The 60,948-nt window shown below is 38.1% G+C and overlaps 3 protein-coding genes across 3 annotated transcripts; 2 read left to right on the top strand and 1 right to left on the bottom strand.

Annotated features, from left to right (window-relative positions):
• The first annotated feature begins 5,211 nt into the window (after positions 1-5,211).
• LOC110154662 (uncharacterized) lies at positions 5,212-28,126 on the top strand. The gene is made up of 10 exons (XM_055161492.1): positions 5,212-5,294; positions 5,414-5,437; positions 6,234-6,443; positions 7,053-7,130; positions 8,454-8,603; positions 20,196-20,240; positions 21,227-21,436; positions 24,575-24,652; positions 26,410-26,559; positions 26,899-28,126. The coding sequence occupies exons 2-10, from the start codon at positions 5,431-5,433 to the stop codon at positions 26,997-26,999; spliced, it is 1,029 nt and encodes a 342-aa protein (XP_055017467.1). The 5' UTR covers positions 5,212-5,294; positions 5,414-5,430; the 3' UTR covers positions 27,000-28,126.
• Positions 28,127-43,950: 15,824 nt separating this feature from the next.
• Positions 43,951-46,380, top strand: tubb2b (tubulin, beta 2b). The gene is made up of 4 exons (XM_020918668.2): positions 43,951-44,064; positions 44,751-44,859; positions 44,995-45,105; positions 45,182-46,380. Exons 1-4 carry the CDS (start codon positions 44,008-44,010, stop codon positions 46,240-46,242), a joined length of 1,338 nt encoding a protein of 445 aa, XP_020774327.2. The 5' UTR covers positions 43,951-44,007; the 3' UTR covers positions 46,243-46,380.
• A 132-nt stretch (positions 46,381-46,512) lies between these two features.
• On the bottom strand, positions 46,513-52,034 carry bcl2l16 (BCL2 like 16). Its single transcript, XM_055161533.1, has 5 exons — positions 51,976-52,034; positions 50,869-51,025; positions 49,308-49,423; positions 48,283-48,708; positions 46,513-46,740 (listed from the first exon to the last, which is right to left on the bottom strand). The coding sequence occupies exons 3-5, from the start codon at positions 49,362-49,364 to the stop codon at positions 46,588-46,590; spliced, it is 636 nt and encodes a 211-aa protein (XP_055017508.1). The 5' UTR covers positions 49,365-49,423; positions 50,869-51,025; positions 51,976-52,034; the 3' UTR covers positions 46,513-46,587.
• Between the last annotated feature and the right edge of the window lie 8,914 nt (positions 52,035-60,948).

Here is a 60,948-nt window from a genome sequence, read left to right as displayed (position 1 = left end):
GTATAATTGTAACCAAGCCAATCCGGAGTGAAAGTGGAGGTAATGCCCCTTCCCACCCACAGCGATGGTTTAGTGAGGTCCAAACTACAGGGTTAGCAGTTTTTACACAGACCCCATGGAGGCACAAGGGGGGCATCTGGCACACAGGGAAATTTCAGAACATGTTCACGTTTGAGGTCTGTGCCAGATCATGTTTAAGTCTTTTTCTCAATTCTTCTGTGCAGTAACAAAAGCCCTAAACAGCCAATCTTTGTACAATACAGAACTGTCCCTGTTGGGCTCCATTGCACAGTGAGCACAGTTAGTTTACACTGGTTCATGGTTATAGATTTGGGGGGGGGCACCTTTGTGGGCATTAGTGCATGAATTAGGGGTCCTGAATCAAACTCTGTATTAATTCTGTAGCAGGTAAGTTTAAAAGCATGAGGGTCTGGGGTCCCCTCAGGAATTTTCAAACAAAACTGAAGTCATTTATTGTAATCTGAGCTAAATTAGATCAGCTAATCAATTGCTTGCAGTAGTTCATTTCTGTCTATTCATTAAGATTGTAGGGTACCTCTCTCCAAGATTCAGTTATTGTAAGAACGCTGTCACAGTTGGGGATAACCTGCATTTTACACTTCTGCATGTCGCTTGTGCCCAAATCCTGTGTCAGTGGTTCTGTGTGGAGCCCCAGCCATCTGCTGCCCCCATGATGAAAAATAAAGACTAAAAACGTCTATTCTACATTCAGCCCCTTCTTAAATCTTAAGACTTGGGCTGTTTAACTGCTGCAGTATCGACAAGCTAGGAACCTATGGCTTTAAAGTTTCACAGCTACAATTACTCTGCACTTACACAGCAATGCAATGACAACTGAATCATGAACGCAAATGCCATTTTGACTGATTCATTCACGCAGTTTGAGTAATCTTGTCTTGTCCTGCTTGAATGCAGGCTTGAGGTCCCAGAAAATTCCTGTTTTCACACACCCCATGTCTCCGCCTGCTTATCTTACGTCCAACTATTCAAAAAAGTCAGATTTAAAGCATATATTGCACTGTTAAAACGTAGAATGTTTTAACAATAAAAAAAAATGCAATTTCACTATGATCGGGTGGGGAAAAATACTGCAGCTTTATAGTTCAAAACATAGTGACAGTTTGATAAGTTATAGCGAATTATAGAGCGATAAAATACAAATGACAGTGTCTTTTATGGTCCATAGTCAAAGCTATGATCAAGCAGTAGACAGAGCAGTTTCCTCCAGGCCACATGTCTGTCTACACCAGCCTGTATTACAAACATACATGTGGATAGTACTTTTTACTCTAATCACCCAAAACATGTGGAGACAGTTAAAGGTTTAGCAGTAAAATGCAAATCAATGAAAATATTCAAATTTGTGTAAGTCTATAAGTCTTGACAGTAATAATCTTAACAGTATCCTAATATGAGGAAGTAACTATGGGATCAGTGGCATGGCGATAATGTAATAATGTGCCATGTAGCAACAGCTAATAATGTAATAAAGGTGGCAGTTCATTTTTACAGTAAATCTTTGGCATTGCATTTACACTTCCAGACATAAGTGACCGTTTGGTAAGTCACTTCTAGGTGAGGAAGTTACACTATGGGATCTCTGTAGCAACCACACATACAGTAATAAGGGCAAATAATGAAATAATGATGGGCGTTCATTTTGACAGTAAATCTAATCTGTCCTACCCAGAGATCCTACCCATTCACATCAGCACTCTCCCAATAACAGTACTGTTTGTTTTTATTCTGTACTGACTATGAACTTATGAAGCAGGTGTTTCTTCCATCATCTGAATCTGAATCTCTGTATTTGACTTTGCACATAACCTCGAACATGACCTTGCACAGTCATCCAGTCCAGTCCATGACATTTCTATAGCCCATTTCATAAACAAAACAGTTTTCAAAGTGCTGCACAAAACACAAAACAGATCCAAAAGAAATAAAATAAATCTCTATTTAACTCCACTAGTCCCTGTTAAGACAATAAAACTAGTCAAATGAGAGCAAAAATACCAATAAATAATAAAAAGGTAAAAAACTAAAAAAACTAAAAAAACAAAAAAATGACTTAAAACACTCCACTGTGGAGACAGAGCATTACAGAGTTCGGGCCAGCCACAAAGAAGGCCCTGTCCCCCCTGGCTTTAAGTCTAGGCTCCACAAGCTGAAGCTTGCCCTCACATTTCAGAGCATGCACAGGATGCAAATTTGGATGCGATTTGACAATGTGGGGCCAGTCCATTCAAAATTTTAAAAACAAACAATAAAATCTTACAATCATTTTTTAAATGAACTGGAAGGCAGTGCAATGACACAAAAATTGGGGTAATTTTTTGCTTCCAGTTAAAAGTCGAGCAGCAGAATTTTGGATCAACTGTAAGTGGTAAAGTGCATTGTGGCTGATGCCAGAATAAAGTGCATTACAGTAGTTTAAACGAGAGGATATAAATTCATGTATGGCTTATTCAAGAGTAAAAAATACTTTGGATAAAAGTGAGATTTGACGACTGCTTTCACTTGTTTTTCAAATTTAAAATCACTACCAGTAGTGACAGTTAGATGGATTCTCATGATATTTGTGCATTCACAAAATCATAAGAATGCATCTTGACATGCAGCTGCTCTAGGATAATTGGGTGGGCAAACCAATCACGTCGCAGCATTGAAGTTTGTGCGGACAGACATCCTTCAGCCTATTTTATTGTCAATATGAACTATTTTGTTTGTGAAAAATGTGCAGAAGGTAAGGGCTTTGTGCATTTGTGGACAGGGAAAATGTGTTTTTCTCAACTGAATTTAACCTTGGTTTCCTCTGAGAAAAATAAAAGGCCTAATGACTTCATAATATGGTGATAATACACAGTTTGAATGGCTCTACAGTAACATGTTATCAGCACAAAACTAGTTGATATCCACATTTATCTTTTTCGAACAAACATATAACAAACAGGAAGTTTACCAGGAGGTTCTTCCGGCTCCTTCTGACCCTGGCTCCAACTGACTTACAGTTGGATCTTGTCGCTTGCCTCTCCTCTCTGTGTAACTGCTGCTGTGAGCCTTGTCATTTTGGTCTTAAATGTTCGTATTAACCCGCTCTACATGACCCTGAATTGTTTTATTGCTATTTTGTCCGTTCAAAAAATCCTATTCCTAACGTAGATCCTGTCTCCAGATTCGCTCCTGTAATGTTAACATTGTGAGCCTCATTTGAGCGGCGCTGAACGCTATGGGTGATGTCACACTCGCTTAGTCCACTGCTTTCATACAGTTTATGGTTGATTATCGATAAAATGCTTTTTTTTATTTTACCCTCAAGAGCTGCTCACACCTTTTATCTGAACTCAGGCAAGACACATTTTGCTCAAATACATGGAAAATATCTCTTTTATATTAGAAACTGGATTTAGATTTAGATCAGATGTAACTTTTTTTCATTTAGATAATCGGATTTCTCCAGAAATCAGATAATGATCAGATTTGTAGTGTGAACATTTCCAGAGATTATCTTGTTTGCAGATGTCTGTTGTAACCTACAGAGAGAGAAAGTAGTGTTTGGGACTTGTGGTTGGACATAAGGGGCCGTATGTGCCATAGTAAGGTTTTTATGGTGGACTAATGAGCGCACAGGGCTTTTGAAGTGTTAGCGTACACATCCGCTCTCCACTCGTTAAAAGCAGCCACTGGTGCATGATGGGAAAAAACCTGTGTTTTACATGAGAGAGCTATAGGAGAGAGAGAGAGGGAGTTCCAGTATCATCAGACATCTTTGGATAAGTTAGAAGTGTTGTTTTATATTAGGGTTATGAGGTGCTTATTGAGTGTTAATCCACTTAATGTATAAATACAGAGTTACCAGTGGCTGCTTGTAGTCATAAACCAGATAGGGGGCATGGCAGATAAAAGTACTACAAATACTACTACTAATTATTACTACTGCTACTAACAACAACAAATGCTACTACTACTTCTGCTTGTAGTTATAAACCAGATAGGAGGGATGAGACTGCTGGTACTTCTGGGACTTCTGGGACTACTGGGACTACTACAATTACTACTACTACTACTACTACTACTACTACTACTACTACTATTACTGGGACTATTACTGCTACTACTACTACTACTACTACTACTACTACTACTACTACTACTATGACTACTACTACTACTACTACTACTACTACTACTACTACTACTACTACTACTACTACTACTACTACTGGGACGACTACTACTACTACTACTACTACTACTACTACTATTACTGGGACTACTACTGCTACTGGGACGACTACTACTACTACTACTACTACTACTACTACTACTACTATTGGGACTACTACTACTGGAACTACTACTACTACTACTACTACTGGGGGGACTACTACTACTACTACTACTACTACTACTGGGATTACTACTACTAGGACTACTACTACTGGGACTACTATTACTGGGACTACTGCTACTACTGGGACTACTACTACTACTACTTGGACTACAACAACTACTACTACTACTACTACTGGGACTACCACTACTACTACTGGGATTACTACTACTAGGACTACTACTACTGGGACTACTATTACTGGGATTACTACTACTACTACTACTGGGACTACTACTACTGGGACTGCTACTACTACTACTACTAGGGCTACTACTACTACTACTACTACTACTACTGGGACTACTACTTCTACTACTACTGGGACTACTACTACTACTACTACTACTGGGACTACTACTTCTACTACTACTGGGACTACTACTACTACTACTACTGGGACTACTACTTCTACTACTACTGGGACTACTACTACTACTACTACTGGGACTACTACTAGTGGGACAACTACTACTACTGGGACTACTACTACTACTACACACATTTGACTTTGACATATGCATCCTAAAACCAAGTTGAAATATCTTTTAAAATGTGTTGGATGAAAGAAATAAAAGTAAGTTGTCACTTCTGACTTTTTATGAGCTGTAATTAATATTGTGGAAAGGTGTTTTTTTTAAATAACTTCTCATACCATATAATTACCTTCAGTTTAACAAAACAAAACAGCTAAACCAACTGCATTTCTGTCAGCTTTTTCACAGGCACTGCAGTGGCCCACCTCTCCTCCTCTTCCTCCTGCCCCTCCTCTTCCTCCTCCCCCTCCTCTTCCTCATCTTCAAATGAAACACTATTTAAGGAACAGAGAAGCAGCATCTTCACAGGACCGTAACAGGAACCTCTGAGCACTTAGCTGCAGGTAGGACTACTTCTACCGTACATGTATATTATAAGATTTGGAAATGTCTATAATGTTGCTATATAGTATTTATATATAGTGTTTTGAGACCATTCATTATTGATGTGATTTTCTTCCAGGCTTGGCTAAAAACACTATGGCAGGTGAGTGCAATTCAGTTTTCAAATTATTTGCTTGATTTGGGATTTGTGTGTGATTTTTTTTTTTTTCTGAGCATGGGTAAGGGACTAAACATCAGTGACAGTACAAGGCTTGTGCTTGAATATTCACATAATAAAACATAAAATAAAGCATTTAATTTAAATGTGTCATGGCAATGTTATTGTCCTAAAATATCCCATAATATGGTGTAGACTTATCTATCTTTCATCTTTTACACACAATTACAGGTGTGTTTACTGACCAAAAATACTTTATTTGGTGGAGTTACCTGCAATATGCCATTTTGTGAACATTCTAGACTAAATGTATGGACAAAAGGTTTTAGACCTTACACCTAAAAATCTGCTTTAAATGTTTGATTTTAGCATTTAAATCATTCAATCTATAAATATTACACCAATTTTATATTTTTCTCTTCAAAAATGTTGTCAAGAAAAAGTCTGGATAAATGCATGAAATGACGTCACTATATGTTCATTGACCAAAATTGAAACTGTAGTATGTGCCAAAGCAGGAAGCTCATTATTTGCAACCCATTTCCTAGTACACTTTTGTGGTATCTACTGTTTACTTTCAGAAAAAATATTCATGTATACTTACAATAACCATCAATAAGTAAACATTGAATAAAACAATTGAATACTTTCAGGAAATTTCAAGCATAAAAATACAGTTTTTATGCCTGTAGGTAAAATTCAGTGCATTGAGAAATGTTTTAATCCGTGACATTAGACAGTCACAAAATCACATGTAAGATTCTGTGTTTGTGGCCTGCAGACGAGAGCTTTAAGAAGGTTTTCCTGGACACTCATAATGCATACCGGGCCCAGCACAGCGCCCCCTCCATGACCTATAACGCAGAGCTGTGTGCCACGGCTCAGAAATGGGCCGACCACCTGCTGAAGGAGAACACTTTCGCTCACAGCACCACTAAAGATGGAGAGAACATCTACTGCTCCAACAGCAGTGTTCCAGTCACTCCAAAAGGTACAGCAAATGAAATGCACGCCTCACTGGTATATTGGTATAATGCAGTATGGTTTAACTGTATAATGCTATAAAGCTATATGGTGTAACAGTACAATGCTCTTCCCTCCTCATAAATACTTCTGTTTGCAGAGGTGGGTTGTACTCAGTTATGAGGCCAGCGCACACTAGAGGACTTAAGACCAATTTTTAGTCTCAGACTGTAAGATTCCAACATATTGAATATGTTAGATTAACTTTACAACAGCTAATCAGAGCAGCCAGTCTGCACCCAGCACTAGATTCCAGTGACGTCACAATAGTGCAAATGACATATTTCTCATCACCACTACAATCACTCTAACAGTCTTCCCTCCACCACATTACACTGTGGAGTGAACTAACCTCTCCTGTGAGACTTTACAGATTCAATCATTCATTTTTTTTTCTAAACAGTAACAACGGACAATTATTTATCAGTTAGCAGATTAGAAAGAGCTGCACTGTTAACATGTTCCTCACATAGTCACCTTGTATAAGTGTATATTAACTCAGTTCAGGTATTTCCTTATGATGTGGTTGCACATTTTATAGCTAAATTGGATGTTTGCTTTCCTTGATACATTTCAGGAAATGAGGCGGTGGATAAGTGGTATGGCGAGATCAAGGACTACAACTTTGCTAGGCCAGGATTCACTGGTGAAACAGGTAAGCTCCATCAGCCTACAGGAATTTAGGTGGGAGTCAAAAAAAATTGACATTTACTATAGAATGAGATTGTAGATTTAGATGAGGTTGTCATGATACAAAAAAATCCAAGCTCAATTCCAATAATAAGCAAAAGGCTTTATACTCAATATTTCAATATTTCAATACCACAATGATATACTAAATAAAAAAATGCCCCTTTTAGTCAAAAGACTGTCACAAAATAATAGTATTTTCTTTATATTAATAGTACTTTCTTTTCATTGCCATGTAATCTTATAATAGTTCTGTTAAAGCTAAAGATCTTTTAGTACCCAGTACTTCAAATAAGTTCAAATTAATGTCTAGTTTTGATATTTGTTTTAGTATTGATTAGTATCTGATTTTCAATAGCATTGACAACCTTAGATATAGATTCTATTGATCCAATCACAGCTCTAGGTGTGTAAGAATAACCAAAATATCATGCATCAGCAAAAGTCTCTCAGTAATATCGTTGCTCATCACAATATATCGAATCTCAAGTTTCTTTTCTTAAATTCATTGTTCTGGTGCAGCAATAGCTAAAAAAAAAACAGAGGGAACTACATTGACCATGATCCTTTGCGCCGTTCTGGTGTGAATGAATAAATAACAGTTCTAAGCACTTTTAAATCTTAGTTCTTTTAATTAAGTCTTGTCAAGGAATTTTAAGAGAAAAAAGTAGCATATTCACAATTTTGTTAGCCTCCTCAAAATATCTCAATAAATACCCGTACCGTGAGATGTATATTGTGAAAATATCGTACCATGAGATTTGGATATCGTTACATTCTTACTGTTTTCTTATACGTCACAAAAATAAGTTCAAAATTCAAGTAATTTTGAGTGATTTGGCATCAGTCGTGTAGCATAAACAGGCTTTGTTTTAGGTCAGACAAAGTACTACTGATTTAAGTACCATAAGTAAGTAAGTAAGTAAAAAGTCATTCTCTATACCAGTTTGAATACCGCAATGACAACACTCTTCTATAAACACAAAATAATAGATTTCTTCATGTTAGAGTGGTTTTGACCTGAACTATTGTATAAGATCACATGGTAAAAATGTTCACAAAGGGTTAAATTTTGTTCTGTTAGTGTTGTTTTCAAGTGATACATGCTTAAATGAGTATCCAGTACTAGTTACTGCTATGATTTTGTATACAAACCAAAAATCCATACTAGTCCTATAAACACTAGATCATATGTTAACAAGTTTACTAAATTTGTCCAATTTTGTAAAGCTGTGTTTTCCCATTTCATGCAATATATACTGTAGTTCCTTACCGTGTTATCTCCCAGGACACTTCACTCAGGTGGTGTGGAAGGACAGCACAGAGCTCGGGGTCGGCATGGCAACTGATGGGAAGACCGTGTTTGTGGTGGGACAGTACCGACCACCCGGAAACGTCAACACCACCGAGTACTTCACCAAAAACGTCCTAACCAAAGGTAAGTATACAAAAAGGGTTATGGAATTAAATATGATAAGCAGTGCAAGTGGCATTTTGGTGATAATACAGTTTTTACCAGAAAATGTTACGATAAGCACAAAAAGCACCAATGGAGTTTAAAAGGCCGATATTAAATGACCTTATTAAACTCATCACAAACATACCTGGAGCTGTGTTTTGTTACATTCACACATGTCTGAGTAGCATTATTAGTCTCTCTACATCTCCAGAGCTCAAAATGTTCTGCTCCACTTTGTGATGTCTGAAGCAGTAGTTTTCACGTTAACAGCTATGTAACGTATCAAACGGAAGGAAGACTGACACTTGAACTGGCAATTTTTAGATTTAATGGCAATAAATCTTCCAATCTGCCGTAAGAGCTAAAAGGAATATAAAATACAGGGTGTAAATGCGCATACACAAAACTCAACGCAAGTTTGATTATTATTTACATCCATCTTGACTACATCAATCAACAACGATAACAGCTAGACGTTTTTTCCGATCTCGTTGTCAAGCTAATCAAACGTTTTTACACTAACCGGAAATAAACCCTTCAAAATAAAAGCTCTAAATGTAAATGAAAAGTAAAAGTTAAAAAAGTTAATGGTTAACAACAGAAAATAGTGCAATATAAAAAAGTAATAATTAAAAATGTCACAAGAGGTTTTAACCAAGACAAATTTTACTATAGGTTATTTACAAGCTACCTTTTGCCTTTCGTTCAGTAGAAATTGGCAATTCCAGGTCTGAAATCATCTAAATGGTTCTAGAAAAGATGTAAAAAGTTTAAAACACAATGAAGACTTTTTGTATTACCGCATGACATCACAAGGTGGAGTGTTTTCCATGTTAGAGAAGAATTCAGCCTAAACATTCAGGGTTTGTGTGTTAAACATGTATGAATGAAACAAAACACAGCTCCAGGTCTGTTTGTGATGAGGAAACAACATTATAAGTTAGTCATTTTCCTTGCCTTGAAAATGGGTGGAAAGTGGTGAATATTCATTTAACCTGAATTTCCATTTACCTCAGTCTAATGTAATAATGCTCTAATCGTCATTGTACTGTGGGTTTTCCCTTTTGACAAGCATGTTTGCACGCATGACACAAAATGACTACTCATGAGGATCAAGTCACTTTCAAATATTATAAGAAAGATGAATATTTTTAAAGGTGCACTGCGCAACTTTTCCAGTGGAGGCTCAGTTACCTGCTGGTCTCCATGGAGATGTTATTGCGTTGCCTGGAATGTTCCATGGTATGACATTTAACACATCCATCTAGCATTTATTATGAGTGTTTCTATTGCTCAAAAATACAATAATTCTCTCTTTGTGAATAGCCTCTCCACAGATCTGACCTGTAATGTAGCCTATAGTTGTCTCTAAGGGTGTAACGATATCCAAGTCTCACGATACGATATCATCACGGTATGAACCTCACGGTATGATATTTATTGCGATATCATGGGAAAGCTCACAGTTATGGATGTAACAATATCCAAATCTCTCAGGCCAATATTTTCGCGATATACATCTCACGGTACGATATTTATTGTGATATTTTTGGAGGCAAACAAAACTGTTAATATGCAACTTTTTCCTCTTAAAATGCCTTGATATGACTTAATCCAAAGAACTAGGACTTAAAAGTGCTTAGAAGAGTTATTTCTTCTTGTAGTCTGCACTGAAATGGAGCAAAGGATCATGGTCTATGTAGTCCCCTCTGTCTTTTTTTAGCTATTGCTGCACCCTAACTCTTTAATTGAAGCAAAGAGACTTGTAATTCGATATATTGTGATGGTCCATGATATTATTGTGAGAAATCCGACGATGCAATATCACGATATTTCAGTTATTGTTACATCCCTAGTTGTCTTCCTTGAGATAGTTCGATTTAATCTCTACCGTGAAACATTCTAGTCACAGCAATAACATTTCCATCAAGACAAGCAAGCAAGTGATAAACCCTCTACTGGAAAAGTTGCACAATGCACCTTTAAACACTTTCATATTTTTAAAGAGGGGGTATTATGCAAAATCAGTTGTTTTTAGCTTTTTACCATAATATAACATTGTTCCTTTTTCAAAAATGTATAGAGGTTTTAGATGTCATTCATGCATGTTTGGGTATTTTAGCTTCCTACCCCTATTTGGACTCTCCTTATGGTTAGCTATAAGATTCTGCCCATAAGTTCTCCATAAATATACAAAAACATGACGCAAAACTGTGCACAGCAACTTGACAAACCGGAGGTGATGTGCAGTAGTTTCATAAACGGAATACGCGCTGATTGTGCTGTGATAGCGCTCTGAAGGGGAAGTGACAACGCATAGAGAGCAAAGGGAGGGGGGACTCAGAGCAACAGAAACAAAAGTGAAAGCATAGGAAAGTAAAGTAAAATACCCCCTCTTCAAGGTACTGTAAGCAGCATGCACTAGCACCTCTAAAAATGGCACTGCAACAAGAAAATACAGAAAAAGAAAGTCAAATGTCAATAAAACATCCTGCATGCAGTATCAATTTTTGACCAACTATCTGTGTTTGTGTATTTAACTTCATAACTCATTTTAACACCTCTCTTTTCCTGTTTTAGTTATTTTACACAGCTGGGTACATGTGACTACTCTACTATCATTGTGTACTGTTACTTTGCAGCATAAAGGCTGTGCATTTTACAGCAAAGACCACAGGCGGAGGAGGAGGAGGAGGAGGAGGCCAGAAGACGCCTTGCACTCTGCTCTAGACTGAAATTAGATTGAAATATTAATGTACCAGACTTTTATATTAAGCCTTGTGTCCAAATGAAATAAAAGTTTTTTTTAATCAACAAAAGCTATGATTTTTTTCCCTATTTCACATATTTTGCATATTAAAGAACACATACTATGCAAATTTTCCTTTTTGAGAGTGTTGTCTCACAAACAAAACATACAAAACAAAAACATACCTGAATTTGTATTTTATTTCATTCACGCTTGTTTTAAAGAGTACTACTCAAAAATGCTCCATTCCCATCATCACTGGACTAATTCTGTGGTCAAACTGCCGTTACAACAAACACACGGCTCCATTATCATAACTTTTTCGTTTTCTATGCTTCATTTTTTTTACCTTCAAAATTTTTTTTTTCATTACTTATAAACTCATCATGGTGAATAACAAAGATGCTCAGAATGCATAAGGTAAGTGAGGAATAACACTGGACCCCTGCAAACTGTTTAACATTCTACAACAAGTTCTTTTTTGTTTTTAAGACAGTAAAAAACTAGGCCTGTCTATACATAATTTTCAAATTTCCCTACATCAGTGTAATGGTTGCAGCTACAGTTGATCTGGCGCTGTCCTTGAGCATAGCTGTAAAGTAAATACATAATTTGACAAACTTTGAGTAACTGAAATAGCAAAGTCCAATACATTTGGATATGTCTGCATCATACTCAGAGGTAGAACATAAAGTAAAAGTAGTAAAGTACTGTACTTATGTATGCACTTTAGGTAAGACTGTGCAATTAATTGAATTTGTTTGTGTGTCAAACAACCTCCAAACTCATATAACAGCTTAACAAAGTTTATTTTGGGATATTTTTATATAAATACATATATTTATTTATTTTATTTTATTTTTTTATTATAGAGATTGTAAAACAGCTGAATATATAGTTATTTCGGATACATTTAGGTTTTTCTATGCCTTATTTCATGTTCAAAGTATATTTTATTCATTTTATGTTTTATACATCGCAAAACTGCTCTAAGGCACATATTTATAGCCTATATTTCTTTTCAGTTTGAGAGATTTCCGTAAATTATGAATAATAAAATGTATTTTAGAAAGAGAAATGCTGAATAAAGGCATCGTGTAACTCAGGCATGTCCTAACTATGCCCGGGGGCCAAATGCGGCCCTCAGACAAATTTTTCTTGGCCTTCAGGCTTCCAGGTGAATTGGTCCAAATGACCTTGCATCAATAAAAAAAATACTGCAAGTTTTTGGAGAATCTACCTTGATAAAGCTTATATTTCATATTTAGTGTGTGGTTTTAAGGATCTGGTGTAACTAAAAATAATCGTTTGAATAATCGTGATTTCAATATTGACCAAAATAATCGTGATAATTATTTTTTCATAATTGAGCAGCCCTAATTTTAGTATAATGTATGTTTTTTTACTTTTACTTCACTGCATTTGAGAGTAGGTATCTGTACTTTATACAGTACTCCACTACATTTTTGAACTGGATTGAAAAGTAAAAGTATTTTTATGATAGTCTGGGATTTGCTGAAAAGGCTGAGGGGTTTATTTTAAGATGTTCGTAGTTTGAGCAAACAAAAATATACAAATAAAAACGAGATAGGAGAAACGCTCTAATATATTCTAAATGTTGCTATACAGTTGTTACTGTTGAACAAAATTCAGCCCAAATCTACATCAAAATCATACTTTTCATACAGATTTTGATACTTTTTAGTAGATTTCATGTGATACCTTTACTTTTACTTGAGTATTTTTTGCTCCAGTATCTGTACTTTTAAACCAAAGATGTTCATTTTTGTCTTCATATGTACTTTAACTTCTTGGGTTCTTTTTTTTACTAAATATGATTTAGTTGCAAATGGAATAACAGTATAGTTTTGATGCTAATAGTAGTAAAAGTTTGTATAGCAGGCTAATTACATCAGGTATTTTACTTGGCATTTTTATAATACTTTGACCAGCTAGTCACTGAAAATCATCATTAGGGATTGGTCCGAACAATAGTCATATGACCTCCTCCTCTACAGTCAAGGCCAAAGTCTGTATGTGTGTGTGCGTGTGTGTGCGTGCGTGCGTGTATGGTATTTGGCACTGAGATGTGACATGGTTTCACTACAAGTAACTAGATCACTACTTCTGCTTCTGACTAAATACCGTTAGGCTAAAACTGGCTACTGAATAGGAACAGCAAGAAGCAGGACCATAAGAGAAATGCTACTATAACTGCAAGAGGTTGAGAGGAAATTGAGAGAAGAAATTCTGTTTTAGGATCATTTAATACAACTGATCTAAGTGTCTGTGAAGAGGGCTCTGCATAGACTTTATACACAGGAGAGAGCGGTCAGAATAAGAGGACGTGAAGCATGTTGTCACACTAGGTAAGGACTATTTTCAAAACTACACTAAAAGTAAAAGTTAAAAAAAGTTACCTGACTTTGAATCTATCTGCATGCATTTTTAAAAAGGTGCATTGTGTAACTTTTCTGGTGGAGTGTCCGTTAAATGCTTTTCTCCGTGGAGATGTGATTGCTTTGTCTGGAATGTTTCACAGTATGGTATTAAACCTTTCTATCTTCATGGAGACCAAACCAGGCCAAGTTACACGTCAGATCTGTAGAGAGGCAACCCCGCTCACAGTCAGAATGCCTGAGCTGTAAACCCACCTGTAATAATAATAAATCAATAAATGTAAAAGTAGAGCTGTTTAATGTCTGTGTTTACTGTGGAGCATTTCAGGCAGAGCAATGACATCACCACAGAAACAAGCAGATGATGGACCAACCAAAAGTTACATCTTTAATCATTAAAGGAAGGGTACTGAGAACTTCAATTTTGAAATTTCAGAAACATGACCTAACTCCTTTCCCACTCATGTTCAAGTCAAAGTTGCTTTTACTGGTAACAATTGTAGTGTTGATATATAATTGCCAAAACACTGGACATGTTTTGGTGCTCAAGATGATTGTCCAGTCAGAAAGTAGAATGAGCCCCACATGAGTCTCTCATTTGGGTTGCCAAGTTTCAGTGCTGAAATCCATTCGGCTTAAACTTAAAATGCCTCTCTCTGATTCGAATGGTCGTCACGAAACCTCAGCACCAGCATTCAATCATTACTCAGTGCTAGTGCAGCCTCTGTAGCTCACTGAATCCAAAACCTTATATATTTTTATACAGGGGTGTAGTGGGCGTGGTATGCAGGGGTACGCTGTTCACCCACTTCTGCCGAAAAAAATGACAAATATAAAATAGCTACAACTTAAATGTCAAACCAGAGCGACAGGTAATAGTGAAAACAACCTACATAGGCTCATGATATTTCCAATACTGTCCTGTAGTGACTTGTGACATGAAGGGACCAGGACTGAACCAGGACTGAACCAGGACTAAACCATAAGTGAACCAGGACTGAAACAGGAGGACTAAACCAGGACTGAACCAGAAGTGAACCAGGACTGAACCAGGACAAAAACAGGAGTAAACCAGGACTAAACCAGAAGTGAACCAGGACTGAATGTCGAGTGACTGCAGGAGAAAGGACCAGCGTAGAGCCCCAAGGGGCTAAGCGCAGCCGTTTCCCGATCGTGCTTTGCGGACACCCTGCTCCATGGGCTTGGGGTTCTCCCTCTTGCTTTTAAGTCCAAGTCCTGGTGTAGTCCTGGTGTAGTCCTGGTTTAGACCTGGTTTAGACCTGGTTTAGACCTAGTTCAGTTCTGGTTCAATCCTGGTTCAGTTCTGGTTCAGTTCTGGTCCAGTTCTGGTTTAGTCCTGGTTTAGTACTGGTTTAGTCCTGGTTCAGTTCTGGTTTAGACCTGGTTTACTGGTTTAGACCTGGTTTAGTCCTGGTTTAGACCTGATTTAGACCTGTTTTAGTCCTGATTCAGTCCTGGGCACATGTGGTGTATGTATGTTCTGTAGGTGATCATGAATGGCATTAATCTTAATAATATGATTCCACATAATTTTTTTGTGAAAAAAAAAACTTTAAATATTACTGATTTTTACCGGGCTGCTGCATTTATGTTTGTACTGAAAGTGTTTTTTGGTCGGTTTTGTTAACAAACAAACGGCATGTCAAGTTGAGTATATGGCATTCTGGGGTGGAGGTGGATGGGTGGGGTCAGGGTTCATAACATCGATGATGTCAGGAATCGCGTATGCCCATTTAAAAATCCCCACTACACCACTGTTTATATAAACCAGAACCTTATCTATTTTTGAGTAGCTGAATTTGATTAGTGACTGGTTTTGAACATAGCTAAAGGGGATTCAGATCCATGTACTCTATATTAAACATAAGTCTGTCCCAATCTTACGATCAACTCTGATTTGAATAGCAAAGATTTACACATGTCAGAAGTTTGACTAAAGTGACATTTTCATGACATGCTACAACGTAAATGTTTTAGTGGCTGATTGTTGAACTGGTTCAACAGCTATCATATGTGACAGATGAGTCGGTGTCGTCTTAAAAAACTGTTCTCAGGCTTTTTTTTCTCAGAATAGAACAGATCTGCTCCAGTTTTAAAAATGAGGAAGGCCCAAACCTTAAACTCAACCTCAACATAATCAGAACAAAATAAGAATGAAACAGAAAGGAAATTTAGGCAAAAAAGAAAACAGTTATAGATTGGGCCTTCAAACTGCATTACATTTGCAAAACAATTAGCATTTTGTTCCATTCAGAATGTATGGCATTTTTCATATTTGTACCAAATTTGGAAATAAAATTCTATGAACAACTAGAAGCAAAAACATCCATCTTGGATTGGAATTTTCAAAATGCTGAGTCAGCATTTTCTCTCACGTCGCATTTTCATCAACTCTGAAGGCACTTCACCCACAGGGCTGAAAATCTCTGTACATCATCTAGTGAACTGGGACATCAAAAGTTAGCCATTTATTATGATAACTCACGGTTTATAAGGCCGCAAATTTAAATCGATTTTTTTTTTTTTTTTTTTTTTTTTTTGCAATGTCAAAATTTGCTCCTGTTCGAGCAAGTCCAATTGGGCTCAAATTTGAATTTGTTGTAAAACTTTCGTTCCAAAACCTACTAACTGTGACACAAACAAAAATGTTGTGATAGCGCCCCCAACAGAACAAAACAGAACAAAATTTAATTTAACTTTTTCAAAAATGTATGACATTTTCCAGAGTTACCTTGGGTTATCTCAATCAAAAAAGTCAATGAAAACCATATGGTATTTTTAACTGTGTTGCCATGGAGATGCATAAAAGCTCTAATGTTATCCTAATCGGAGAGATCAGAAAAAATCTCATTCATGATAAAAATATTAGTATCGTGGGATATTGTGAAATTTGGCACAATGACTCTTCATGTCATTCTGATCAAAAAAGTCAGTGACAACCATATGGCATATTTCACTGGGTTGCCATAGAGAGGTGTGCCAATGTTAAATTAATGGCAAAATTTCCAAATTTTCTTACATTTCTAAGTGAAAAGACAACTTATTTGTTTGATTGAAGAATGTAAAATTTGGCACGCACGGTATTGCTATGGCGATGCCCCAAAGTGACCATTTTTATCTATGTTAGCACATCAACATCTCCAATATGTGCTGACTTGATGTGTTTAGTGACAAGCACAGCCCAAAGCCACAATAACACAGAAACTAGTGGCGCTTCAGCTGTCAGACGCCGTTCGATGCCGCTTGTGGCTTTAATTGTGAATGTGAAGTCAGTTCTTGTATTGATTTGAATATTCCTTGTTGTATGACCCCATAGAAAAGGAAGGTAAAAAAAACAAACAAACTTACATCATTAGCATTCCCTCTGGTGTTATTACCCTGCCATTGAGTGTACACTTTTGCAGGTTGTATTGTGAACAGGTGGCAGGTGGTTTACTCATCTGGCTTCATTATCTCGCGTGTACCTGTTTAGGTACCTGGCTAAGGCTTGTAGCCTTTGTTTGGCAGTTTCAAGTGCTTCATGTATGGGCATCTGGCTGTACCTCCTGGGTACTAGCTCTTTCATTGCACTTTTCTGGGCATCTGACAATTGGCTCACTTCTCTCCATGCTTCTGTGACTTTAGCCTCTAACCGTCTGTTCCATGGTGGGTATTGTTTCTCATGGCTTCTAGATTTATCTAGAACACACTGACACACACTGTGTGTTCAACAGGTCAGCAGACAGGTGATCACGTGTTTTGATAGTCATGCCCTATTTCATAACTGTTATTATCTTTTTTTGATTGTTCCTTGTTCCTTGGAATATGATTGTATCAAACCATAAAAACACATTCCTTATTTGTTAAAGGCTTTTACTGTCAACAGTAAAAAGCATATTAGGCCCAAGCCCCTACTAGCCAGGTTGGCGCCACCTAGTGCCTCCGCTCAATTTCATTTCTCTCCAGCGACTAGGTCAGGAATCAGATTACACTAGACGGTTTGCAAAAATGAGTCCGGGCGCCAGCCAATTAGTGAAGAGTCATACATTCTGAGTTTGCAATGATTTAAAGGATTTAAAGCTGGAATAAAGAGAATATTTGGTGAATTTTATCAAGGAGAAAGACGTTATTGACCTTCTTCCTACGGGATTTGGGAAAATCTTAATATACCAGTTAGCCCCGTTAGCGGCACATTACATACATCACGAACAAATAGCAGCGATTGGTTAAATGAAAAAAGTACCCGCGTACCGTCGAGCGAACGAATCCTAATGCTGTGAGGTCAGGCGATTTCCATGAAGTGAAACCAGCTGATGAATCAGGCTAAGCCCTACAGGGCATAAGGCCTATTGCTTTCACAACGATGAGTGCATGGGTCAAGCACGATGAGTGCATGGGCCAATTCTTACGAAGCTGATCGCTTCGCTCTCAACTTCCTGCTGTACCTGCATTGTTAATGTCTTCTTTAGTTTATATTTAACTTCAGTTGTGTATGCAGAGTAAATGATGCTCATTGTAATGAAATAAGGCTTTATAGAGAACTGGAAATTTCTGAAAATTTGTCTTGGAGCAAAGACATTTAAGTTTAAGGAAGTTTCGTGCTCTTCTGATCAGATATCTGTGACTATTTTCCACAGAAATGAACTGTTCAGCAAAAAAATGATGTCTGTTTTAAAACTATAGCATTCCAAATGAATAAGATGAGCCATAGCTGGACTCTGTTGGTGACTGTGTTATAGGTTATAGGTGCTATACGTTACAATGGTCATGTATAATATATTACGATAGATGTCTCCTCCTCCACATACCTGCTCTAAGGCCTGTATAAATACTGACGGCACAGGGCTGCACCACACCTCAAGCACATCTCTGCAGGTAAGGCACTGCTCAAGTCTTTACTCAGTACACAGGGGTGTTTTATAGCCTAAGATAAGAAGCTATTCATACTCATGTATGTACTCATGTACTCTATACTCATTTCAGTGCTTTGGCTTGTTTTGGCCATATGTAGGTGGGTGGGTCTCCAATTGACCAGAAAAATATTTAAATTTTATGCCAATTCAAAATCTCTACTGATGGTCTCAGTTATTTTTAAAAGTTGAATTAATCTGCTTATTCAAAATCAAAATAGTGTAAATATTTTGTGTTTCGTGTTAATAGCTGTAGTGATATAATTTGGATTCTAAAAGTTTCTAAAATTCTAAAATGGCTCCTATGCAGGGCTCCATAGTACTCAGTTACATTTACTTGAGTAACTTTTTAAAGAAATTCTATGTGTCAGAGTACTTTTCTAGAAGCATACTTTTACTCTTATAAAAACAGACAGCAGGATCCAGCAGTTACTATTTAAGTTGCTAATTACTTGGGTATTAGTTTTCTCAAATACTTTTTTACTCTTAGTTGAGTAATTTCTTGAACCTCTAGTTTATACATGAATATTTTTGTATATTTTCTTTTATTTTTCTGAAGTTACATTACACTTACTTGAGTGCAATTTTTACTACTCTACCCACCTCTGCTCCTAAGTCAGACCAAGCGAAAAACACACAAGGTTAATAGAAACAACTGAACGCTCACAAGAAGCCATTTACTCATTTACAATGTGTGATGGCTATTATAGGTCACTTTGGAGTTGTAAACAATGCAAAGTACTATGACATATTATATATTATATTGTTTATATAAAGACATAGCTGTATTAGTTTTGTCTGTGTATACCTAAATATAAATTAATAATATACAGTAAATACAGTAAAACAGACCTGGACTTGTGTTTTGTTTCAATGACAACTGTTTGAGTATTCTTTGCGTTATTAGTCTGTCTGCATCTGTACAGCTCAAAATGCTTTGTTCCACCTTGTGATGTCATGTAGTGGTAGTTTTCAAGTTAACAGCTACCTTTAACCTTTGGTTCAGTAGAGAAATCATCCAAATAATGATTCTAGTCAAGGTGAGTTTACTTCTTGTATTACCACATGACATCACAAGGTAGGTTTTCAGTTTGAGAGAATAATTCAGCCTAAATATGCAGGGTTTGTGTGTTATACATATGGGAATGAAGCAAAACACAAGTCTAGGTATGTTTCTGGTGCGAGAACAGTATAACGTAGATTAGAAAACAGAGTAATATGGATTCTTTAAGTGTACTCTTTGACAGCACTATACTTTGTTGCTTAACACAGTGACATGCAGTTAACAAAGAAATAAGTTCAAATCCAGGTCAAGCTACTCTCTCTTTACCATGTCAACACCACAGTTATTGTAAACAAGTGGCACAAAGCCTCAACTCAAAAAGCACTTAAGTCATATAAAGACACATTACGTAACATTTGCATTACCTTGATAAACAGCTTTAGGCCAGTATACATATATTATTGTCATGTATTTTAATGCTATGTCTTTCATATTTGTTGCAGATGTGATTATTGGGAGTTGGTGATAGACTGGCTGAAGGACTTACAATGGCAGGTACAGTAAGTGCATGCACTCAGCACATCAATATTTCAGCTGGAAACTCTCAGACCATAAATGTGTCGGAACTGAAAGACTTTTTGGTGATTTACTGATCCAAGTGTGTATATTTTTTATTTTGCAATTAATAAGGCTGTGGAAATAATAATTCGTAGTGGCTTTTTGTATGTTATAGGACCCATATTACACCATATTCTTAACTGTAATAGTGCTGTTTCCTCATCACAAACATAGCTGGAGTTTTGCAACACTTTGGGGACAGGAGTGCTACTTAGATATACAAAAATTGTGCAGAATTGTCCTTTTGGTGCTCTTCAGTGTAGGGACCAGTCTCAAATAAAAAGTAGAAAAAACTGAGGCACTCAATAAGTACAAAATAGTTAAAAGCCTTCAATACCACATGATAAAGTTAAAATCCCGCCAACGTGTTTCGGCCCTTCGGCCTTCATCAGGGCAAACTCGAGATAGATATCACAGTGCAGATTGAAAGTAACAAATGTAGGTCACAAATTTCTCCCATGGGAGACAATAAAGGATTATCTTAACTTATCTTACCTTATCACATGTTCACAGTGGGCTGGTCCACAGTTCCCTGGAGCATGATGGGACAGGTAGGCTGAACAGATTTTAGTTACAAGCTATTTAAGTATTGTTTTGTTTCATTCACGTATGTTTAACACAGAAAGCCCTGCATATTTAGGCTGAAAGCACTCTGTTCCACCTCATATCATGTGGTAATACAATGAAGTGGTCCACTGTGTTTTTAAACTCCATACACCTTCACTAGAATCATTTCATTGCCAAAGTAGAATGGAGTGTTTTCTGTTTGAGAGAAGAACTCAGTTTAAATATGCAGGGTTTGTGTGTTAAATGTGTGTGAATGAAACAAAACAAAACTCCAGGTATGCATTTGATGAGGAAACATTATAACATAGATCAGAAAACAGTACAATACTTGATTTAATACTTGATTATTATTCCAGATGCCAGTTTTAAGCGCGAGTTCCTGGATGCCCATAACACATACCGGTCACATCACAGCGCCCCTCCCCTCAAACTGAACTCGGAGCTGTGTGGAGAGGCTCAGAGGTGGGCCAACTATCTCCTTCAGAAGAACATCATGAAGCACAGTGACACCAGTGACGGAGAGAACATCTACTGTTACAGCAGCTCAGCACACATCAAGCTCACAGGTCAGAGGGGCCTGCAAAACAAAGGGAATTTAAAAATCACTGTGTAACTTTTTCGGTTGGAGGTCTGTCACCTACTTGTTTCTATGGATATGTCATTGCTCTGCCTGGAACGTTCCACAGTGTGACATCTTAAAGAGGTTCCTGGTTAAGTCCTGGTTTAGTTCTGGTTTAGAAATGGCTCACTCCTGGTTTAGTCCTGGTTTATTGTGGGTTTAGTCTTGATTTAGTCCTGGCTTAGTCCTAGTTTAGACCTGGTTCAGTCCAGGTTTAGTCTTGGTTTAGTCCTGGTTTAGACCTGGTTCAGTCCTGGTTTAGACCTGGTTCAGTCCTGGTTTAGGCCTGGTTCAGTCATGGTTAATCCTGGTTCAATCTTGATTTATCCTGGTTCAGTCCTGGTATAGTCCTTGTTTAGTCTTGTTTAGTCCCTGTTAAATCCCTGTTAAGTCCTGGTTTAGTTTTGGTTTAGTTCTGGTTTAGTCTTAGTTTAGTCCTGGTTCAGTTGTCCTGTTTTAGTCCTGATTCAGTCCTGGTAAAGTCCTTGTTAAGTCCTGTTTAGTCTTGGTTTAGTCCTGTTTTAGTCCTGGTTCTGTGCTGATTTAATCCTGGTTCAGCCCATCTCATGTTAGAAATATTGTAATTATACAACATGCACTGTACCAAGGCAAAAAAAAAAAAAAACCTGAAGCACAGTTCCCACAATTCAAGTGCCTTAATTTTCTTTCTGTCTGTACTCATCAAGAGGCTATTAACTTATGACTGACAGTGGTTGTTATTACTTATTATACACTGCAGGCTGAATGCTAGAAGGGATTCTCTGATGCATAAAGTCTGTATAAACCAGAGTGACAACAAACCGATCTGCCAAAACATATGTTCTTTATTTGTTCTGTATCTACATCTAAAATAACACTGAAAAGCGTTTATCACGTTACTCAGCCTGACATGTCATCTACACATCCAGTACAGACACTGAGTCATAGGTCTTTCTTTGACAGTTTGACAAGTTCTTCAAAGAAATCCATAAATCAAAATACGACTATATTTGCATTTTGCATTGCATTGCATTTTTTTAAGAGGGAATTGGATTTCAGCATTGAAACTGGCAACTCATATTCTTCTTATGAGGCTCATTCTACTTTCTGATTGAATAATTGTCAACATAAATAAATGGGACGTGTCCAATATTTTTTTGTGTAATGAAGAATAAATCAGCATAAGCTATACAATATATAATGTGAACCTTGTTTACCTTGTATTTTGGGACGCAGATTGGTCAAGTTTATGAAATATTCATTCAGAATTTTACATTCCCTGCTGGGGACAGTAGTGAACACAGCTCGATGATAAACTAGAACAAACTACAAAACAAATACATACTTCCCTCACCAAACTTTTCTTGATTTTCATGAATCCATGTTCTTTTCCAACAGATGCGATCTAAAAACCGCCGTAGGCGCCTCCATGTTTGTTTATTTGTTGTTCTATTTCGCCGTTTTGGTCAATTCTCAAATTGACCTTTTAGCGCGCCCTCTGGTGGCTGCTTAAGAGAACACTGTCTTGATATTCGAAGTTTGGAAGTGTTAGATATGCAGATGAAACAAATGCATCTATTTACGTAGAAAAGTGGAGCATAAATTAGCTTTTAAAGTTATATTTAAAATATAAGATTAAAAGTCCATGCAATTTGGCTGTTAGCACTGCCAACACCACGATACAACTCAACTTTGAGGCCAGCAGCTACTGTCTCTCTATGTAAATGTTCTCATTCCATTCAGCGTCACCGATTCTGCTGACAAAACGATGTCAAGTATTTGAAAAAGCTCATGTAATGCTTGGTTGTTAACATAGGGTGACCATATTTCCGTTTGTGAAAACCCGGACACCTTTAGAGGGGGGGGTTCTCGTATTTTTTTTTTTTTTTTTTTTTTTTTGTGCAATTTTGCATTTTTTTACAGCGTATGAACGCGTATTGTGTATTACAGGCGGGTAGTAATTACATACGGGTGGGTCAGGAGTAAAACAGGTCTAAACCAGGACTACTTCTGGACTTAAGAGAGAAAACGCCGAGCAGTTTGTCCACAAAGCGCGATCAGGCAATTCCCGCGTTTATCTCCGTGAGGTACGGAGCTGAGCCGGTCTTTTCTCCTGCCGTCACCCCCGAGCCCGCCCCGATAGTGAGTCCTGTTTCAGTTCTGGTTTAGTCCTGGTTACCTCCGCCAAGGAGGTTATGTTTTTGCCGGCGTTTGTCTGTCTGTTTGTTTGTCTGTTTGTTTGTTTGTTTGTCTGTTAGCAACATAACTCAAAAAGTTATGGACCGATTTTGATGAAATTTTCAGGATTTGTTGGAAATGTGAAAAGGAAGAACTGATTTCATTTTGGGGGTGATCCGGAAGAAATCCTGGATTCTGGATCACTTTGAAATTTTAGTTAACATTGTGGTAAATGGGGCCAAAAATTGTGTTTCTCAATATCTCGGTTAATTATTGACCAAACCCCATGAAATTTGACTCAGGGATGGACAATGGGATCCTCTTTCATATTCCAAAGGCTGATCCGGATCTGATCCACAAGACTGATTTTATCGCAATTTATATAAAAAATGGGGGTAGTCCTTGGCGGAGGTCTGCGCTCTCTGAGCGCTTTTCTAGTTTAGTCCTGTTTTAGTCCTAGTTCAGTGGTGGATTAGTCCTCCTCTTCAGTCCTGGAATCAGTCCTGGTTTAGTCTTGGTTCAGTCTGTGGCGTAGGCAGCGCAAAAATTTGATATAATCTCGGGTTAACGGGCAGGTGCGGTCCTGTCCTGCGCGGGTGCGTTGTTGTACTGGGGGTCTCCAAAAATGGAGCACATGTCCTCCCACTTGTCCCGACCGGGATGGAAAACGGAGAATTTCTTGTACAAGTCATTGTTAAATGGGCTTTTGTGCTTCGGTCTGTTGCAGACTGACCGACTGTTTGTGTCTCGCTCCTTCTGAGTCACAGACGCTACGAGAGACGCTCAGTTTAATGAGCGGTAATGAAAACCCGGACATTTGCATCACTTTATAAAAATTAAAAAAACCCGGACGCTTGGTCACCCTAGTTAACATGACCCTTTCTGTGCCTTAAATGTGTCTTGTATACGTGTCTTGTGTCTTCTACAGGCAGAGAGGCTGTGGATTCCTGGTACAGTGAGATCAAGTTTTACAGCTGGAACAGTCCAGGATACAGCAGCAAAATTGGTGAGTCCAACATTCTTTAAGAGGTTTTGTGTTACTAGTTCATACAGTAGTAAGTTAGTGCAATACAGAGATATGTTCTTTTGTCTACGGCAATGGTTCTCAAACTGTGGTGGCACCATATACTGTAGGCCTGTATATAAATGGATCTGGCTAACCCGCTGGTTCCAAAATAAGAAGTGAGCATGGTTGAGCTTCCGGCTCCATCAACTCCAGTTTACCCTGAAAAATTGTCACCTCTTATTCTTTAACTACTGCAGTGAACCTCATCGTTTTGGTCTTAAAATGTTATTTTGTCCGTAAATAAATGATTATTCCTAATATGGAACTCGGCTCCAAATTCGCCCCTAAAATCACCTCGTGAGCTTCATCTGAGTGGAGCTGAGCACCATGGATGATGTCACACATTCGTAGTTCACTCTTTATTCTTCATTCAGCATCTGGGTGGTACACAAGCCTTTTGTGGGTAGTGCTGACTTAAAGGTGCATTACGTAATTTTTCTGGAGAGCTCAGTCCTGATGTAGTTTTACTTTTCAGGGTGGCTAATGTTCAACATATCTCTCCAGAATTGATTTCATTACAAACTTTTTTATTGCTCACGTCTCCCCAGATATATAGCCTAAATACAGTTGAGTTGAGCTAATTGAGTTGAGCTGTCTTGTTTATCTTTTTTACACACTGTTTTGCCTGCAGGCAAGACACTTCACTCGTGTCTGAATGGTGTAACTTAGGCTAAAATGTACTATGTCAGGTTCATAAAGACAGGAACTATGTGGTAACCCCTTACGCCTGAATTTCTATACATGTATATAAAAAAAGTTTTGCGTGTGTTTTTGCCTTTAAGTAGATGGTAAATTAAGATGAGATTATTCATTTGGCTATAGCAAAAAAATAAAAAATAGAAATTTGTGTATGCTGCAAATTTGCACCAACTAGAAACATGTGTGCCAAAGGTAAAAATATACTCAAATGGGAGTAAAGTATTCTGCCGGAAGGGCACTCTGAAAAGTAAAATTTCTTCAGAAAAAATACTTGAGTTAATGTTGACTTGAGTTAAACTGAGTAAATGTAACTCAGTGATGATACCTACCCCTGCTAGGGTCTAATAGAAATGATCAGAACTGTCAACAGCTGATATACGACACGTCACCACCAACACCGGTGACAGTTCTGATCATTTCTATTAGACCCTAGCAGGGGTAGGTATCATCACTGAGTTACATTTACAGTTCTGAAGATGGCTTGCAGCAGCAGCCGAAACATGTCAACAAGGTAAATACACTTTACTGCATTGTCTTTAAAAAGAACCTAAGAAGTTAAAGTATATAAGAAGACAAAATGAACATCATTGGCTTAATAAGGAGAAATGATCAGGTTCAATATTTGCGTTTATTTTTTCTTATTATTATATTTCTTGTGAGAAGAATACTGTGTAATCGAATAGGAAGAGCTGTCTATTGCCCCTGTTCTGGGAGTATGGCATCACATCTCGACTCTGAAAACAGTTGGAGACAAATAAATATGTATCTGTGCTGTATCTGTGTAAACTTAGACTTAGACTTTGATAAACTTTATTGAGCCACAAGGGAAATTACTTGGACACAGTAGTTCTAAATAAATGGCAAAAATAACAAGAGACTGGTGTCAAATAAGGCATAATAAGGTACATATAAATGTATATACAGATAAAATAAAAATAGAAGTAATACGTTGTTGTATTGTTGTGTATTGTTGAGTCCTCCCCTCTCTTCTGTCCCAGGACACTTCAGTCAGGTGGTGTGGAAAGACAGTGAGGAGGTGGGAGTGGGTGTGGCCTCCAGTGGGAAAAAGGTGTTTGTGGTGGGACAGTACCGACCGGCCGGGAACATGAACAGCCCCATGTACTTCCAGCAAAACGTACTCCCAAAAGGTAATTTCAACATTTCCCCATTTCGTGTAGACTAATAAAGTAATAATAACAACGTGAGACCACTGCGGGCTGTCTGTATGTGATTATTATCCATGAACCAGGAAGTAAGGCTGGTGCACTGTTTACAGTGAAAGCAAAATTTCCTGTGGCCTCTGAAAGTTTGAGAGCTTAAAAAATCACTGCGTGAATAATTAGGATGATAGGAATGAGTGCAATAGAAGTAATTTAAAACGTTTCCTTTTTTCCTCTTTCAATTTATGTTTTTTGAAATTATAGGCTACTTTGAGTAACACAAAATATCCCAATAAGAACACAGCCATTTTGCACTTGTCTCTTCAGTTGCAGGTAGCAGTAACATCATTCCCAAAAGTCCTGGCTCAAATCCAGGATCAGGATTTGAACCTGGAGAGACCAAAATGATCTGCTGCACCCTGATGTAGAAGACCGGAATAGCACTTTCATTGAAGAAGACTTTTTACACAGTATAATAAATATATAGAAACATAAATATAATGATCATGTTGCCAATGTAAATGTATTTTTATTAAAGCTTGCTTTTGTTGAATATGTTCTGCCTTCATGTAGAGTCAAATAATGTGAGGATAAGACAAAACACAAAAAACACAAAAGAGTTTTTTTGTTTTGTCCAGTCTGTTGAAACATTTACGCTTTATCTGGCTTCTTTGGGAAAGTGATTTTATAATAAACTATTGAATTTGAAGTGCCTATCTGTAAGTATATATGTGAGAAGGATATTTTAAATCAGCTTTATGATTTATATTAAATTAATCAATGTGTAATACATTTTATAACTTGTCAAAATCAAATCTTCAGAAACTACTGTGAGGCTAGGTAAACTAAGTATTGTTGGGCTTTTGGTGGTTTGGCAAAACACTTCACCAAGCTTACCTACTATAAATGTGGTGTGTGTGAGTGGTGATGGTGAGAGGAGCTGATGGGACAGATTGGTAGCCTCACTCAAAGTAAATTAACATTAAAGTAAATCATATATATAAGATTATAAACTTAGCTGGTTTTGATCTGCAGACAACCCTTGCAGGTTGTTACAGAAAGTAAATATACACATAATACATACTAGACCACACTGTATATCAAAGTTAGATCATAAACTTTCTGTTTTCAAAGTTAATTTACACTGAATATTGTGTGCTGTGGGCTGGTCTTACCTTGTACTCCTTCAGTTGGGGCCTGGTTGTCACAGTGAAGGGTCCAGATCTGATGAGATACACTGTCTTTTGGGAGAAAATACACAAATGTTTATTTACGTATTAACAACACCTTGAAAAGATATGTACAACTTTGGACACCATGTTTAGTACAGCCCAATGACGGATTATAAATGCAAATGAGCATCAATATGCAAATTGATCTACATTTTTATATTTTTTTTCATCATCTAATTGAAAAAATGATTTACAGGTTACAGTTACAGTCTCCAGTTTACAATGCATATATATAGCCATATCTGTTCACTGATGGCCAACAATTCTGTATGCTGTTCTGTAAAATGGTTTATATTCTGGACTATTAAAGATGATTTCATTTCTTTCATTTCTTCACTTTTTACCCTTTTTGAGGTAAAGACAGCAGACGGCATTCACCAGACATGAAGTGTTCTATAGGAGCCAGTAGCAGCCCTGAACATGTCTGTGCAGGCACATAGTATAACATTAGTTTGTAATAGCTTATAAATGTCTATTAAAAACAGGACTGTTAAAAAGTAAGACCTTTTCCTGCAAATGTTGACGTATTCTCTCCATTATTGAGTTTTACCTGTGCTTTTTGTGAACTTTCTGTAAAACACTTGTCACTGTAGTTACACAGGCAAAGGTCTGTATATTTTAGTATCCTGATGTTTTTGGTGTTCTCTAACTGAAAGCAATGGATTGTGCAAAAAAAAAAAAAAAAAAAAAAAAAAAAGGAATAAAGAGCTGCACAAATAAGTGTGAATGAAACAAAACATTGCTCAAGAAAGTTTTTAATAACCTAGGACCTTTAATTTTTGTAGCATTTGAATGATATCTTTCATTTTTGATTTGTAACTGCTCTTACAATGTCATTATTTGTGACATGACTTCTCTTTTATAGTTTGCATGTTTTTTTTGTTTTTTTTTAGTAGACCTATCCCCTGTTATGTTCACCTGGATCTGCAGACCCTCCCTGACCAGTCCTCCTGTTAAAATGCACTGAGACCTTTGACCTCTGACCTCTGATGGAGACACAAAGGAGAGTGAGAAGCAGCTAAATGCATAATACATAAATGTGGAGTGCGTTTGTGAATAATCACCACTAGAGGGAGCCTGTGCTACACTGTGAACGCTGCCTGGGATGATATGGGCTAAGCTTATACAAGTTTTCCATGGGACAGAATGTACTTGAATCTGACACACAGCAAAAAGAGAGAAGTGAACTCTGCTCAACACTCACGAGGTACAGATATTTTCAGTTATAGCCCAAATAGCCTCTAGATAACATATTAAAACTGATCATAATTTTTAACGAATCCATATAACACAAATTCACATTCATCATTTTAATAAACACAACAATAGGCTACTAATAATGAACATAACCTTGGATATGTTGAAGGGACCATCATTTCAAGAAGTATATAATAATAACTCATGATAAAGCTGATTTATGACATATAAAGCATGTATATTTGGTAATACTAATCAAATTTATAAATTAATTAAGTATAATAGTTACAGTAGTTACAGTGTTGATTAGTGAATAGTGCTTCCTAGTGCTTCATCTGTTGTATTTCACACTTATGGCCAATCTAATTATTATATAACATTGCAAAAAAAAAAGTGGGTCATGTTGTACTGAATGGATAGTTCTTACTTGCATTGCTCTAAGGGTTGATAACTAGGATTTCACCAGGCCTTTATAGCTGTTTACCCTGTGGTGAAACTGACTGGATATAAGCCAATCAATGACATAATGTAGATCAAATAAAATAAAAAATAAAACTGAAGTGCAAGCTCCAACATTAACAAAACATATCAAAGCAGGCAGTGCACTATTTGGCCTTTTAAATGTTTAAAAGCAATTCTTTTTTGGATGCATGGTACTTTTTAACTTAAAATCCTACCCTCACTGCTCTAGAACTCAGTCTAAACAATAACAGACTGCATTTCCCATAATTCTTCATGCTTCCTGTCCTCACCCTTTTCATGTTTCTCCTATAGCTGTACAATGAAGCTTCTTGTTTTTTTTTTTTTTCTGTAAAGCAAAACTTATTGTATAAAACATTAACTCAACTGCAATTATTTTATCTTTTTGTTTTTTAATTCACTTTTTTACTACATAGCTTATATTTTTACAGCTGTAACTGCAATTTCTACTAAACAACCATTCACTTTATCTTGCATTTTACCAAACTATATGAAGCAGTGAATAGATGAGTGATAGAGTGAGTGAATGAATGAACGGTTAGACTCCGCCCCTTGCTTGCGTTGGCAGTGTCATGGCCGCCTTTGGTAACATGAGACCCGGTGTGATGCAGGATGGGGCCGTGCAACTTCCCCCTCTGTCTAGGCCAGAGGAAGAAGGAGAGGAGAGGAGGAGGGGGAGAAGGAGAAGAGAGAGAGAAAGAGAGAGGGAGGGATAGGGGCAGAGGGGCATACTTCACTGCTGACTAGTGGCTCTAGCAAATGGGACTTTTCCTGAGTCACCTCCCCACAGTGGGCTCTTAAAGACACACACACGCACACACGCAAGGGTTACGGCTGCTAATGTTAACTTATTCACAAGTATTTGGTCATCCTTTGTGTGTACCTCATGCAACATTTTCATACAACTCCAATTTAAAGGTCTTATACTACCCCAAAATTGCCTCTTGTGAGCTTTAAGTCATGTTATAATGCTGTTACTAGTCTTGTAGTTAAGGCCGCACTAATTGAGACCAAGACCAGCCTGAGACCACAAGGTCCAGAGACCGAGACCAGACCAAGACCTCTGAGAGTTGGAACCGAGACAAGACCAAGACTTTTAAAGGCCAAGACCGAGACAAGACCAAGACCACAGCCTAGCAAGACCAAATCAAGACCATCTTTGTCATTTCTTATATTTATTTGTATTTTACAGTTATTTTGGCACACTTATATCAATGTTTTTATAAATCTATCTACATTTTATCTGATGAAAGTTTATTTAAGTTTAAAATAAGATCTGCGCCTCTTTTTTGGACCCGCACTCACAGAACCCCTTCTTTATTCCCACTTCCACTGGCACTTTACAGAAAACAACTTCAAGGTGAATCAAGTGTTTTTTTAAAGTTCTTCACATTTACAGTAACATTATTTTACTGGTTTTGCGGTGATATTTAGCAGTTCGGCTCATTTACCAGTCATAAGGAAATATGATTGCACTCGTCAAGTGTCAGATCTCAAGATCGAGTCCAAATGCACTCGAGTCTGAGGCAAGACCAAGACCATAAAAAAGTGGTCTTGAGGACCATGACACTAGGTTGTTACCCCCTCAAAACCTGGAGCTGTGTTGTTTCATTCACACATGTTTGAGTAACTCTTTATTGTTAGTCTGTCTGCATTTCCAAATCTCAAAATGCTCTGTTCCAACTCCTGATGTCATGTAGTGGTAGTTTTCAGGTTAACAGCTCCTTTTACCTTTTGTTCAGTAGAGACTAGCAATTAAAGAGGTGAAATCATCCAAATGATTCTAGTGAAGATGTATGGAGTATAAAAACACAGTGGAGCACTTTCTGTATTTCCACATGACATTACAAGGTGGAACAGAAAATAACGTGATATGGGCCCTTTAACTTCTCCCTCATTTCTTTACAAATAATTAGATAATAATAAAATAATAAAAGGGAGATTACAGTTTCAAAGGTTGCAGGAGGTTTTACTTTCACAACTGTGTTTATATGGTGTTATCTATACTGTAGATTGTATCAGTGCAAGTGAGGTCATATTAATGCAGTTCAATATCTTGAAACCTGATAGGACTGAGTCTTGAAAAACTACACAGATCACAGTATTTGTATTTGGCGGATGTAAACGGGCTGGCCTGGAGCTGAATAACGTCCTATATTATGAAAATTTGAGCTTTGAGCACCTGTTACCTTTTGTTTTGTTTGAGTAACCCTTGTCCAAAGCTCAAAATGCTCTGTTCCACATTGTGATGTCATGCAGCAGTTTCATGTTAACTTTACCTTGGCAATTCCAGGGCTGAAATGATCCAAATTATTCAGTAAGAGTAAGAGCAGAGGCTAAAACACAGCTCCTTAATCTTCTAATGGATAAATACTTCTACAACTACCATTCCTGTCTAGTAAAATATTCATTGTATCAGAAAACATCCAATTCAAACCCATTCAAAAAGTACTATATATACACTGAGTTTAACATGTCAGAGTCATGTATGAGAGTATGTGTTTAGGTATGGTTGTTCTCGTTTTTCCAGCTTTGCTCATGTACATTTTTAAAAACATGTGACACAACTTTACACACACAAGTCACGAAGTAAAATGAAATCCATGAGAGAGGATTATAAAAAAAGGCAAGAATTTATTGAATATGTGGGATTAAAAAAGTCACAGTATATGATAACTGCTTTAAAAGGCTGCAGAGTTGATTCAAAGTAATAATACAAAAGACAATGTAAGGCTTATAAGAGTATAAAGGGGAATTTCTGCTTTTTTGTGGTCACTTTTGTTGTCTCATCACTTTTGAGTAATACTTGACTTAGCAATATCTCATCCAAATATTGTCAGAAAAGGATAAACCCATTGAATATTCAGTTTTGGATAAATGAGCATTCGAGTTTACAGACAAACGGAATGCAACAATGAGGCCCTTCTTTTCAGAGTCAGGTTTGTGAACACGCAAGCCTTCCCAGAGTAAAGATGACAACCAAAATAGTAAAAAAACAACAAAAAAAACAGTCCATTAAAGCTATATACTGTGGCTTTAAGAAAATGCTGTATGAAAGGTATCAGAAACATTTAAAGGTCCTATATTACGCAAAATTGTCCCTTCTGAGCTTTGTTGTTACCTCATCAAAAACATACACTACTGGTCAAAAGTTTTAGAACACAAATTTTTCCAGTTATTTATTGCAGTTCAAATTGTGCAAGTCCAACGAAGAGCTTGAAATGGTACAAAGGTAAGAACTGAATAGCCAGATGTTAAAGAGACAGTTCGGAATTTTGGACATGGGAACTCATTTCCTAGTGAGCCAGAAGGTTGGAAATATGTGGAGACATTTTTTAAATATTCCATCCAGTCCTTGTATTTGCAGAGGTCGCTGGTGCTAGGCTAGTGCATGTCAATGGCCATACTTATCCTGCCACTAAAAACAGTTTTACCCACTCCACAAAGCACCTGAAACATCCATCCATCCATCCATTTTCATCCGCTTATCCGGGGCCGTGTCGCGGGGGCAGCAGCCCAAGCAGGGACTCCCAGACTTCCTTCACCCCAGACACGTCCTCCAGCTCCTCCGGGGGAACCCCGAGGCGTTCCCAGGCCAGCCCAGAGACATAGTCCCTCCAGCGTGTCCTGGGTCTTCCCCGGGGCCTCCTCCCGGTGGGACATGCCCGGAACACCTCCCGAGGGAGGCGCCCAGGAGGCATCAGGAACAGATGCCCGAGCCACCTCAACTGGCTCCTCTCGATGTGGAGGAGCAGCAGCTCTACTCCGAGCTCCTCCCGTGTGACTGAGCTCCTCACCCTATCTCTAAGGGAGCGCCCAGCCACCTGAAACAAATCTATTATATTACACCAGACTGTCCATGTAAATGTCTGTGTTGATAGAATAATGTCTGAAATAAAACTAACCTTGCATCGCATGAATCGTTGCATGTTGAGGGACTATTTTCTCATATATCAGTCCGCCGCTGCCAAGATTTTTATCAGGACGTACAACTCACTGCTGCTGCTCAGACATAAATCCTTCAAATGCAAGGTTGGTTTTACTTCTAAAATTATTCTATCAACACAGACATTCACATCGACAGTCTGACATAATAATAGATTTACTTCAGGTGTTTTGTGGAGTGGGTACTAGTCTAGCACCAGTGACCTCTGCAAATACAAGGACTGGATGGAATATTTAAAAAAGTGCCTCCACACATCTACAGCACTCTGGCTCACTAGGAAATGAGTCCCTATGTCCAAAATTTCAGACTGTCCTTTTTAAAAAAAAAAAAAAAAAAAAAAAAAAAAAAGATAACAGATACAAAACACAAGTCCAAGCTCTGCCAAAACTACCTAAGGAAAAAAAAAAAAAAAAACAAGATGGTAATCTTGAAAACCTGGAGTGTCCAGAACAGTCTCCAGACTTAAACCCCATTGAGCTGGTTTGGGATGAACTGGACAGAAAAGTGAAGCAACCTACAAGTGTCACACATTTATGGAACTTCTGCAACAGACTCGGGAAGAAGTTTCTGAAGAATATTTGATTTCTATTGTAAAAAGAACAAGCCACAAGTGTGTTCAGCTGTTCTGTCTGCCAAAGGTGGCTACACTTTAATGAATCAAAAGTTTAGATTACGTTTTGGTCAATGGTAAACAGTAAAAAAATGGAGAAAGTGTGGTGTTCTAAATCTTTTGACCGGTAGTGTATCTTGAGTTGTGTTTGAGTGACCCTTTATTATTAGCCTGTCTACATCTGTAAAAGCCAAAATGCTCTATTCCACCTTGTAATGTCATGAAGCAGTAGTTTTCAGCAGCTACTTTTTAACTAGTTCAGTATAAATTTGGCAATTTCAGGATAGATTCTAGTGAAGGAAGGTGTATAGAGTTTAAAAACACAGTGACACAATGGGACAGAGTGTTTTCTGTTTGAGAGAAGACCTCAGCCTAAATATGCAGGATTTATGTGTTAAAAATGTGTGACTGAAACAAAACTCAACTTCAGGTATGTTTGTGATGAGGAAAAATTATAACACAGATCAAAAAATTGCGCAATAATACAGGCTTTTTAAATTCTTCATACAACCATATTCTCTTCCATACTGTACTTTGAAGGAAAAAAAAAAAAAAAACATCCTTCCTTTTAGCAGAAAATCAGAAATCAATAATAATCTGGTTTTAGCTGTGTGGTAAACTGATACTGATCTGTTTCAAAGAGGAAGTTACAATGTCAGAACACCCGTGGTTTCACACACACAGTTTTCACTTTGGTCTTTTCTCTTCTTATTTCACATTTGTTCTATTTTTGTATTTAGTTCAATTTAATTTAAGATTTTGGAGCTTTCTACCATGTTATAACATTATCCTTTCATCAAAACATACCTTCCATCCATGAGTAATCTTGTGATCTCTCTCAGGCACTATTCGAACTCTTCTTATGGTTGGGAGTACAAGTCCACTCCCCTGTACGGATATTTTTCATAAATATATAAGAAAAGGCTACAAAATAATACACTACAACTTTACAAACCTGATGCGATGTACAGTAGCTTAATTAGTGGGATGCACACAGACAAAATGACTCACTTTTTCTGCGAATATAGAATTTTCAAAACAATAAAACGTAACATAGTGATCTAAATATGTCATTTGTTATCAGTTATACATTCTAAATTGGGCAAAATTGACTCCTGAGAGATTTTAGCCATGTTATGAAGTTGTTACCTCCTCAAAAACAAATCTGGAGTTGTGTTTTGTTTCATTTATTATTCTGTCTACATCTCCAAAATTTAAATGAAGAATACTTTGAAAGTGTACTGAGTTACAAAATACCTGCATTTAAATGTATTCTGATACATGGTCCACTATAATTTAAATGCTGCTCTAGGTAACAGTATTACATGTATTCAGAATGCAGTACTCTGGCAAAACATAGGATTAAAAACAGCTTTATATTTGTTTCACTGTTCAAAGCATTTCATATCATTAATTAGAAATGGAAAAATTGTACGTGCCTCACCACAAGAGCAGAGTTGTCCATGTTTCTCACTGATTAAGTGTAGTTTGAACCCAAAATTACGTAACATAGTGATCTAAATATGTTATTTGTTAACAATTGCACGTCCTGTATTGGGCAAAATTGACTTTAGCCATGTTATAAAGTTGTTACCTCCTCAAAAACAGACCTGGAGTTGTGTTTTGTTTCATTTATTAGTCTGTCTACATCTCCAAAACTCAAAATGCTCTGTTCCACCTTCTGATGTTTTGTAGCGGTAGTTTTCATGTTAACAGAGACCTTTTTGTTCAGTAGAGATTGACAATTCCAGGGCTGAAATTACCCAAAAGATTCTAATGAAAGTGTCTACAGAGCAAAAATGCAGTGGAGCACTTCCTGTATTACCACATGACATCACAAAGTGGATCACAGTGTTTTCAGTTAGGATTTGTGTGGTAAACATGTGTGAATGAAATAAAACACAACTCCAGGTGTGTTTTGATGAGGAAACAACATACAGTGGTGGGACCAAGTCATTGTTTTGTCTTCTTTGACCTCAAGTCTGAGTCAAGTCTCAAGTCAAAGACAGACAAGTCCAAGCTGAGTCTCAAGTCACTGGCCCATAAGTCCAAGTCAAGTCCAAATCATCTCCTTTGAGCTTCAAGTCATTTCAAGTCTATAAACCAAAAAAGTACCAAATATAGCTTTAGATTTTTGCAATTTCTATGACTTTTAAACTAAACTGTACTTAAATAGACATGGTATATTTATATATGAGTATTTATGTAAGAGTTGTAGAAATGCACATTTTTCCTTTTTAAATGTCTTGACAAGATCTTCATGTGAATCAGTCAGAACAGAAAGAATTCAGATTTGAAAGTGCTGCTTAATAAGTTATTTTGTCGTGTAGTCTGCAGTAAAATGGAACGGATAATGTTCTTTGTAGTTCCCTCTGTTTTACTGTGTTATACTGTATTACTGTAGTACATTTGAGTATCACAGTACTTTAGTTACATAAAAAGAACAAACAGAAGTGTGAGGGACATGTTCCAGTTTGTTCCCGTAAAATTAAGCACCACATTTATTAAGTATTTTCTAAAATCATCTATTATTTAGGAGAAGCATCAAGTCTTCTCAAGTCACAGGCCTCAAGTCCTGAGTCAAGTCCCAAGTCATTGACCTTCAAGTCCAAGTCGAGTCCCAAGTCTTAGTCCATTTTATCAAGTCAGGTCTCAAGTCCTAAAACTAGTGACTCAGGTCTGACTCGAGTCCAAGTCACGACTTGCAAATCCCCAGCTCTGTCAACATAATAACATACTGTAGCTCAGAAAATACTGTAATATGGGCCCTTTAATAACCCCAATACCATCCCTTTAATAAAACATCAAAACTACAGAATATAAACATACCTAAGCCGTTTTCTGCAAAAGCTTATATTGGCTCAGACGGCTCTTTGTGTAGTCTGCAAACCCAAGGTCTTATTCGTATTATCTTCTTATTGGCATTAACCCAGCACACAAAACCCAGCATGAAGCGAACCGTCCCTTTAAACCTGATATTTTTCTTGGTTGAACATCAGATCTTTTTGTCCTCCATCAGTTTCACCCCGTTAACACACATATTCTATCTATTCTCCGAGCTTCTTTCCCACCTGAACTATTGTATTTGCTACTATGGCCCTGGGTGTTGCTAGCCTCAAACAAACACGGTGGCCTGACACACTTTGATGCGATACAGAGATGTTACTGCGCTCAAAGGCCTCTGTGGTTTAGATTGTAAACTGGATAGTAGTTCACCTTAGTTTTGTTCATTTGTATCTCCCTTGGGTCTATTCAGAAGTTGGCAGTTCATCAAAGAGTTATCCTGTGTGACCAAGATCTTGTACTTTTGTTGGAAATATTTGCAGTTTCAGATCTCATGCAGCACAGGGTAGGGCAGTTACAGAATACTGAATACCTGCATTAAAATGTATTCCGATGCGTGGTCCACTATAATTTAAATGCAGCTCTAGGTAAAAGTATTTCATGTATTCAGAATGCAGTACTATGGCAAAACATTGGATCAAAAACACCTTTATATTTGTTTCACTGTTTTTAAACCATTTCATATCATTAATTAGAAATGGAAAACTCGCACATGTCTCACCACAAGAGCATTTTTCTCACTGATAATGTACAGTTTGAAGCTGAAATTACATGCTCAAATATCATAATAATCAAAGTAACTGTATTAACATCAATGAAACTGTACCAGAATACAGTTGCTCAAAATTTGCATTCAGACTATGTATTCTCGGTACATGAATTAGTTAGTATAGTTACTTCTAACACTGCCTGCAACTTAACATGCATCCACTGTGCACGAGCTTGCCTCTCCACAGGTCAGACCTCTAACTTGGCCTGGACCTTCTTGTCTTCACGAAGATGTTGTCACTAAGGCTACATTTATATGATGACGGTCTAAACAGAAAATGAAAAAGTGGCGTTGCGTCTTCACTTTTTATTCTATGTTTAGGCGAGCGTTTTCAGGAGGAAATCTGCGTGCACACGGTGACGCAAAAGTGTGTGGAATTCAGGTATGCATGCTAGGCAGCTAGGTGGTGATGTATGAGATGTAAACGTGTACACGACGTGAGCAGATCTGACCAGAGTTTTGAGTCTTGGGCAGTGTAGACGGAAACGCTACGGCAGAGCGTATTCAACTTTTCCACTCTGGAGGGTAGTTTCAGATTTTTGTGTTTTCAAGTCCCAAAAACGCCGTCACCGTCTAAACGAAAGGCACTTCTGATAAAGTATTTAGTCTTTTTTACCCGTAAGCATTCTCATGTCCTTAGCTTCGGACGCTCTACAGCATGGTTTTAAACTTTAGAGTTGTGTTTTAAACTTTAGAGTTGTGTTTTAAACTTTAGAGGTGTGTTGTCATGCAGGTGTGAGAAAACTAACTCATGGTGCTGCTTTAGTTGCAAAAGGTGATCTAAAACGCTTTTATGTCAGATGCCCTCCCTATAAAACAAGCCACATCTCTTGAATGATAAAGTTCTGTCTGCTCTCTGGATAGTTGTGTGATATAGGTTTAAAGATTGAACATTATACTGCTAAGGTGGCTTGGTGGATGACGTGTCTTGCCTAAGGACACAATGGCAGTGGTGAATAGTTTTGATCCTGCTACACCCACCAGTTTTTGGTTGAACACTACAGCGATTACGCCACATGCAGCAGTCAAATCAAATTATACCGTCAAAAAGTAATCTTCCATAAGTCTTAAACTCGTAAACATCTCCCCAACAAAGTCCGAGCATACGACCTAGAAGTCTGTGCACCACTGGTTGGGAAACGCTGCTGTTTGCTGTATGTTTGAGTGGGTAACATAATACCACAGTGAATGAGTGCAGTCATGGAGCCAGCTGTTCCTCTGGGCACCTGTCTGCCCCGAAAGCCCCGTCTGTGTGTGGCTCTATACTGTACTGCGCTGGTATTCACAATGTGGAGCAGTGCATCCGTCCTATGGGTGTGTCCGAATATCTCCGAGCAGGATTCTCGACAATGTTTTCTTTGGGTATGTGTGGGAAATTATTGACGTGCCATCCAGACGCTCATAGAAACAGAACTTAGAAGGATAAATTGAGAGGGTTGTGCCAGGGAGGGCATCTGATGTAAAATAAATTCCACATCAAAATCTCAAGGAAAAATCTCTGAATATCTCCAAGAAGGATTCTTGACAATGTTTTCTTTGGGTATTTGTGAGAAATTATTGACATTCCATCCAGACGATCATAGAAACAGAACATAAAACACAGTATTTAAGTTAAAATGTAAAATTGAGAGGGTTGCATCAGGGAGGGCATCTGAAGTAAAATAAATTCCACATCAAAATCTCAGGAAAAAAATCTCTGAATATCTCCAAGTAGGATTCTCGACAATGTTTTGCTGAACCAACCCAAGTTGCGATAGCAGACTGCATACACTATCATCCTTTGAACTTCCTTTGCCAAATACAAACTTCACATTTTACTTCACATACAAACATTCACATTCGCAAGTTCACCTTGCAGAAACGACAATGATCGTTGACAGACATGTTCACTCTCTGCTTTGTTTGCTGTTGTGCCGGCAATTACCTGGATACCACTGAGTGTTCCGGCGCATTACATACATCACGACCAAATAGCAACGATTGGTTAAATTAAAAAAGTACCCGCTTCCCATCGAGCAAATGAATCCTAATGCTGCGAGGTCAGATGGTTTCCACAAAGCGAAACCGGCTGATGAATCAGGCTAGTCAGGGAGGGCATCTGATATAAAATAAATGCTGCATCAAAATCTCAAAATAGCAAGCATGATCAATGCATAGAAATAATAATGTGCCATCATATTTTATATTTGAATATGAATGGTTAGAATTGGAATGTATGGATTTTAGAGTTAGAATTTGTACTTATTTACCCTATCTAAAAATGTACATTTGTAGTGATGTGATTGACACCATTGAGTTAACATGGTGACCTTTTCTGTATACTCGGAATAGGCTTTGTTGGTTATACATAGCTAATGTGCTCGCCTCCACGTTCCAAATAGGAAGGGCGTGCTTCCGGCTCCATTGACTCCGGCTCCAATTGACATTGTATTAAAAAAAAACGTCCCTATCTCTGTCTGTTTGGTCTCAAAATGTCCGTATTAATCCTCTCTACATGATCTCTACGTGGGTTTTTATTTTGCTATTTGGTCTGCAAAACAATTCCTAGAACTCGGCTCCAAATATCTGCAGGCGTCAATGAGCTTCTTTTGACTGGAGACGAATGCTATGGGCGATGTCACACTCCCTTAGTTCACTTCTTTTATTTTTATTTATTTCCACCCTACAAGGCTCATTTGCAAATAATTTAAATATATTTTGTTCCATTTGCTTTTATTGACAGTAATCTTAGTCATAAACAAATGTGGAAATGGGGTGTGTCTATCTCCAGTATGTGCATTTTAAAATCACATTGAAGAGTGGATCTTTAAACCCTAAGAGCATTTGAATCAATATGGGCGTGTCGCTCTGAGCTGCATCTGTCTCCGCATTGATCCAACAGACCACAGGAGGCCCAGTGCTGCAGAGCTCACACATGCTGAGTCATGGTTTAACATGGACTAAAGGCTTCTATACTGGGATATTCAGATTTAAACGAGCATCAAACAGCACTGTTAGTACTGCGTAGGACGTAGGCTTTTTAGGGGGTTGCAAGTAGTATATATAGTACCATATATTCTAACATTTCGGTAAATGTAAACAGATGCTGGAAAATATTGGGCACGCCTTAAAATCTGCAATGCTGCAACCAAACCAATAAATCTACAATGACATCAGATTATAAGAACTATTAATCTAAACCAGGATTTAACGCAGTGAAAATTAGGACTAAATCAGGACTAAATCTAAATTTTACTGGAACTAAATATTAGTAAAAATAAACTGAGAATAAACCAACAAAACACAGAACCGGACCAAACTAGAATTACTAAAGACTAAACCAGGACAATACTGGGACTAAACTAATATAATAGCAAAACTAAAAGCAGGATAATGCAAGGACTAAACTGGATTAAGCATAAACCAGGACTAAATTTATATAAACAGGCTGCACTAAACCAGGATTTAACACTGGAACTTTACTTGGACTATAAAATATTAGTAGATAAGCCACAACTAAACCATAAAGACTGAAAAAGACTTAACTAGGACTAAACCAGGATAGATTAAACCAGAGTAAACAAGCCTAAACCAAGACTAAATAAATCAACACTAAATAAATCCTGGTATTAAACAAGTTTGGGCAAAACAAGTGAAAAATACAGTAGGTCTAAACTAAACCAGGACTAAACCAGAATTTAACTGGTACTGTTAAATATTAGTAAACGTGGACCAGGACTAAGGGCGTGTCCGCATTGTGTCCTGGTTTGAGTCCGGATTTTAGTTCAGATGAAAGACCTGATTTGGTCTTTTTCTAGTCCTGGTTAATCCTGGCCTAGTATGGGATTAGTTCCGAAATCAGTCCCAGTTTAGATGTGGTTTATGTGTAGGCCTTGTATGAACACACCCTAAATCATGACCAACAAAATACTCTACAAAACCACCCTAGAATGACTCAACACTACAGTAAATCAGGACAATACTGCACCAAGATACTACAGTATAAATGTACACCAGTACTCAACAATGTATAAACCAGGGTCTAATCTAAAACAAAAGATTCAGTATAGCCAATACGACTCTGGCTATAGCTGACCTGCTTGTGTCACTGCACCACTTAAACCAGCAGCATCCACCCCCATGAGAGTGAATAATTGATGGATTTGACATAAGGCAGCAGAAAGACAAAGTGACCAGGATACAGCCTTCCCAGCAGACGCCTCAGGGTAAAGCTAACTAAGGTGGTACGGCTAATACTGCATTATCCCTGCACCTAATGTACTCCAGTTTTATTACAACGCCAATGGAAGAGACTGAGGGCGGAAGAGAGGGTGATATGCCGCAATAGACAAAGCTGCATGGTGTAGGATGTCTATTGTACTTCCTTTTAGACTCCATCGGATTACATAATATGGAGAAGCGCAAAATCTTATAGTCTTATATCAAATTTCCAGAAAGGATTTCATCTTATAAACTGCTTTCTGTAGTAGCATTTGCGGAATAGCTAAGCAAAATGTAAAAAAGCAACCGTAGTTATTGTACATTATTTTGTTCAGTTAAAAATATTTGCATACAAAAGGATGAAAGATGGTTTTATAGCCAAAACTAGAAGCTAAAAATGTGAACACACCTTTTTAACATTTGAAATCTACAAAGGACTAAGGTAGAAAAAAAAAAAAAAAAAAACATGTTGTATTTATATCTTAGAATTAGGGATCACTATAATGGCACTTTATAGCCTATCATTTCCTTGCCTATATATGTAAACTTAGTGTGCTTATCAGTAGTCAATGTTTTACTTTGCCAGATTGTAAAATAGAAAGATAAAAATGAAATTAAATACCAGCTTCAGCCTATAATATTTCTAGTAACTATAAATTCATATAACTTAGTTTGTTCAATCAGGATAAGGGTCTCCTCTGGGATGGACTCTAGTTTAGGATCTGCTGAAAATGACACATCCGCTTTGTGACAGGCCTGCTTCTCAACAGGGCCCTTTGTGTGTCATATCATATTACCCAGTGCATGGAGGGTAGGAGGAGTGACCCACATTTTAACAATATCATAGTGCACCAGTATTCAAAACTCCAGGGCCAAGTTGAGTGGAAATTCAGATTCAGAATAATAAAGTAACATTAGCAGCATTGGCGTACAACTTTGCTGTTTTGTTTACTATGTGAATGGCTGGCTACTGTGCGTGGATACAGGCATTTTCACTGTGCCTCAGTCAGCTCTAATCTGTAAAAAATGTTTGGCATGCGTATACCAGTGAAAAGACGGGATAAAGCCCGGTACACAAACATGCAAATCCACAACCTCCAGTGGGTCTGAGTTTAATCGTTATGGAGACAACCACTTTGCATTCGAAATAATAACCATAAGAATACAATGAAATTCAAAGCTGACTAAAAAGCCAAAAATGTGTTAAATATTTTTATATAACATAAAGCTATAAATCCTTGTATTATTATAAAACAGTAATCTATGCATGCAGGGCAGATGTCAGATGCCAAACATACAAGTGTTACACAATCTCCAGTGGGTAAATCTAATCTAAGTGCTTCACTTTTAATTTCTAGTAGTATTAATTACATTAAATATTAGATGTAATACAGTGTCAATACAGCAGCCTACAATGTGTGAAACCGTTACATGACTCTTAAAAACCCATTATTTTTTATCAGATAATAACTAAACGCAGAGGACAATAGAGTATCTTAAGCTCTCTTAAGCCTAGGACTAATAATGTAAAATAGTGAGGGAAGGGAATTTGGAACTAATCTGTCTGTAGTGATGTACTTTGCTGTAAACTTGGCACTAAAGCACATGACCGAATAAGTGGAGACTGCAGCCATTTCCCTGCATTGGTATGTATGAATGTACCGCTGCCAATGCTCCAACATCTGCTAAAGCGGACACTGCCGAGCCACGTGGAGCCGAGCAAATCCCCAATGTAAAAGAAATGTTGGTTTAAAAGCGATTAAGACATAATGTTTCCAAGTTTTTACAAAGCAAAGAAGCTCACATAGATCATAACGATACGCAATTGCGAAAACAGGCGAGGTAAAGTGACTCAGATTTCCTCTTCCCCGCCATCATGAAAAACTAGGCCAACGTCCGCAGATTACGGCAGTCACACGTTTCAGATGAGAGTGATTGGCGTTTGATTTGAACCAATGACAGGCAAAACATTTTACATTTGATTGGTCACTTTATGCGTCTGTCAAAAGTGGTTCCGAATATTGACCAATGGAAATGCGAGAAGAGTTGCTATGGGCGGGCCGAGCTGTCATATAAAATAGAACGCTCAGCCCCTCTGCACGCAGTTCATTGAAAACCAAAATCTCTCGTCCACGGTTCTATCCTACCTCCAGACAAAATGAGGGAAATTGTTCACCTTCAGGCTGGCCAGTGCGGTAATCAGATCGGCGCTAAGGTTGGTAATCCCCCATTTGTGATTTGTAGTCTTAGTTTTTTACTTTTATTCCGAAGTTTGTACATTTTAGCCCAAGAAGCCGGTGCTTTGTGTCTAGCCTCAAAGAAACCACACCCTGAATCTCATTCAGCCTTCTCAGGGCTAAATACGCAGTAAATTAATTAAAATCGAGAACTTCTATAGTATTTATGTATGTATTTGAGTGATAAGAATTTAATAGTATTACATTTTAAATGAGAAATTGAATTTAATGCTTTGATTAAATTTTGCTTTGATAGCGTAACCGTTAGGAGTAACGGTATCACCGGCTGTCTATTGAATATTATAGCCGTTAAAACGTTTAATACGGTTTGTCGAATGCCAAGCGATTCTGTGCTAAACAGTGACTGCCTCTCGTAGAGGCTTTTCGGTCTTTAGTCCCGCTCTGAGCCCACAGGCCTGGTGTGAGGCCGTGGTCAGAGCGCGGCCGCCGGCTGCTCTGCTGCAGTCTGCGCAGTGGGCGGTTTTGGCGGTTTGTGACGTAACGACGGCTTTCAAATTTCTCAGCGCAGAGTCTCAGCCAATCACAGCTCAGGCCACCCCCCTTTCCGGAGCACGAGCGCGGGAAAGCGTTTGAAAATCACATGTCACATAATCCCCTGAAAGAAAAACATGTTTTTAGAATACTGTATGCTTTATTTGTGCAGTTCTGGGAGGTGATCAGTGACGAGCATGGCATTGACCCAACTGGAACATACCATGGAGACAGCGACCTGCAGTTAGACAGGATCAATGTCTACTACAATGAAGCCTCTGGTAAATTAATGCATTTTAATTTCTTTAATATTAAATTTTACACCAAATTCTGCATAACTGGTTATGTGTTAGTGTCTTTTTATGGTAATGTGGGAATATTTAATGTATACTTAATCACACTGCATGTTTCTACAGGTGGCAAATATGTGCCCCGTGCTGTGCTTGTGGATCTGGAGCCAGGGACCATGGACTCTGTGAGGTCTGGACCCTTCGGCCAGGTCTTCAGGCCTGATAACTTTGTCTTTGGTAAGCATGCACTTCTGTAAATCGAATTATACTGTGTGCCCAAGTGCAGCCTCTAATTAAATTTGTTAAATTCCAGGTCAGAGTGGAGCTGGAAACAACTGGGCTAAGGGCCATTACACAGAGGGAGCAGAGCTGGTGGACTCAGTTTTGGATGTAGTGAGGAAGGAGGCAGAAAGCTGTGATTGTCTGCAAGGCTTCCAGCTCACACACTCTTTGGGAGGAGGCACAGGCTCTGGTATGGGCACACTGCTTATCAGTAAAATCCGTGAAGAGTATCCTGACCGTATCATGAACACCTTCAGCGTGGTGCCTTCTCCCAAAGTGTCAGACACTGTCGTAGAGCCCTACAACGCCACACTATCAGTGCACCAGCTGGTAGAGAACACAGATGAGACATACTGCATCGACAACGAGGCTCTGTACGACATCTGCTTCCGCACCCTTAAACTCACCACACCTTCCTACGGCGACCTCAACCACCTGGTGTCCGCCACCATGAGCGGCGTCACCACCTGCCTCAGGTTCCCCGGACAGCTCAACGCTGACCTGCGTAAACTGGCAGTCAACATGGTTCCCTTCCCCCGTCTGCACTTCTTCATGCCTGGCTTCGCCCCCCTCACCAGCAGAGGCAGCCAGCAGTACAGGTCCCTCACTGTCCCTGAGCTCACACAGCAGATGTTCGACGCCAAAAACATGATGGCCGCCTGCGACCCTCGCCACGGCCGTTACCTCACAGTGGCCGCCATCTTCAGAGGCCGCATGTCCATGAAGGAGGTGGACGAGCAGATGCTTAATGTGCAGAACAAGAACAGCAGCTACTTTGTCGAATGGATCCCCAACAACGTGAAGACCGCTGTGTGCGACATTCCTCCCCGTGGCCTCAAGATGGCTGCCACCTTCATCGGCAACAGCACAGCCATCCAAGAGCTGTTCAAGCGCATCTCCGAGCAGTTCACAGCCATGTTCAGGCGTAAGGCTTTCCTGCACTGGTACACAGGCGAAGGCATGGATGAGATGGAGTTCACCGAGGCAGAGAGCAACATGAACGACCTGGTTTCAGAATACCAGCAGTATCAGGATGCCACTGCTGAGGAGGAGGGAGAGTTCGAGGATGAAGGAGATGAGGAGATTGCATAAATTCTCACTGTTAAATCTTTTCCACACTGAAGTTGGCCAAATTTCTGTCTAAAATTTTCAGTAAAATGTGACGTTCCAAGCTTTCCAGTTTTCAATGTTGTCTGTTCATGCTGTTAATAAAAGTTCTTCTGCATATTGTTTTTGGAATCCCGTCTTTATATTCACTTTGTTTACATTAAAGTGTAGCTGACAGATTGTACAGTCTCAATCATTCAAAAGCAGCCATTTAGCCAAATTGTAAACATTACTGATTTTTACAGAAGTATCCACATGAACTTGCTCACACTGAAACCTCAAAGAAATAAAACAAACTTAAGCATGAAACTGCTAAATTAAAGTGCTATACTACATATGTCCGCTAGGTGTCGGTCTTGCCAGTCGTTTCCATAAGAAATATGTGAGGATGCTAACGGCTAATGCTAACAGGGTCCAGCAGCACACCGCCTTCAACCTGCTCTCCAGACCCGGCTTCTTCCCAAATCGACTCACGAAACCATCCTGCGAAGACAAAGATGAAAGAATACGTTTATCCTTGTGCCTTATCATAGATTTTAGGCACTACAAGTAAGTTAAAGTTCAACCAAAATCATAACACGTGCATTTATTTTCATCCCAAGCACGGCATCAATCACGCAAAATCAAGATTGAGTTGTCTGATCTGTTTATTTTAAATGGCGATGTCAATCTCCTGGACAAATCCAATAATTATTTGTCCATTAGCTAGTGTGACAAGTAAATCTTATCCAAAACTATTAAATGTGATGTAATTTATTAGGCTACCCCAATTTTCTTTGTCTTAATTAAATCGGATTAGCCTACCAAACCTTTTCTCTAATCCACTACTGAGTACTACAAAAAATAAATAAATAAAAAATCAGACTCACATTGAGCTCCCAAGTGACAAAAATAAAAGTAAGTAGTAATAAAGTAATCAAAACAGCTATTGAAGTTAGAAAACATAAATATATTAGACCCTACTACTGAAGTGGGCCTACTGTTCTTGATTTGTACTTGCTCGAGACTTTTTTTTTTGTAAAATTTGACATAAATCTTGACACAAAAGTATGGCGATCTTAACAAGATACACGAAACACCTGTAAAGTCTTACTTTAAACATTATTCAAGTATAACAAGTACAACAAGTACAGTAGCCAGTAACTTCAAGGTTACTAGTAAATGTAGGCCAATTGAGGTTCACTCGGCTTTTTAGTTGTCTATTTTTGTTCTTGCAACTTCTCTCCTTTTTATAACCTAATTTTATCAACATTCCAGGCCAGTGGTTCTCAACCTGCGGCGCATGTTCCACTGGTAGTATGTGAGCTCCCTCTGGTGGTATGTGGTATTCTCCTTGTTAAGAACTTCAGTAGCAAAACTGTCCTATTTAAGCTCATGTTAACTCTAATTTAGACTTAGAATAGTCCTGTTTTCCCCTTGTTTTGATCTGGTAGGAGGTTAGTTATTTCCTGGTACTGCTTTTGTTTTGCCTATGTATTAGTGTCTAGAGACCAAAAAAATCTCATTGAATCAAAAATACATTTTAGCTCCTGCCATTTGTATGAAATATTATTGGCCTGTAGAATGCTGTGATGATAAGGATGGGACAAAATTGTGAGTCAAAATTGCTATAAGGTTGTGCACACATGCTGAAAATGATCTTGTGAGATTTTTTTCCCCATGCTTTTACGTTTTGATTGGATATAAAATTGAGTAAAGAACTGACGAGTTACATTTTTAAAGAAATTGTAGTGACAAAAAGCACTACTCCAATAAAAGCAGGAATATTAAATAACTTAAACTGAAAATAGTGAGGCTAAAATTGGATATAAAAACTGAATTGCATTTATTTATTATAAAGAATGTCAAAATCTTTTCTTGTCTCGTTCTTATAGATCCAGCCTCATGTCTCATCTCGTTTTGTGGAAATTCTATCTTATTCCACCCCCACATGATGACCTCTGAAACCAAGTCGTATGTGAAAACTTTGAGAAGCATCACCACATCATTCAAGTAGATTTTGCTGTGTCCCTGTCTTCTTCTCACCCATCCTCCTTTGTCTCGTATCTCCGGGCAGATGACCCTCTCCACGTAGGCCCCCACGCTGGCCTTCAGCTGTGGAAGGACACGCTCCATCCCACTCTCATGGCAGTGCTGCGCCATCTGCCCTGCCAAAACATACACGGACAGCACCGCGCTCCAAGCCAGATCCCTCCGCCTCCCCCCCGGTGTAGGGGGGAAAAAATGCTGGTCCAGGATACTCATCAGCGTGGGGATGGCTGTCTCCTCTTTGACGTCTTTGAAAACCCGGGGCCAGCGTCGGAAGAAAATGGGGAATCTTATGAGAAGTTCGTCCCCCGCATGACGTAAAGCTGCTGTGCATTTTGTGGGGGCAGGTCCCATGGTGCTGTCTGCCCCCCCGGAGGTAACATAGTCTATGTAGTCATGGGCCATCAGGTGGGCTTCTCTCACCTGCCAGGGAGGTCACATTGAAAGTTAACTTCAACGTTAATGTATTTCACAAAACATGACATCTTTTTGCATCTATTCTATCTATTTATATTTATATCTATATCTATTAACAGAGGTGGGTGGAGGAACCAAAAATTTTACTCAAGTGAAACTTCCAAAAATACTATTACTCTTTTACTCAAGTAGAAGTAGAAGTCCAAAGACGAGACCACAAAAACTCAAGTAAAAGTGCTGTTAAACTATAAAATATATGTAATATAAATTTAAGTAAAAGTAAAGTGTTTGACTCTAACCCCAGAAGTACAATTTTAAATTTTATTGCAAGTTATTCAGTTTGCTTACTCTAGTATATGTAATTGTAGTCACATAAAGCAAATGGTAAACCTTTTTTAATAAATTAATAATAAAGACATTAATTAATTAAATAAATGTTTTAATCTTAGTTGTTTAAATATGACCTTAACCCCCCATGAATGATGTTTTACTTTAAAAAGTCAAATTAATATGATTATTATTATTGCACATTAACTGTTGAAATGATTCTACTGTGAAATATACATGTATATATCATAGTAATAATGAACCATTCTCATTCTCACCAGAGGATCGGGGCTGGACAGACCCTCTGTGGGGTCGGGAGCATCAGACTGACACATGGCTCTGTGCCCCTCACTGTCTCCAGCTCTGTGCCTGTACGCTCATTTTAATGAGTTATCTAGGAAAAGACAGAAGAAAGATCATCGTTAGACTTGTACCAGGAGAACTGTGGAAGTTATTATACTTATGGATTTGCTTGACATTATTCTTTTGACTTTTAAAATCCTTTCAACAGGTCAAGTCAATGAAAGCAAATAATAATTGCACAAAAAGGCAACAACAGAGCTAAAATAGTTGCTGTTAATTTTGTTGCTAATTGTGAGCATGGCGTTAGTAGATGTGAGTGATGAGAGTGTGCAGAGATGAGAGGATCAGATGGAGGCAGGTCATGACCCCTGAAACAAAACACCCACAAAGAAACATACGTACATTATTTTGGTAGCAGTCATATATTTTCATTAGTTTGAGTTAGTTTGGATGTGACTTCATAAAGAAGTAATGCAAGATGGCATATATGTTAATTATATCATTGCATTACTTTATAACATTTGCATTTGACTGGTCTACCCTTGGACTTGGCATTGGTGCCCTACTGTCCTGCCTGGGGAATCCTGAGAAGAGGGTCCATCTTTACTATACAACTGAAGCACCCAGCTACTATTTGTTTTTCAGATTCTGAATCAATACAGCTTTGCACAATGTGGATCTTTATATCCTTAATGCTTAGACTTAGACAAACTTTATTGATCTACAAGCGAAATTCCTTAGACACAGTAGCTCACACATCACAATATAATAACAAAGAGAAAAAATATAGATGTAAATAATACATTTATTATGGTGTCAAATAAGGCATAATTATATAATTTTATATGTACAACCTTCTCAATTGACTTTATTTTAGTATCTTATTATATATTTTTCATTAGAATTATGTTATAGCACAGTATAGAATAAAAAACTCCTGTGGAAGAGTGCAACACCGATTAATAAAATTATGTCCTTTTAAGTAGAGAAGATTAGGTTATTCCAAGAAAGGTATCATAAAATTTTTTTTAGAAAGTGGCAGCCATTTATTTTTTAAAACTGTCTAAGCCAACACTAACACCCATCCCACCCTTTCTTTTTACTATTTTAAAAAATATTATTATTATTAGTAGTAGTAGTAATAGTCGTAGTAGTAGGAACAGTAGTATATTTAATATTATTATATTGTGTGATGCTATTCGTATTTTTCCGTATTTACTCAAGGTGTGGGTGTTTTCTTTTTTTTCTTGCATAAAAATGAAAAAAGTGTGTATACATTTGCTGACTAAATGTCAGTTCTATATCTGTTTACACATCACTAAAAAATATACGAAATCAGAAGAGTGCAACACCACAGGCTACTTTTTTACATTTCTTTTTTTTTTTATGGTTTCGGTTACAGCCTTAAAGAACCAGCGCTACCAGCACCAGTCTCCCAATCACTGCTTGAGAACCACAATTTTGCAGTGCACGAAACACGAGCTGATGAAATGACCGCCCAGGCCAATAATAGCAAGGTTAGTGAATCAAACTCACCGTTAATTTCCTGCAGGTGAAGTGGTCAGTTTTGTCCGAATGTGCGAGTGTCAGCTTGGGTCAGCGCGTCCCCACACCAAAACACTAAAAATAGGCCTCCTGCTCACAATCGTAGGCAGTCTGTGTGCAAGCTGACAGATCAACACAAGCGCGTGGGCTAAAAAAAGAGGCGGACACAGGAGCAGTTAGTGTTACAGTCATAGGGCAGTGGTCAGAGGTAGGAAGGTGGTAATGGAACCAAATACTAGACTTAACGGTGCATGCATTGCATAACTTTTCTGGTGGAGTGACTGTCAAATGCTTTTCTTCATGGAGTCTTTGGAATGTTTTATAGTGTGGTATTAAACCTTTCTCTCATCATGGAGACCAAACCAGACAAAGTTACAGGTCAGCTCTATGGAGAGATGACCCCGCTCACAGTCAGAATGCCTGTCTAGGATTTTTTGAGTCTCAAAACCACCTGTACCTGAATAACTGTAAGGTAAAACTTTTTAATGTCATACTGTGGAACATTCCAGGTAGAGCAGTTACATATCCAGAGAAATAAACAGGTGATTGACCCCCAACCAAAAACTTACACAGTGCATCATTAAGTAAAAGTTGTTTTCCGAAAAGACAGCTTTCATTACATTCAGATAGGAGACATTCATGCAGCAATGTGATATGCTTCTTATTCCGGTATTTAGAAACAGTTCAAATACCAATGCTCCTTACAGTGAAGAGACAAAAAGTAGTTGTTACTGTTTAAAGGTCCTCTTGCGAGTTTTTAGAATGTTGTTCCCTCATCACAAACATACCTGCAATTACGTTTTGTTTCATTCACACTTATTTGAGTAATCTTTTATTTTTAGTCTGTCTACATCCCTATAGCTCAAAATGCTCTGTTCCACCTTGTGAAAGTATTGTTCATAGAATACAGTATTGATACTTTGCAGCTGATATCAACATTTCCAGGAAGTGTGATGCTAAAGCACTACTCTGTCTGTAGCACTGTTACTCAAGTTAGACTTTAATCTGAGTTTTATTTGATACACAGGCAACAACAGGCAATTTCATTTGTGCTCCTAAACAAGCCTCTTACAAAATTACAATTTTTCAGTTACTTACAATGACCATTTTAGTTGAAAATCAAACTCTTAAACGGGACCGTGAACTCTCAATGATCACGGACTCCTGAAAATACAATATGTTTTTAAAATCTGTTTTATATATTTTTTTCAGAGTTTTCAAGCAGTCTTAAATCTTTTTTGGCAGGATTTGCAAATGTGTACATTGTGTCGCCATGGTAACTCCTAAACATTTCACCATTAGCAATACATGTAGAACACAGTGAAGTAAATCAGACAGTACAGTTTAATGACACTTGCTTACCACACGGGGGCAGTAGTGTACAACCAAAGTCTCACTTCCTCTTATTTCCTATTATATAACTATTGTGTGGCTGTTATGCCTGCATGCACTTAAGTATGGACACATTTATAGTTATTCAAGTCTTAATATAGACACAATTGCTCAGGCTGGAATTACACGAGCTGCAAGTGTAGCTGGGAAGTACAGAGATTAGATTAGAAAATAATAGTTGTTCATTCCCGTTAGTGACTTATAAATAATGCATCACCAAGTCAGTGGTACTTGTAATCCATATGACACAATTGTCTAGTTCCTGGACACTGTGACAGATTTTGTCTTAGCAAACTAGAATTTTCAGTGGCCACTTTTTAGGCTGAAATGCTATAAGTGTAATGTTAAATTCTGAATATTAGCATGCTTTTTTCTTGTCATGTTTGTTTATTTTCTGTATATTTTAATAGCTTTTAAAATATGTACAATACAGCATAATGCTACGCCTATATCATTCGAAAGGTAAATTTAATTCTATTGCGTAACATGGTTAGTTGGCTATTATGGGTTAAGAAGGACAAATATTTAAACAAATAAAACCACCATTTGATAGGTGGATTAGTGGTCAAATCAAACTTAAAGGTGCATTGTGTAACTTTTCTGATGGAAGGCCCGAGTCCGACAAATGCTTTTCTCTATGGAGATGTCATTGCTTTGTCTGGAATGTTTCACAGTATGGCATTAAACCATTTTATTGTCATGGTGAGCAAACAAAACTAAGTAACAGGTCAGATCTGTGGAGAGGCGACCCCGTTCACACTCAGAATGTCTGTTTTTCTAGGTATTTTTGAGCTATAAAACCACCTGTAATTGAATAAATGTAAGGTAGAGCAATGATATAGCCATAGAAACAAGCAGGTGACGGATCCCCAACCAAAAATTTGCATAGTGCATCTTTAAATTTTGCTACTGTTACCACCCCTTAGTGAAAATAGGTTAAGTTGTGTGCCCAATAACCAGAAAGTTTATGGTTTTATCCTTTTCACACTTGTGGATAGTGGAATGGCATATGGGTGTTAATCTTTTAATCTGTCATTTGAATATAGCTGCTAATTTATTTTATTTATTTAACCTTTATTTTACCAGGCAAAACATTAAGAACAAATTCTTATTTACAATGTTGGCCTAATATGACTGTCATAAATGTATGTATAAATGTAGACTTTTTTGGTATTCTCAGGTGGAGTTGAGATCAGATGAATCAAATCTAGGCCTCCTTCAAACCCACTGATCTGCGGCTGGTCTTGTTGCGGTGGTTGTCCTTGGACCAATGAAAGGGGGGTGCCAGTGAGCAAAATAGTAAACTAAAAGGTAAGTTCTTGTTTTCGTTTGGTCCTTTGCTTTAAAAATACAATGTCACCGATTTAATAACCAGTGTGAAGACATTTTAAACACTTTGCTGTGGTCCAAAGTTATTCCTCACTTACCTTTTGCTTTCTGAGCATCCTGATTATTCCCCGCCGATGAGTTAAGAGCTTTTCACAACTTTCAGACAAGCTAGAGGGGATCATTCTTGTCACCATAACGTTAACAACTAGCATGCTAACAGCACCATTCCTGATTAACGGACATTAAAAGGCTTTCTAAGTTGATACAGACAGTAGCTCAGTTGGTAGATCTGAATGTTGGCGGTTCGAATCCCGCTCTCGACATAAACATTATTGGTTGAACGGTCAGATCCCACAGGTTGGCGGCGCGATTCCAGCTCTCACAGATGAATGCTGTCGTTGTGTCCTTGGGCAAGACCTTTAACCCACTTTGCCCCCACTGTCTGCGTACACTGGTGTGTGAATGTGTGTGAGAATGGGTGAGAGTTTCCTTGTTGTAAAGCGCTCTGAGTGCCTTGAACGTTGAAAGGCGCTATATAAAAAAAACTTTTACCATTCACCATTTACACTGCTGATACAGAATATTGTACTGAAGCAAGACAATTTTTACTGTATTACTTAAAAAAATGGGTACATCCCCTTTAAAGTTTGGTAATGTAGATATCGTCCACGCAGGAGATGGTTGAATGACAGACAGTATAGTATATCACATGGAAACAATGGTGCCAATCTTATGCCATGTGGCGGTTTACATATTTATGGCAGTCAATTTAGCTATAAAATCTGGTTTCAAGCATAACACCACATGTTTCCCGTGAATTTATAAAATGAAACATGTTGTCAATGCGCACAAATTAGCGCTCCCTGTACAGCCATCACTCATCTCCCCTCTCTAAACTAAATATATATGTAAATGCAATCGTGAAGAGCCCCTCTAATTAGATCCAAGTAAATGTATTTAAATTGTGCATAAAACCCGCGAGATCTGGCGTGGATTAGCACCTGGGCACGCTCGGGTAAACCTACATTGTCCTTTAAGTATAGCTTTTATGAAATCGCTTTATGCCTCACATGGGGGGCCATTGAAAAGCGACGTGTGTGTGTGTGTGTGTGGCGTTTATGTCGGTTGTTAATAATGCACTGATTTACAGCGTGGAGGAGGCATGATCAAGTGATAGCATTAGAGGCTCTGTGTTCTCTGGCCATCTGCTGTGACATACATTGAGTGCGTTTCAAAGGGAGGGAAGATATCGCTAACCATCCAGAAATATAACCCACCCCCATTCAGTGCCACACAAGAGCCGGAGGAATGACTGGGGAGGGCGGCCTGTCTCGGGAGAAGCAAGCAAGCACATGCACGGACGCTTGTATAATGTTTAGCTAATTAATTGATATATGTTAATGTGCAAAGGTGGAATGTAAAAAAAAAAAAAAGAGAGATGTTTTTATTACTAAGTGGAAGACTAAAGTTGTAGTAGCATGACCCTCTTAGTGTAACTTGAAGATTTCTGACTGCCCCTTGATCCCTGTTCCAAAGGTCATTCTGCCTTTGTGTCCTTGGGCAAGACACTTTAGCTCACATTGGCTCTAGTTCTCATGGATTTGGTATATGAATTTTGTGGTATAGATAGGTGCTTGCACTTTTGATAGTATTGCCATCAGCCCTGAATCTTCAACATAGGCCAATATGTTGTTTCAGATAAAAACCTGACTAAAGGAGAGACGCAAGTTAAAAGGTGCACTGTGTAACTTTTTGGTTGAGGTGCCATCACCTTCTTGTTTCTATGGAATGTTTCACAGTATTACCACAGACATTAAACAGCTCTACCTTATATTTTTTCAATTACAGGTGGTTTTATAGCTCACAAATACCTAGAGAAACAGGTGTTATGACTCTGAGCGGGGTTGCCTGTGCACAAATCTGACCTGTAACTTGGTTTGGTTTGGTCTCCGTGAAGATAGAAATACAAATCAATTTCAGGCAAATCAATAGCATGTGCATGCAGAAAAGCATCTGACGGACACTCCACAAGAAAAGTTACACAATGCTTTAATGCATTGCTCAAAATATGACCTCTTGCCGATGAGTTTGCACTGAAATGAGGTTGTGGATAAGTTTGTTGTAGTTTTAAATCATGTAAGTTGAGTACAAATGATCAAAATTGGCCCTTTGTTGTCATGTGTTTGCCGCTTTGCCCCTGAGTTACTAACTTGAAAGGCAAAGCAAAATTAGCATTTGATTTTTTACAGTGGCAAGTAATATTGTTTTGAGTACTTGCACTTGAGTAGCTTACTTGAGTTAGGATTGTGAGTTTTGGGAAAAACACAAATGTAGTGCACTTCAGAGTAAGTATAAATAATTGTTTTCTCAATTATATCATTTTTATAAACACTGCATGTAATAATTGTAATTTATTTGATTAATTGCTCCACTCTAACAAGCAAAATTCATTGGTTTTCTAGTGCTACTCCCTTCTTTATTTTCCAATTCATCCAAAATATTCATATCTATAGACAGGGAGAGAAAGTAGAAAAGAAAGACTTTAATTGGTGATATTACAGTTAGCATAAATAATAATTTAAAAAAAATTACCGAACAACCTCTGTGGTGATACACAATTGCTAACCACTCTGAAAGCATTCACCTCTGCATCAGCCTTGCTCTCTTCTCTGTATTTTTACTGCCAACTTGGGTGTAAAACAGAAGTTCAAAATATAAATATGACTGTGATAACCATCTTCAACTTATCATTTAGCTTGTCACACATATGCAAAATGTACACAATCTTCAGGGCATAAGAAGAGGAAGGAACTGAAATGTTGAGGGTAGATAGTGTGTTTAGGTACAATACAATTCATATCACACGTACAAGGAAAGTACGGTCTAAATCAGTCCGGTATATCTAGTTTATTTACATATGGGGCAAGAGGAACTATATCAGGGCAGAACGAGGTGCTACAAAACACGAATACGCACAAGGAAGTCAAAGGTCGTCAGTGCCACCACTGAGTGACAAGAGAACATAGGCCTGGTACTTGTAGACTTGGCAGGCGGATACTTTTGTGACTTGGACTCCTTATCTGAGTGTAAAAGTGCATTTCATTTTTAAACTCACAATTTGCTATTATATTTTCTGAAGAAATAAGAGTAGTCGAGGGCGGGGAAGGTCAAGTGTAGAAGTAGTAGTTGTAATTGCCTTAGTGTTAATAGTAGCAATACTGACAGAAGGTGCAGTGAGTAGTGGCAGTAGTAGTAGGATAAGCAGCGCAGGAGTTGTGAAAGTAGTAGCTGTAGTAGGACTAATTAGATGTAGTAGTTGCAGTTGTGATTGTTAGAGGGACTACTTGCAAAGAACAGTGAGCAGACTACAGTTTAGATGACTTTTATGCCATACTGTGGAAGATTATAGCCACTGGAAAACCATTTTCATAGAGACAAGCAGGAGGAGGCCCTATTACTGGCCAAGTAAGAGTCAGGTTTATGGAGATGCAAGCCTACTCACATGCAGGAAGGAATGTGTGTGTTGTTTTTTTTGTTTGTTTGTTTTTGTTTTCCTGATTTTTTTTTGGTGCTTTTATGCTTTTATTATAGTTGCGATGACTCTGTCAGCCCTAGCTGTAGTAGCAGTTGTTATAGTAACAAGTACATGTAATAGACAATTTTTCTTAATGGCCTATTTTGTGTTGTACTTTTAATACCCTAGCAATACTATTTCAGAGTAAAGAAAGTAGGGTTGTCAGAAGAGCAGATACTAATCAATACTAAAACTAGATACTCATTTGAACAAGTATTGATACAAAAAAAAAAGTCAGAAATGAGAACTTTCTTGAATAGCCTTTGAATGATCTTGAGCTGCATCAGAACAAGTAAATAAGACCACATAGACTCGACGACTGAGGGATTAAACAAATATAAGACCACACACTAATATAGAAGAAAGTTCTATGATTTAATGTTGAGAAAACATTATTTTGTCTAAATAAAGTCACTGTGGTATCTGAATCAAATTGAGTATTGAGTCTATTCCTTAGTGTCAAAATCAAAAAATGTTAGTATCGTGATAACACTAAAAGAAAGTGTCCAAATGTTGCTATCATTCATTCGCTTGCTTTCCAGTTACTTCAATAGCAAAGCAACAATACTTCTTCAGTACTACCCCTACTATACCCATGTGAAGTGAGCAGAGGAAGCCACAGCATAGATAGAGGGTGGTATCAGGCCTGTCAGATGGTCGTGTGGTAACCTGTGGAGGCCTCTGCACTTCCTGTCTGCTGTAGGAAGTGTGCTCACATGGCTCTAGTGCAGAGGAAGGTGTAGTGTACAGAGGAAACACATTGGCAGGGCAAAAACAGCTTCTGACAAAGACAGGAATCAGCACTACCAGATTGTGGAGGCTGACCTTGTAGACCCAAAAGAAGTCCAAAACACTTCTACGGTCAGTGATGGAGAAAGGGTTATGTTAGCAGTTGTAGTTGGTAGTTGTGTATCAAAATGTAACTACAAAAAAATATATATATACTGTCTTTTTATTTCAATATTTTACATCAAATGGACCTTTGTTTCAATCTCAATTATTTGCATTGGATCAGCATAAAAAAGGTACATTATTAACTTTCTGGAGGTGGCACATCACCTGCCTTGTTCTATGTAAAGTTAAAATCATACCTTGGAGTTAAATGAGTATTAGGCCATACTATAGAATATTATAACCAAAGGAACAAAGTTTCCATGGAAACAAGCAGGAGGAGGGCCTCTTCCAGGTCAAATAAGAGTCAGGTTTGTCGAGAGGCAAGCCTGCTTACATGTAGTTATGTGTTTCATAGGCATTTCAGTAAAAAAAAAAAAAGCTTATTTATTATACTGTGGCTTTAAATAATAAATGTTGACATAATATATTTAGGATCATACATTAGCTTGCTCAGTGGATTACAGATTATGGATAAATCGGTTAAAAATTAAAAGTATGAAACCAAGTCTCCATAACTTTACCTCATGATTTCATTATGGTTGAAGGGTGGGAAGCACTAGGGCTGCAATAACAAAGTAATTATAACAAATTAATTATTGAAATAATCAACAACTAATTTAATAATCAGGAATAATTCAAGACTATAAACATAATCTAACACATTTTTAAGGCAAGGCACCTTTAATATGTAAATGCAATGGACCATAGACTTTATGAAGAAGTGGAATAGGGGAGAGTGACGTCACCCACAGAGTTCAGCTCTAGTCAACTGAAGTTCTTTGAGGCTAGCAGTTATAGGGACAAATTTGGAGCCAAGTTCCATTTTTGACCATGAGTATCGTACCAACTGAAGAGCCACTCTAGAGCAAGACTGTTGAAGGTAACAAACCTTGCTGTCCGCAGCACTAGTTTCAGCTAGAGTCAACTCTGGAAGGAAGGTACCTGATTTGTCTGTTATTATTGTTCATATCTTGATTTACAGAAAACATAGAGAATTAAAAACAAGACCATCACTAACACAAGGAACATGTAAAGTGGGTTAATAAGAAAATGTTAAGACCAAAATGACTGATAGCTGCAGTTACATAGAGTGGAATGACATTTTTTCAATAGAATTGGAGTCAATGGAGCCTGAAGTGCACCCATGCTTACTTCCTATTTGGATTGCAGCTGCTAGTGGGAAAGCTATGTCCATTTATATATACGGCCTATAGTTTAGACAATAAAGAATACTGAAATACTGGCCAAACTTCAGAGTACAAAGTTGTGTGGCAGTGTTGATAAGGGACTTCCTGGAGTGTAGATATGCTTTAATGCGGTGGAGATAACAGTCACACACAAGGGCCTTGTTTGATCCAGTTTTAATGGGTCAGTGCAAAGATATGTGTCCAATATGCTTTCTTTAGAGTAATTTATGATGGCCTCTTGGTGAATTGGCCCAAATGATCAAGAGCACAGCTTTTTATGGCAAGGTTATTACTATATTGACCACTTGCTGTAGCCCTCCACTTTGAATATATTTAGATATCCAGCCCTTGGTTTCGACACTCCTGAAATAAAGCATACCTTAAAAGAACGTATAGTAGACTGTAGGCTGGGTTAGTTTCTCTTGTAGAAAGAATTGATTTGGTCTCAGCTGTTCTTACGTTTCCATATTGGACTTGTGTGCAGCAGTTCAGGGCTTCACATTTATTGTATACAACTAATAGCAAATCATTTACATTTCGACCTTCAATTCAAAACATTTATATACAAATATATGAAGTACTATTAGAACAAAGTGTGAATACATTTGAATCTTACTTCTGCAGTAGTTGTAGTGAGTCAAATAGCCATTCTTTTGTTTAAATGTAATTTGAAAGTAGTCGAACCCTTGAATGAGCCATAGACAGCTAGAGATAAACCACCACATATCTGCTGAACACCATAATAATAATGCTACTTAACAATAGGCCCCAACTGCACATCCAGCCCCGTCTAAAAAGCAGAGCGTGCGGGTGTGAATCGATAAAAGCCATCAAACACCTGAGGGGGGCCCCCAATTTTCCCAGAAAGCACTCCACCCCCCGGGCCGAGGCCAGAGAATCGCGGGGCATCAATACCTGCAATTGCCTGGATGAGGTTGGGCGATCCGACCAACCAACGGTGGGTCAAGCGCGCCTCCAGACAGCAAATGGGCCCTCAGTAGTTAGCATCAATTGGGTCCAGTGGGAGACGGAGGACGGGACCGGGGATGGGAAGGGGGTGCCATTAGCCGGAGCGTCGGGAATAGAGGGGAGGAAGCTGGGGCGCAGAGGTTTCGGCGCAGGGCTTTCCGAACAGGTAGGCACGCTGACGCGCTGGGGGATATAGGTGTTTTCAATTACGGGCAAATTTGCGGCAATTTCCTCCTCTTTCGGACCACGCCCCCCCGCTGAGAGGCTGATGGGAGCGCCGAACAAAGAGGTGGAGAGGAGGGGGAGAGGAGGAAGAGAGGGGGGGGGCCTGCCTGGTTCAACCTTCCTCCGTCACCTTGCAGTTGCTAACAGGCTGCATTCGGAAAAGTGGCCAAACTTCAGAGTGCAAACTTGTGTGGCGATGTTGATAAGGGACTTCCGGGAGAACAGATATGCTTTAATGCCGGGGAGATAACAGTCACACACACAGGCCTTGTTTAAGCTAAAGATGTTGGAGAGGTATTAATGCAATTTATCCAGGGGGGAGCAATTTAGAGGAGATATTTGGAATTGGTTTTGTAAAAGTTCATGGTACACGAGTTACATTACATTCGGATAACATGACTTCTTATAATATGTATAATTTTTAATACAAACAGATAACAGCAGTTTCATTTGAACTTGTCTATGGTCATATTTTATTTTCATTGAACTAATTAGTGTATC

Source organism: Boleophthalmus pectinirostris, unplaced genomic scaffold (genome assembly GCF_026225935.1).
Source record: "Boleophthalmus pectinirostris isolate CB_2022bp ecotype Guang Dong unplaced genomic scaffold, ASM2622593v1 HiC_scaffold_4, whole genome shotgun sequence".
NCBI classification, from domain to species: domain Eukaryota; kingdom Metazoa; phylum Chordata; class Actinopteri; order Gobiiformes; family Gobiidae; genus Boleophthalmus; species Boleophthalmus pectinirostris.
This window is presented reverse-complemented; position numbering and strand designations above follow the sequence as displayed.

Coding starts and splice junctions, on each gene's coding strand:
- LOC110154662 (XM_055161492.1), top strand. Junction 6,444..7,052: donor TGTTCCAGTCACTCCAAAAG/GTACAGCAAATG, acceptor GATACATTTCAG/GAAATGAGGCGGTGGATAAG. Junction 8,604..20,195: donor CAAAAACGTCCTAACCAAAG/GTAAGTATACAA, acceptor TGCAGATGTGAT/TATTGGGAGTTGGTGATAGA.
- tubb2b (XM_020918668.2), top strand. CDS start 44,008: ATGAGGGAAATTGTTCACCTTCAGGCTGGCCAGTGCGGTAATCAGATC. Junction 44,860..44,994: donor CTACTACAATGAAGCCTCTG/GTAAATTAATGC, acceptor ATGTTTCTACAG/GTGGCAAATATGTGCCCCGT. Junction 45,106..45,181: donor GCCTGATAACTTTGTCTTTG/GTAAGCATGCAC, acceptor GTTAAATTCCAG/GTCAGAGTGGAGCTGGAAAC.
- bcl2l16 (XM_055161533.1), bottom strand. CDS start 49,364: ATGTGTCAGTCTGATGCTCCCGACCCCACAGAGGGTCTGTCCAGCCCC. Junction 48,709..49,307: donor TGTCCAGCCCCGATCCTCTG/GTGAGAATGAGA, acceptor CCTCCCTGGCAG/GTGAGAGAAGCCCACCTGAT. Junction 46,741..48,282: donor TACGAGACAAAGGAGGATGG/GTGAGAAGAAGA, acceptor TTGTCTTCGCAG/GATGGTTTCGTGAGTCGATT.